This window comes from Triturus cristatus, chromosome 2_1, assembly GCF_964204655.1.
Source record: "Triturus cristatus chromosome 2_1, aTriCri1.1, whole genome shotgun sequence".
In the NCBI taxonomy this organism is placed as follows: domain Eukaryota; kingdom Metazoa; phylum Chordata; class Amphibia; order Caudata; family Salamandridae; genus Triturus; species Triturus cristatus.
The window spans coordinates 335,358,682-335,430,770 of record NC_140581.1 but is presented as its reverse complement, the minus strand read 5'-3'; positions in this window follow the sequence as shown (position 1 = coordinate 335,430,770).

Below are 72,089 nucleotides of genomic sequence, written 5' to 3'. Positions count from 1 at the left end.
GACCGAAGGTTCCATGTCATTCCATTATTGCAGGTCACTGTCTTGGTCACCTTGGTGAGGTGACATACACTACAGTTACCACACGGGAAATGGCCCTCAGGTAGGGGATGGAGCAGACGTTGGGGGCCTATAGTTTTCGTCGAGGTGGGACGGGTATGGACAAGAAAGTCCCTCAAATTTTTAGCTTTGCGATGGCTGAACATAGGTTTCTGTAGGTCCAAACCTCCACTATTCAGGATGCGCCAGTGTTTCTTGATTATTTTACTAACCAAGTTTGATGCAATATTATACGTGGTAATGCAAATTTGTTTTCGTGGCTCATTTTGTGTGGCCACAGGTTTATCTTCCAACAGCGCCTCCCTGTTGTTGTTTAAAGCTCTTTTTCTGGCTCTGGACACAAGATGCTGTGGGTATTGACGTCGTATCAGTTTTTCTGATAGTTCTTTGGCTTGGGTGTTATAATCTTGCCGTGTCGTACAATTCCGTCTGAGGCGCAGAAATTGGCCAAACGGAAGGTTGTCTTTTAGGCTGCGAGGATGGAACCTATCGTATACCAGTAGGCAATTCCTTGCTGTTGGCTTGAAATGTGTGGTACTGATGAGATGTCCGTCGTGTGCTGATATGTTAAGGTCTAAGAAGACCATACTGGATCTGCTCATCGTAAAAGTGAATTTCAGGAAGGGGTCTTGTTGGTTAAGCCAGATTAGGACATTTTCAGCCTCTTGTTCATTCCCTTCCCAGATCAACAACACATCGTCTATGTACCTTTTCCATAGTTTTATATGTTTGATGTGTGGGTTGTGTGGGTGGAGAATGTTCTGCTTCTCCAAATGGTGTGCATATAACCCTGCCACACTCGGCGCAAATGTGCTTCCCATACTGGTACCGTGGGTTTGTTTGTACAGGGAATCATTAAACTGGAAGAAATTCTCAGTCAATGCCAGGCGACGACACTCCAGGACCACATGTCTGGGTGTATGGTAACCCCAATTATTTAGATAGAGTACTTCCTCCAGGATGTCTAAAGTATCCTTGTGTGGGAGACTGGTGTAAAGGCTCTCTACATCCAAACTAATCAGTATGTTAGTTTTAGGGTTGAATTCAAGGTCCTGGATTAAACAAAGGACTGCCTTGGTGTCTTGTAGGTAGGTTTCGGTAGCCTGGACCAGGGGTCTCAGGAATGCGTCTGCGAACTTAGACAAGGGTTCTAAGATGGAACCGATTCCTGATACTATGGGTCTTCCTGGGGGTGCCTCCATGGATTTATGTATTTTAGGGATCGTGTAAAAATAGGGGATTACAGGTTTCTTGTTTTCTAAGAAATCTGCTTCTTTTTTACTGATCCAGTCATTGGTCAAGGATTCTTCCACTAGGCTCGCGATCTCTATCCGTAGGCGTTCAGTGGGGTCCCGTTGTATTGCCAGATAGTTCCGTTCATCACCCAACAGGCGTAGGCATTCTTGTTGGAAGTCAGTCGTATTTTGTAGGACGATAGCTCCGCCTTTGTCGGCTGGCTTTATAGTTAGGTCTTTGTTGTTTGATAGTTGGTGAATCGCCTCCAACTCGATTTTGCTCGTATTGTGGAAGACTTTTATAGTTTTGGGGTCTATCTCGGTCACCTCTTTCGTAACCGCTTTCTCAAAAGCTAATAGTTCAATTGGAAGGTTATGTGGTGGAGGGGTGAAATTAGATTTTTTGTGTAGTCCCGTATCGGTGGAGGTGTTACCGCTGGGCTCTTTGTCTTTGAAGAAGATTTCCAGTTTAATCTTGCGAATAAACTCTTTTAATTCGCACATCAGCTTGAATTTGTCCAATGATGCTGTGGGGACAAATCCTAATCCTTTTTCCAAAACAATTTTTTGTATGGGTGTGATGGTTGTACTGGACAAATTTACTGCTAGGCTTGGTTGTGACTCGTTGAGGGCATGTTCGGTGGTCCCATGCTCCGTGTATGGCTCCTCGTCATCTCTAGTGGCTGGGCCCACTGTACTTGTTGGCCTTGTCTGGTTTTTCCTCTTCTTGGAGTCTTTCCTCTCCCTAAAAAAGACTGATTTTGTTCCTGATTTTGTGGTCCATCCCAGTATGGGTATGGTTGGGGTGGGAAAGATTGATGGAAAGGAGGTGGTCCATAGAAAAACTGTGGAGGTGGGGCATATGGTGGCATATTTTGATAAAGAGGCCAGCCAAATCTTGGACCGCCTCTGCTTCTCTGACGTCCTCCTCTTGATCGTCTGTTTCGGTTGTTTGGGTTATAGTTCCTACCACCTCCACAGTTTTTCTATGGACCACCTCCTTTCCATCAATCTTTCCCACCCCAACCATACCCATACTGGGATGGACCACAAAATCAGGAACAAAATCAGTCTTTTTTAGGGAGAGGAAAGACTCCAAGAAGAGGAAAAACCAGACAAGGCCAACAAGTACAGTGGGCCCAGCCACTAGAGATGACGAGGAGCCATACACGGAGCATGGGACCACCGAACATGCCCTCAACGAGTCACAACCAAGCCTAGCAGTAAATTTGTCCAGTATAACCATCACACCCATACAAAAAATTATTTTGGAAAAAGGATTAGGATTTGTCCCCACAGCATCATTGGACAAATTCAAGCTGATGTGCGAATTAAAAGAGTTTATTCGCAAGATTAAACTGGAAATCTTCTTCAAAGACAAAGAGCCCAGCGGTAACACCTCCACCGATACGGGACTACACAAAAAATCTAATTTCACCCCTCCACCACATAACCTTCCAATTGAACTATTAGCTTTTGAGAAAGCGGTTATGAAAGAGGTGACCGAGATAGACCCCAAAACTATAAAAGTCTTCCACAATACGAGTAAAATCGAGTTGGAGGCGATTCACCAACTATCAAACAACAAAGACCTAACTATAAAGCCAGCCGACAAAGGCGGAGCTATCGTCCTACAAAATACGACTGACTACCAACAAGAATGCCTACGCCTGTTGGGTGACGAACGGAACTATCTGGCAATACAACGGGATCCCACTGAACGCCTGCGGATAGAGATCGCGAGCCTAGTGGAAGAATCCTTGACCAATGACTGGATCAGTAAAAAAGAAGCAGATTTCTTAGAAAACAAGAAACCTGTAATCCCCTATTTTTACACGATCCCTAAAATACATAAATCCATGGAGGCACCCCCAGGAAGACCCATAGTATCAGGAATCGGTTCCATCTTAGAACCCTTGTCTAAGTTCGCAGACGCATTCCTGAGACCCCTGGTCCAGGCTACCGAAACCTACCTACAAGACACCAAGGCAGTCCTTTGTTTAATCCAGGACCTTGAATTCAACCCTAAAACTAACATACTGATTAGTTTGGATGTAGAGAGCCTTTACACCAGTCTCCCACACAAGGATACTTTAGACATCCTGGAGGAAGTACTCTATCTAAATAATTGGGGTTACCATACAGCCAGACATGTGGTCCTGGAGTGTTGTCGCCTGGCATTGACTGAGAATTTCTTCCAGTTTAATGATTCCCTGTACAAACAAACCCACGGTACCAGTATGGGAAGCACATTTGCGCCAAGTGTGGCAGGGTTATATGTACACCATTTGGAGAAGCAGAACATTCTCCACCCACACAACCCACACATCAAACATATACAACTATGGAAAAGGTACATAGACGATGTGTTGTTGATCTGGGAAGGGAATGAACAAGAGGCTGAAAATTTCCTAATCTGGCTTAACCAACAAGACCCCTTCCTGAAATTCACTTTTACGATGAGCAGATCCAGTATGGTCTTCTTAGACCTTAACATATCAGCACACGACGGACATCTCATCAGTACCACACATTTCAAGCCAACTGCAAGGAATTGCCTACTGGTATACGATAGTTTCCATCCTCGCAGCCTAAAAGACAACCTTCCGTTTGGCCAATTTCTGCGCCTCAGACGGAATTGTACGACACGGCAAGATTATAACACCCAAGCCAAAGAACTATCAGAAAAACTGATACGACGTCAATACCCACAGCATCTTGTGTCCAGAGCCAGAAAAAGAGCTTTAAACAACAACAGGGAGGCGCTGTTGGAAGATAAACCTGTGGCCACACAAAATGAGCCACGAAAACAAATTTGCATTACCACGTATAATATTGCATCAAACTTGGTTAGTAAAATAATCAAGAAACACTGGCGCATCCTGAATAGTGGAGGTTTGGACCTACAGAAACCTATGTTCAGCCATCGCAAAGCTAAAAATTTGAGGGACTTTCTTGTCCATACCCGTCCCACCTCGACGAAAACTATAGGCCCCCAACGTCTGCTCCATCCCCTACCTGAGGGCCATTTCCCGTGTGGTAACTGTAGTGTATGTCACCTCACCAAGGTGACCAAGACAGTGACCTGCAATAATGGAATGACATGGAACCTTCGGTCTTTCACTAACTGCAATACAACAGGGGTGGTTTACCTGATCACCTGCGTTTGCAATTTCCATTACGTAGGGATGACCACAAGGAAGGTAAACACCCGAATGATTGAACACCGGAGTAATTTCAGGTGCAAACGCGACAACACCAAGATGACAACCCATTTTCTGGAAAAACGACACACACCAAACGACTTCAATTGGGTCATTTTGGAGCATGTCAACAATCACCCTAATATGGAAAAACAACTACATGAAAAAGAACAACGCTGGGTCTTTAAGCTACGTTCAGACAACAAGGGTCTGAATGATGATATACCCTGGAGCCAGTTCTCTTGAATATCCTTCTTCTCTGGTGAATTTGGTTAATAAGCCGTGTTCATCTACCCTTTTGTGCCCTGTGAAATTATGTCAATTAACTTTCTTTTATCAGCTAAGGATTCGCCTAGTTATTAGAAAACATCACTACCATTGATTACCTGTTTGACTGGTCACCGATGTTTAACTGTCAGTACTTTGAATAAAGTTTTGTGAAAATTCCCTTATATACAAAACATTGTAAGGAAAACGCCCTGGTAACGAATATCTCGCCCTCATCACCACCTTCCTTTTTTTTGGGCCAATTGAGACTACAGAGACTATCCACTTAGGGCTATTGCGCATTACCAACATTAGTCTCTACCTATTTATCGTTATTCGATTCCAATATATTTATTATTTTTTTACTTTATTTACTTCGTTCCCCATCCCTATCCAAGATGGCGGCTCCACTCGCGTACCGGCACAGGAGCCCTTCTCGCTTTCTTTTGCAGGCTCACTCGTTGATAAAACAGCTCGGCTGCGAGGACACGCCAGAATGCGGTCCGTGAGGTTTAGCTCCAATTAGGTATTAATGAATGTGGTGTTCGACGTACAAGTAAGTGTTTCCTGAGGGGTTAGATCTCCATACCCGTACGCTACGAGGTGATCATTTCTTCCATCTTTTTTCCCCCCGTAGGGCGAACCTTCACTACGGAGCACGCCATTACCCTAACGATCTCAATTACTATCCTCGCCTAGATGTACGAGATCGCCGCACCCCCTCCGTTGACCATGAAGCACATTGTTGCTTCTTACTAAGTATGTTATGTCTTTTTCTATGTTTATTGTATGTTTGTGTGTATGTTATGTCAGACATGTCAGTATTACGAATTTCGATTCACTATTTTTAGCACAACGCCGGCATGGAGTGAATAACTATATTTCTCTTCATTTTTAATCACAAAGTGGCACATCAGAAAGAAAAATGTGCGAACACTTGGGTGTAGTGTGCTCACAATTAACATTGACTACAGTACTTGTTATCAGATATTTTTCCTGATTAACTTTTGTTTTATATCCTACAGACTATTTGCTGACGTACATTACGTATGTATTTTAAAACGCATGCCTTATAGTTACGGCATCACACTTATTGCACCTTATTCAGGTTAACTAGGAGTGGCAAGTTTCTCGACACTGGGCTGGTCCCAGTGTAGTCCTGAAGAAGAGCTGGGGAAGCTCGAAACTAGTTGACCAGATCATATGCTAGTCACACCTTTCCATTATAGTTAGGTTTCCCTGGCATATTACCCCGTTTTTAATCTTTTCAGCTTAGAGCACTAATAAAGTTTATTCTTGGCCCACTAGCTGATTATTTTAATTATCCCACTCCACCACATTTTCACTTACACTACACATAGTCCAAAATTATTTTAGTGCTCCTACGTAACCTCGCAAGTTGTAGCACGCCTCAGTTCGTAGAAGACTGGGAGGACCCCTATGATGAAGCATGTCACCGTGGGGAAACCCTGGTGAGTGAGGGGACTCAAGAAAGAGATAATCCTTCCCTTTGTTTCCAATCGGTGTTCTTCAGGATCAAATTGACTTCTGACACCACCTGTTTTTCCTGGTTAGGTTCTTGTTTACTTGACTTGCTCAGGTAGTTGTTTTTTGATATATGTATTAGTGGAGGGTGAACCTAACCTATAACCTCTACTTCCCCCCCGTTTTTTGGTAATTAAGGAAGGTATTATAGCAACAGTGAAAGGTAATTTTGTTATCTTATCTATGTGTAACATGGTGTATGACAAATCTTTGCGTGCCATGAGTATTTGCTGTTTTGTATAGTTGGATGATGAAAACAGGCTTGTGGCATTAATATGTCGCCATGGTATGCAACCAGAACGAAGTGTCTGGAGTGCCCAACTCAATTCAATGTAAGTTGTGACTGCCCATGTTGTAGTACAGACATATGTTATGTTATGTCTATTGCAGATGACACTATGTTTTTCCAGAGAGTATATCCTGGAGGGTTAGGTTTTCATACCGTTATCAACCACTGCTAGACCTTTATCAACCACTGCTAGAGCCTTTTCTATATTAACCCTGTCAATCTCGTGCAGTCTTTCAGCAGCTTGCTGCTGAGAAACTTTCTGCACTTCATTGTATATTACATACAGGAAGCATCTCTGATGTGGTTTTTGAGGACCTAACAAGAAGTCCCGTAGTTACATGCCATCAGAAAGAAGGGACAATAGTTGTTTCACCAGGGACAATGTTGAGGTTATTAGCCAATCAAGGCACAACTTCCCAACACAGTAAGTTGTTTCTACTCAAAGTGTTCTGTCTGCACATAAGGCAGGTTGTGCCTGCTAATCTTGAAACCGTTGTTGTTACCCAGAAAGTGTGCCTGACATTCATAAGTATCTAACGGCCACACTTACCATCCCTTTCAATTGGTATCTGATGAACTGTACGTGCCATTGTGTAGCATGGTGTCCATTGTTTCCTCCAAATATTTTGTAAACTGCTGCCAGTTTGCAATCCTGAAAATGTGTTAATATTTGGTGTATTCAAATCCTTGATTTTAGCCAACCCAAGGCACAGTTTTGTTCAGAAAAATCATTTGTTGTGGTATAAGGCGTGCTCTGAACAAAACCTAGTTCCACTGACCCTGCCAATCCCTTGTTCCCTAAATTGATTTTACATAAACAGAGTCCCTCCAAAAGTCAAACTCTTGTGTGGACAGCTGGGAAAGGAAAGATGCAGAGTAAATCAGCCAGGTGTTTGTCAGCATAATCTTCTTTGCAGGTGATGGTGCAAGTCTATAATAATAAGACATGGGGTATAATGAATCAAAACCAGAAAAATAAGCAAACCTCTGTGCAAATGTGTTTGAACTAGTGTGTGGTGGTGTAGGGCAATGTTCCAGTTTGATATATTTTTGGCAGTTCTGCAGGTTGAGTAGAACTGGGAGATGACTCAATCTGTGTTACATTGATGTAAACAGCATTTTTGTCAGGATTCCAAATTGCATTCTGTTTTTCAGTACAAGTCAATTGTCTAGTAGTTGCCAATTTAGCAGGTAGAAGTGATTCTTTATTGTTGGTTACTGCTATCCCTACTGTAGAGAGTAGACTTCATCAGTGATTAAGTCTTCCATTGGAACTTCCTGTATGGTAGTGAGATGTGGCAGGTAACTATCCAGGAGCCCGCTTGGCCTGTTATTGAGAATTGACCGCATAGTGTTGTTCATCGATGGAGACAACTCTCTTGTTTCTGTAGCCGGCAAGAGATGGAAACATGTACAGTTCTGGTACCTTCAATGGCCAGAACAGGTTCAGGCACTGAATAGGATCGACCAAATTATTTTTGTCCACTATTTTCTCCCTGATGAGATCCCCAATCTTTGAAATCCAACCAGGAACTGATGGCGCTTCCTTCACTTCACCAGTGGTGGTGCGTTTTACTTGGACGTTGCTTTTTTTATCCCTGAAGCCATTCAGTTTCTCTAAAACAGCCAAACATTTGTTTGTATCAAATGGTATTTCAGCCACCACTGTGCTGGGACTATTGAGGTCTGGGACCCACATTTTAGCCCCAAACAGGAACTATTGAAAGTCTGATCACCCAGGGATTTTCTAGGCAGATTGTTCAATGCCTTCAGGACCCCATATAGGCGATAGACCCAACTGCGACCTGAGCCTAATACCCTTGCTTTTAAAGACCGCTTTAGGTCCTGTTTTTTTCTCCTCATAATCGAATTGAATTTGGGATGGCACAGGAAGGACTGCCGCAGGGTAACACCCAAGCTTCCTATTGCATTTTTGTAAGCCCTGGAGGCAAACGCAAGACTGTTGGCAGAATGGAATGTGCCAACTTCAAATGTCCCGATAAAGACTTGCATATCTTTTATAACAGTTTGGGCGTCAGCAGACTGCTGTGACCAGACCCACGGGAACCGAGAGCAGGAATCCACTGCTACCAAAATGTACTTATAAGCCCCATCTGATGACAAGGAGCCGCAAAGGTCCAGAGAAACACAAGTGAGCGGCATGTTAGAATTTACTAAAGGCATCTGTGGTGGACGTGACATGGTGGAGCCCTTCAATTGCTGGCAGATGTTGCATTTAAGGACAAAGTCCTTGGTCTGTTTATAGAGACCTGGCCACCAGTAGTGTTACTGCAAATATAAAATCGTAGCAGCTACCAGTGGCAGCTGAAGCGTCCGCTGATTAGAGGGGTGGGAAAAAGGTTTAATACATTTTTTTAAAGTACCTAAATACACAAAAGAAATTAAAAGGTACATACCATGTTTTTTGGAGACACGTCCTCCTCGTTCCGGTCATCTTCTTCTCCTGACGTCATATCATGTCCAGCTGGGCTTAACCAATCCTGGCCATGTATGAGAGCAGTGCTAGGATTGGGGGGGAGCATCCTCTCTCACTGCTCCGGATGACACTGTAGGCTTGTAAAGGCTCTCAACCCAGCTGTCTAAGAAAGCCGGGTTGAGAGGTTTATAGCGCATATGTCAGGCTTTCCATCGCAAGACGGCCGGCCAAAGGGACATGCGCACTATAAACTAGTGAACACTCATGCAGACCACCACTGCTGCCACTAAACAGGCCCTGCCCGACCGAAAATAAATTGGTAATGAATTAACTTCATTACCATTTTATTTTTTATCTTTGGGGTAATTAAGTGGAGTGATGTTCCTCTGCTCAAACGGAGGAGCCTCCCCTGGCGGCCACCCCTGCATGTGCAGATATTAGTGTATAGAGTGTAGCTAGAATTAAACCTAACTTGCGGTCTGAATCTGGTATTACCCTATCCCCCACTCCAGGAATGCAAACAAACATTACATTTTGCACATCTGATTTGTAGGAGTACTTGAGTGGAAAGTCTTTCGGCACATGGGTCATTTCATGCAGTGTTGACAGCCATCATTATGTGTCTGTCTTTTCTCATACTTGAATGAGTATTTGCAGCAACTGCAGCAGTTTTCACTGTTGCTTTTGTGGCTTCATCAGCCATAGAATTGCCTGAAATGTGTATGCCAACACATTGGTGACTTAAGGTATGTATTACATGAGTCCATGGCAAGCTCTGTTTCACCTTAGCCACATGTTCCCAAAACATCTTATGCTTTATTTTGCATCCTTTTGAATCTCGGGATTCAATCTGACTCCAGTAGTGCAAGTATTCATTATAAGACTGGACATAATAACACTAATTGCACACTATCAGTGTGGGGAATCCAGTATTAATATTCTCTAGTGCCAGAATTGGAGCACCAAGTTCAGCAAGCTGTGCAGTGCAGTCACCAAGTGACTGCTTGTAGGTCTTCACAGCAAGGAATTTTCCATCCTGCATGTGCCCCTTTACGGCAGTGCATGCTGCTGAATATTGGTGCTTTGTCCTTACGGCAGGTTGGGCAGAACCATCAGTATATATGATGTAACCATACTGATCTAGAGACATGACTTTATTATGCAGAGGATATTCATATTCATATTGCAGAAAGGCTTGTGTTTGTAGTGTAGAGTCAAATCTGTAATCTACATCTGTTGCTGTGAGTGAGTAGAGCCCATTGTATCCATCATGGTGTAATGCTTTTAAGTTCGGAAAACCTGCCGTTGTGAGGGCCTCTAAGTTCGGTACTGGGGTCACAACAATTATTTGTTTTCCCTGAGCCAGTGCTCTCTCCAGCACCACAGCAGTCTGTACCGCAGTTAGTATTTTTTCTGTTGGAGCAAAAAGCATTTGGCATTGGTGTATAAATGCGATTTATATGCAAAAGATACAGTGTCACATTCATTGAATGTAACACAGGTATATCCTGATGCCCCCACACTTACTCAGATCACCAGGTCAGCTGTGTTTGCAAGTGTGTGTATTTTGTAGCTAGCATGTCAGCTTGTACTGAACGTAATCTTTTTTGTGTGTTCTGATGTTCAGTGTGTGCTTACAAAATTTGGACATATGAGGTTGTAGAGTGGTTTAACCCAATTTGCGTAATCTGGAATGTAAGTTCTGACAAAATTTAGGAATCCCAATATGGATTGTAACCTCTTCAACGTATTTGGAGACTGTAGAAATGTGCACTTCTCTAAGAAATATGTCACACGGCATTTGCCTTCACTTGACAACTTGTATCCCAGATACAGGTCATTGAGGTGGGCAATCTTTGATTTTTAAAATTAAATTTGCAGGCCAATTGAGCAAGTCCCAGAACTATGCAATCTCCTTTTTGTCAAGTGTACTGAAAGGTCATCATCCGCTAAATATATGTCTTTGACATAGGACAATGCCTGGTCATCAAAATGTTGTAAAAGTTCTGTTACTCTAGGTGAAAACCGCCCAGGGCTATTCTTATACCCTTGAGGTAATCGACAAGGTTGCCTCTGAGAATCCAGCGTGGAAAATGCAGCCAAATACCTGCTTTCATGCGCTATAGTTTGGTTGAAAAATCCATTCAAGGTATGTATTGTGGTTTGTATTTTTCCCCACTATGTTGTTGCATTAGTGCAATGCTGTGCACGTTTTGTACTGCAGATGTGCGAGTAGCTGTGTTCAAGTGTCTGTACTCTAATACTAGAAGATATGAATGATCGGGTTTCATCAGGGAAACAAGGGATTATTCATTGAAGAGGATCAACTTTCTATTACACCCTGGTATTCAAGTTGTTGGAGTATTTCCCTAACTTGCTTTTAGCCTAATTTTTAATGGGGTATAGTCTTTGAGGTTGCGGTGTTGAACTCAATGGTTTTTCATGATGAGGGGAACTGTCATCCCACCCCATATTGCTATGGTTGCCGTATAATGCTGGGGTTTGCTCTAACAACCACTCCTCCACATATGAGTTTTTTATGTGTTCTGGAATGAGGTCGGAGAAGGCAGGATATATTACTGTTTCTCCATTTCAGCAGTCCATGGCAAATTCAGGTGGCCAGTATTTTTCGCCCAGAAGAATATCATAGCTGAATGACAAGTTCTCCCAAAAGAGAACTTTAATGAATCTTTGTATGTCCCACTACAACTGGAGTTTCCTCTCCCATAGACATTGCACTTACCCGTGTATCCAGTGTTTTCACTTGAATGTAGTAACTCAGCGCTACTGCCGCCAGACAATCCATCAGGTTCTGGCAAACTATTGTTACCCCTGCCATGCTGTCCAGCATAGTCAGAGCGCACTCGCCGTTCAGAAGCAGAGTCCTCAATATCCACAGGATGCTTGACCTTAAGTCAAGCTACTGTCTTCTTTAGGTATTTCTTCCTGTTTAATCACATAGTCAGATGAGCATTGTGAGTCCTTCTTCAGTTTTACTCTATTCCTCCAATCTACGATCTGAGCGTCCATTCTTTCTGAACATTTTCCGGACGACTCCTGAAAGGAAGGAGACAAATGTGTATCAGTATCCTGATACCTGTCAAGCTGTTTAATATTATGACGGCTGCGCAGATTGTAGCGCTTCTCAGTGGCTCCCTATTGAGGAGACCCACCGTATCATAATTGGCCCCTTAGTGTTTGTGGGCTGATACCGGTGTAGCCAATTGTGGTTGTTCAGCTTGAGCAGTCCTCGCAGAGTTTATTATTAATGTTCACATAAAAAACAGTGTCAGGCATCTATATATTGCTCCAATTTTTTTTATACAATCGACACAATTGTACTGTTGTCAAATTATCGACATCAGGATGTGGTGTGCAACCGTCTAAGTCTGGCCATGTTACTCCCTCATTACTAAGGGGACCTAGTCTAATGTCCTCTATGTGTGTGGTAGGATGCCTTCAAACAAATCCCTGTGTGCAAAGTATGTTAATGGTATTTCTATTTCTTCATATAGTGTGTAGTTATTTGGAACTTCAGCTTGTGTGTAGTTGCGAAACAGCCTTGTTGCGTCATCTGCTGCTGGGAATGTAACCCTTGAATAGAATACCTGTGTCCTACATGCTTCATGGGCCTCAACACAAAGACCATATCTCCACCTGTAAATGTGAGACCATGTTGTTGCAATTTCTGAGTAATCACATGTCTGCAGTTCTCTGCAATGTTAAGTTTGCCTGTTTCTGTCATAGTAGATAATGTAATTCAGTGATGTTAAGATAATGGGAAAATCCTTTGAAAGGTTCAAGCTTGAACAACCTACAGCCAATACATATGGGTTACTTACTCCACTGAGAAGGATAGCCTCTACCACCACGGGCGTCTCCGGTTAGGAGGTGAGTAGGGGTCTTTTGGTATACACAAGACAACTACTCAGGCGATCGATTTAATAAGAACCATGTCGTACAGCTTCTACTTTCTCAGTAGAAACTGTGCATTCATTAGGATGGTGCCAGACTGATTCTATGCACCCCCTCACGATATGTTGTTCTCTGTTCCTGCTAGCTCACAGTGCCACCATAACTACCCCTATATCTGGGGGATGTGACTTGGCTGGCCATGATGGCGGACGCAAGTCGCTAGAGCTCCATGCCGGGTGCCCGACAAGAGGCATCCATCGACCGCAGTGAGGGCCCCAAACTGAACTGGAGGGCTTGCGCTGCACTCCTGAACGAAGGTGGTGTCAGCAGAAGTGAAGGTGGCAAAAAGAAAAAGGAGAGGACGGAAGATCTTGGATGGTCCAAGCGGCAGGGGTTGTCTGACTTCAAAATGGCGGCCACACGCAGACTCCCAAGTTAGACAAGCAGACCCTGAAGGGCTGGGACTTCATCAATTGTAAGGGGTGGGATCGGCCCCGGAGGTGAGCGAGGTGCACTGGAGCACTTTCAGCAGATTTGGAAGGAGGGGTCACAATGGGGGAATGAGCAATGCTGCTGGGAGGTGCCACTGGGCCATGCACCAGGAGAGACCCTGTGGCAGGCACCATTAATACCGGTGACCAACACGCACTCTCAGTGGCCCCTGGACACTGCCCAGTGGTCTCCTGGGCCCCGGTACAAGGACCTTGGGGGCAGCCAGAGAAGGGGCTGTGGCCCATCAGGAGATAAAGAGGAACCTGCGCAGATTACATGGGTGAGGATGAGGGAAGGCCCAAAACTGAAACAGACTGAGCCCCCCTGCCACTATTGCCTGATGAAGTCTGCCAAATGGAGGGGCCCCCCTCGGCTTCCCCTGAAAACTCTTAAGACCTGAAGGAAGCCCCTGGACCTTGGCTGCAATAGACTGAGAGGAGAGCTCCCCCCAAGCGGGGCGCCATTAAGTGAACGCGCGGGCCGGGGAGAAGAGGAATGAGCACGAGGGGATCCAAGTCACTTTGCGCCCGAGACCGGCGGGTGGACTGAAGAGATAAGGCTGCAGACATTTGGCAGCATAAGGCACACCTCCCTGGTTGGGGTTCGCTGACAAGGCCAAGAGGCACAATTCCATACTGGCGGTCAGAGAGAAAGATCAGTGGCGAGAAGTGCTCCCAATGGGGCGAAGGGCCCAGACAGTAAGGTCAAGGGACATTTCTGAAAGAGGCGGGGATTCCCTCCCCCACTTCTTCCCATAAAAAGTGGATGCACTGCAATGTGCCTACGGATAGCCTGTCAAGCGACCCAGCAGCAACAGACGCACCTGCACCTCCCAACGGAGTTGGTCACAAGCAGGGCCATAAACCCAACAGGAGAATCGAAGAAGGGATCTTAACAAACAAGGCCCGAATCTACCCGGAATCAATTGACAAGAGACGGGAGGAACAAGAGAAGACCCGGTTGAGGCACCCACGGAAACACTGAGGGGAGAGGGGGCCTGTCCTACCAGGGACCACCACAGCGATCTCCCCAAAGACCCACCACCTGTCCGGGAGAGGGTTGTGAAAATGACAGGGCTTGGCTGGGGGTCTGGACCAGCCAGAGTGCCGCGGGCACCCCCCTGGTTTGCAAAACAAACACAGTGACCAGGTGCCCACATCGTTAGCCACAGCTCCAGGCCCCTGGCCAGACAAGATTGGGATCCCCAGTGCCATCAGGTCAAAAGACAGGCTCAGACTCTAACGCAATCATGTCAGAAAAACTTGACAAGGTCCTAGCAGCCATGGAGCACTCATGCATCACCATGGAAGAGCGCTTCGGCACCTTGGCCACGGACCTCAACCTGTTGTGCAACGATCATAGGAAGTTGGCGGATAAGGTGGCAGATGGAGAAAAACACTCTCTGCGATGCAGCCTAAAACCAAGGTACAGCAGGACTTTATAAAAGACTTACAGGCCTGCATTGCAATTCCGGAGGACAGAGCGGATGATCTGGAAGTGTGCTCCTGAAGAAGCAATTTGCATATCGTGAACCTGCCGGAGGGAGTGGAGGGAAGGGACCCTGTCGGGTATGTGGAGACCTGACTCCGGTCCTTTACACCGCAAGAAGAACTCACCCCTTATTTCTCAATAGAGAGGGTGCACAGAGTGCCGGTGCGACGACCACCCCTGGGCTCGCATTCTTGTCCCATGCTAGTAAAGCTGCTTCACTTTTGGGACAGAGACGCCATATTACGAGCGGCCAGACAGAACAATCCCATCATGGTGGAGGATAAACACGTCATGCTCTTTCCAGATTACTCTAGAGCTGTACAGCAGAAGGGAGTATCATTTCCTGAGATAAAATGACTACTACAGAGTCAACACATCCAGTACTCTCTGTTGTTTCCGGCACGGCCTAAAATAATACATAACGCTACTACAATCTTCTTCACAGATCCGCAGGAAACAACGGACTGGATGGACCTGAATTTGCAGTTTGGTCCAGATCAGAGGAGTGCCAAAGCATTGAAACCCAAGACATCTAGGCCTCCAAAGCGCAAAGTACGGAGTACCTAGAGCCGATCAGAAAAGCAACCCCTTTATAACACACTGGCACTACCGGATCTGTAACAGATTATAGCGGAGCACCAAAAGGTTATACAAGCAGAGGCGGAGGTGGGAGGGAACCTCTCATCCTCGGATCATAAAGACACTCTGCACATTTTTACACCCGGAGAAGACCTCAATGACTCTAGTGACTCTAATGAAAACTCTGGTATCCTGCTAACTGTCAAGCCACAGACAGCTGATACACTCATATAAAGCCCTCTCGCAGCGGTAAATACATTGCCCCTGAGCGCCAGAGAAGCCCTGCTCCTTAACCTTACATAGTATCGCAATCACCATGATAGCGCATGCCCCCCAGCCCCACAATTGCAAGTAGAGCCCACTAGATAGTCACAGAACTATATGGGACCCACCTGGTGCATTAGTCTCAGTGGTTCGCGCGAGTCAGATAAACCCCCCACAGATCTTTAGTGGGTACACGGTTGTACCGGTTTGGATGCGCTGTCCGTTGCAGCAGATCCCCTGTATTGGGTCTTCAACCCCAAAGAGTTCTAGTTCAACCCCTTGCCACACCCTGACCTCACTCCTACCCCCTTCACAAAGGGCTAAAGCACTCGCTGGCACACTCACACCTCACGCCAGGCACCATCATCCTCTCCATTGGGCATTTAGTGAGACTCCTGGGATCTCCATCCCTCATCACGCAACCTATCAGCCACCATGAGCCCGTCGGCAGACATTACATTTCTCACTCTAAACGCATGGGGCATACACACAGCTCAGAAGTGCTACACCATTTATGCTTATATTAAATGCCAGCAAGCGCAGGTTATATTGTTACAGGAAACTAACCTAACAAAGGGGGAACTGGACAAGCTTCAAAAGCGATGGTGTGGAACCTTCTGTGCCATGATGTATTCAGCACATGCGCAGGGAGCCCTCATCTGGCTCAGACCGAAGGGTCCCCTTCTTAGAGACCAGTAGAAAGATCCCGTAGGGAGATACGCCCTGCTAAGGGGGTTATTGGATAGACAGCCAATACTAATAGGTAGCATTTATGCCCCCAACACAGAACAAACAATATTCTGGGAGACCCTGTTGCAAGGCTTGGCTCAATTCACATCTTTACCATGGGTTTTGGGAGGGGATTACAATTGCACACTGGACCTCAACATAGATAGATCTTACCCACCTGCCTCAAAGTCACAAGCCCACATGCAAACAACCCAGTTCCGGGCCTAGTCAAGCCACTGGTCATTGACAACTAAACTCTATTCTTTTCATTCTATCCCCCACGACTTGCAAGTACGGCTGGACTAGTTCATGTGCACGCGCACGATCCTCCCCCTAGCTCAACACTCGGACTATCTGGGTAGGGTGATATCAGATCAGGGTGCACATGTTATGACTCTGAGATGTCGTCCACCCTCACCGCCGTTCCCCAACTGGTGTCTCCCACAAGACTGCTTAGAGGATCCAGTCTTCCAACATGAACAAAGGAAGAATATACAGAACTATTTTTCCGAAAACACACACTCCACAGGTTCTAGAACACTTGAATAGGACGCCTTCAAGGTGGTCATGAGGGGAGCATGCATCAGACAATTTGTGGGGGCACGGAAAACATTAGAGCAGGCAGTACAAGCAGCGGAGCAACAAGTAGCGCAGATAAGCAGGTGATTCTCTATATACAAATAGCAGAAGCTAAGACCAAATACGCAGATCCTGCGCAGATACAATATCCGTGCATACACCGCCAGATTGCACAGAGAGGGGAACCAAGCCGGAACCCTGCTTGCATGGTTCGTCCGGCAGGACCTTGGTACACAGCCCAGTACCAGCATCAGAAACGCGGCAGGTGAGATCGCAAACACACTCGGACATCCTGCTGGCTTTCCATGAGTACTATATAGACCCGTACAGAGAACTGATCCCTGACAGAGAAGAGCACATTAACTTTTTTTCACAGCCCCTTACTATAACACAGATGACGGAAGAGGACCAGACCTCCCTAGAAGAAAAGATCCCAATAGCAGAGATTAAACACACAATCCATCATCTAGCCAAAAACAAAGCCCCAGGCCATGACGACTTCGCTGTAGAATATTACCACCCATTCTCCCAGCAATTAGTTCCACAGTTGGACATAGTCTATAAGGCAGCGCAAGAGGCAAAAGCACTCCATAAGTCCATGCGGGACTCTATACTAGTGACTTTCTCAAAACCAGATCAGAATCCCTTGCTTAGGTCGTCGTATCGGCCTACTACCCTATCAACTACAGACTGCAAAATATTAGGGAAGATCCTAGCAGATCAAGTTACAGGGTTGCTCCCACGCCCGGTAAATCCTGACCAGTGTGGGGTTGTGCCTGGGAGGAACACCTCCCAGAATATGCGTCGGTTATTCCATATCCAAGATGGTGTGCGGGGCCGGTTCCCACACGCCGCTTGCCTTCTACTAGACCTAGAAAAGGCCTTTGACACCTTAGCATGGCATTATTATTTTTTTGAGGTTCTGCAACGGGTGGGGATGGGGCCTAAACTCCTGGCATACAATTAAATTGTTATACACCGGCCTCACCACAAGCGTCAGGGGTGTCCTCTTTCCCTGTTGCTGTTCGCCCTTGCAATGAAACTGTTAACAATAAGACTTAGGGAAGGGGGGCAAACTCAGGGGTAAACCACTTGAGGAACAAACTCATAGTGTGTCTCTATATGCAGATGATCTCTTATTATACATCAGAGACATCACTGCAGCCTTCACACCTCTCTGGGCCACACTTGGCGATTTCAGGAGGGCATTAGGTTTGAAAGTGTTTTGGGCCGAGTCCACTGTCTATCCCCCTCACCCAGACGCTCCCCATTGAGAGATAGGCATGGGGGAGGTCAGGGTGGCATGGAACGGGAATGCCCCTGGGTATCTGGGAATCAGGCTATACCACACTCCGAGAGATCTCCTCGAGGGCAACCACTCTAGGGCCCTGCGAGGGATTAAAGTCCAGGTCAACTTCTGGTGAACGCTTCCCTTAGCCCCCATAGGGATGATGACTTTATCAAAGATGATAATGGTACCCTGTCTCCTTTACTAATTTGTAAACGTCCCAGTGATCTCCCCGCGGGCCTTTTTTTGAGAACTAAACTTATTACTACTATCGCTAATTTGGGATGGAGGCCGCCGCAGAGTAGCTGTGATGACGCTGCAGCTATCGCGAGACTGTGGCAGGTTGGCGCCCCTTCCTTTGAGGACTACTTCATTGCAGCACAACTACAGTGGCTTTCGAACTTGACTGCTGGGCGTCACCTAGTGGAAACGGAAACACAAGTGGGGATATTGTCAACTCCAAAGATCACTCGAATGCTCCTCCCGGGGACCAAACCTAATTCCTCCCACTTCAGTTTAGTGAAGGTAGCCAGATCCTGTATGTTAAGGATCCACCGTCTTTCTCAAGCAACACCAATATACTCCCCACTATTACCACTGGCGGATCTCCCTAGGGGACATGGTCACTACACATCTAGAGAGTTACAAACCTGGACAGAACATGCACTCCCCGAGGTGGAGACCTGTTCACAGAGGGCCAGTTGTCCTCTTTTGAGGGCCTGCCAGAAGAGAGTGGGCTCCCCACAGGACAGTTTATTTTACACAGACTGCTCATAGCGGACTGTAGGAGGACATGGGACTTGACAGAGGGAGAACCCAAAACACACCCCACATGGCACGCGATATTAAATATGGGAGCAGGGAGACACCTTATCACTTGGATATATAAATCAATTATAGACCTCACTTGTGTGCCGCTAATGCAACTCCGTATAAAGTGGGAGGAGGAATTTGACGGGCGCTGCAAATGGCTTGCCCTATTGGAGCACCACAAAAAGTGTTGTGTAACCAACACTTCGAAAATATTCAGTTCAACATACTACATCATGCATACCTCACGCACTTTTAATGCCCATGCTGCTACATACCCAACGCCACATTTGTCCATATTTTATGGTCATGCCCCACACTGCAGCCCTACTGGGCAGGAGTGCATGCCACGATTTTGATGGTCACAGGTGTGGCGGGCCTCGCCACCTGGGAGGCCAGCACCCTGGGGATCTTTAAACGGAAAAAGCAGAAAAAGGTGGAGACTCGCTTTTCGATACTGGCCCTACTCCTCACTAAACGAAGCATCACACTACATTGGCACTCTTCGGGCAGTCCCCCGATAGCAGCATGGAGGGGGGCGGTCAGGAAATGGGGAGCCACCAGAGAAGAAGCAATTAAGCGAGAGGAGGCGTTGGGAACGTGACGACACCCCATATCCATGCAGTGGTCAATGCTCCTACACGGCTTCAAACAGGTACATGACACCCCTGCGAACAACCCAACTGCCACTCAGATGGAGCCTAGTCCCGTAGCATCCCATGCCGCGCAAGAACCTCCCGAGCAGGTCTCCCCCCCCCCCTATTTCCAGAACAACACCTAGTGCCATTAGACCAGCAAAGGCCAATGGCCATATCCCCAGCCCCTTTTCTTTCTTTTCCCGAGTTATTCACCCCAGTTGGTTCAAATAGAAGATATCTTTCAGCTAAGCATAAGTACAGTAGAGTGCACCATCCAGGCCCAGGAATCAAATAAACCAGAATGAGACCCATTCTCACTAAACATACACACATGTTTGGGAACACTATGCACACCTGGACAAATAATCGTCTTGATGTTTATATTTTATAATGGCAATATAATGCACCGAATATTAAACAACTGTTTCTGAAGCAATAAGATGTACACCTAATACGTATATGGAAAATCTACTAAAAAGGTTAAAAAAATAAATAACTACCCCTATATCTGAGAAGGCAACAAATCGATTGGGCAACCTCAGAACATGACAACCCTGACTCCGCAAGGAATCATGGGAACAGATTCACAACCTTTTTGTAAAGTCACTCATACATACCCAGAGAGTTACACAAGAAATACACAAAGAGGTGTTTCAATATGTATTGAACCATTGTGATTCTTGTGTTAAATATATGCGCAGTAATGATTAATAGACAGAAGCATATGAAAGTGATTATTAATATGAGTACAGTGAAAAGTTTAAACAATTCCACCATTGGGCTAAAGCAGTATGTGTGTATATATATATATATATATATATATAGAGAGAGAGATAACTCAGCAACAGGAATGTCCACCAACGCCCTGCAAGAGAGAGAGGCAGCTGCCGATGCACTATTTGAAAATTTACCGAGTATAGACAACTCTAGCCAACTGTCTTCAGCCATCAATGCCACAGGAAAAGGAGATGTGAGAATCAAATTATGAGCATATGAGAAGAATATGAAAAGTTAGTAGGCAAAGTGGTGGGAAAGAAAGTCCCTCCAAAAGTATTTAGAGGCAGACGAATCAGTGACAAAAAATCGACTACAGATATATCGATCATAAAAATATCGAAGCCGAAATATCGATGTCCACAATTTCGAAGTCCTATCTACATTATGGTAAGTACAAAAATATCGAGAAAAAAAATATGGTTGTCAAAAATATTGTTAAAAATATATATTTTTTTATGTTTGATAGATAATGTAAAATAAAGTAAATAATACATATAATTAAAAGAAACAGTTAAAATTGTTTTAAAATGTTTAAAATTATAACTAATACATATTATATAAAAATAAATTAAACATATATACATATAAAATATAATATATATACTTAATAATATTTATACGTAATTATTTTAATTACTTATAAAGTGTTAAAAATCATTTTAAAAATTCTAAATACATATATACAAAAAAATAACATACATAAAAATATATATAAAAATTAAAAAATTACAATATTTTTAAACTTTAAAAAATAAATTATACAGTACATTACCAAAAACAGTAGAGAAAATATTGGCAAGTGGAGAGGAAAAAATTACTATTCCCACTCCAGAGAGTGCAAAAGTAGGGAAAGTGTTGGATAGCTTAGGGGTAAAAATTACTATTCCCACTCCAGAGATTGCAACAGTAGGAATAGTTTTGGTTAGCGTAGAGGTAAAAATTACTATTCCCACTCCAGTGAGTGCAACAGTAGGAAAAGTGCTGGATAGCGTAGGGGTTAAAATTACCATTCCCACTCCATAGAGTGCAACAGTAGGGAAAGTGTTGGATAGCATAGGGGTAAAAATAACTATCCCCACTCCAATAAGTGCATCAGTAGGGAAAGTGTTGGATAGCGTCGGGGTAAAAATTACTATTCTCACTCCAGAGAGTGCAACAGTAGGGAAAGTGTTTTGTCTAGCGTAGGGGGGTTAAAATTACAATTCCCACTCCAGATATTGCAACAGAAGGGAAAGTGTTGGTTAGCGTAGGTGTAAAAATTAGGGAAAGTGTTGAATAGCGTAGGGGTTAAAATTACTATTCCCACTACAGAGAGTGTAACTGTAGGGAAAGTGTTGGATAGCAGAGGGTTAAAATTAGCATGCTTATCAATTAAATAATTTGTTTAAAAATAACCAATTAACAATTTATTAATAATAAATTAATTATGAATACCAATAAATTAAAATGAATAAGTACTTTAATAAAATCAAATTATTTCCCACCCTATTTCCCTTTAAACCCACAACCAGCTTTTAAAATAAATTAACACAATTAATAAAATTATCACTTAATCAATTCATAAACATTAATTACCAATTAATATTTAATAACAATAAATTAATTATCAATACCAATAAATACAATTAATAATTACTTTATTATAATTAAATTACATCCCCCTATTAACCTATTAACCCACAACCCCCTCCTAAAATAAATTAACAGAATTAATATAATAAGCAATTAATACAAATTAATTACCAATGAATAATTAATTAACAATAAATTATCAATACCAATACATAAAAATGATTAATTACTTTATTATAAGTAATTTACTTCCCACCCTATTCCCCTATAAACCCACAAGCTGCTCCTAAAAAAATTAGCCCAATTAATATGATCAATTAATAAACTAATAAAAATTAATTACCATTTAATAATTAATTAACAATAAATTAATTATTAATACCAATAAATAAAAATTACTAATTACTTTATCATAAAAAATTACTTCCCACCCTATTCCCCTATAAACCCACAACCCACTCCTAAAATACATTAACACAATTAATATAATTATAAATTAATCAATTAATAAAATTAATTACCAATGAATAATTAATTAACAATAAATTAATTATCAATACCAAAAAATCAAAATGAATAATTACTTTATTATAATTAAATTACTTCCCACCTATTCCCCTATAAACCCACAACTCGCTACAGTGCTAAAATGCAAAATGTACATTAAAAAAAATTAATAACTTCTAAAAATGTAATACATTTAAAAATAATGCAATACCTAATAAAAAATATAGAACACATACATTTAAAGTACATACTAAAATACCTAACACTAATATAAACATCGATATTATTAACAACGATATTTTTACAAATGATATTACTGACTTCGATATTAACAAACACAATATTTCTTACTTTCAATATTTCCAACTCGATTTTTCTGTAGTTCAAAATAAAAAACTCAATATTATGTCTGTGAACCAGGCAGAACGCATACCAAAAGGTTTATGGATCATTTTGGCCTCAAGCTTTGAAAACTCCAACCTTTCCCTTTACAAAGAATGGGCAGAGAGTAATCTGGAAGCATCTACGTGACTGGTTCAAATCTTAGTCAAGTATGTCGAAATTTACTTCATGATACTACAAAAAGAAATTGAACAAATCAACATTGAATTGGAAAGTTCAGACCAAAAAGAAATGTTAGCTATTTATCAGGAGGAAATAAATGAAAGACTAAAGAAACAGGAAGACATCATTAAATTAAGGCAAGCACACAAGTTCCAAAGAGATAATATTGACTATAAAACAGGCCAAGTATTTCCGTTTGCCCCAAAAATGTATTCTTTAAAGAGACAGCGACAAATGGATCGCAATATAGCGAAACAAGATGACAAAATTTGTGCACAAATATAAAACACAGCCACTACCTCTGATCTAAGTTCGGCTGTTGAAAGTGAAAATGATTACGAAGACAGTAGGGCATTAAGAAGTCATACTGGATGCTTGATCAAATTAAGTTTTGCTGAAGAATTGGATTTTTTACTTCGTGATCGACCCCACACACTGCGGATAGGAGGTCCGAACCTACAAACAAACAGAGACTAAACCAGAGACAGCGAGAGAGGAGAAACATCCATAGAAAATAAAAAAAGCAACAAGGACCTAGATGAAAACTCAAATAGAAGAAAATAAGAAAGCTGTGGTCAATATATCGGATGTGGAGTTGAGTGAAGCTGAAATCCAACTTCTAGCATTAGGACTATCATAGTCTGGAAAGTGCTATTAATTATAGTCAGAGTCGAATTGATGTGTATAAATATATATAGAAATTAGAATTAATGAAATATCATTTGCAAAATCCTAAAACAACATTAACAGCAACATCAAGGACAACTATGGCGTACAATGATGATAAAAACAGTTTACAGATGACAGATATCCAACAGGAATTGACCACATAGGGAGAATGTCTAACGCTGTTGTATGACTGCATTGTATTCGAATTGTGGCATCTGTAAACTTGATAACATATGCTGCAAAGCAGTTAAAGAATCACAAAAACAAACAAGGGGAAATCTTTTTATAATAATGATGCAAAGAATATAAAAAAATTAATGGCTTGGAATGAGTCAAGAATGAAGATTACATATTTGGAAAGTGGTGCAAGATGGACTTAAAACAGTATAGAAACCACTGAACTCAGGCCTCATGATGATACATGAAATGGAGTCTAACCTGCAGAGTAACTAATACCAGGGGAGAACCCCTTTTCGCGAAAGTGAATGGGGTACACAAAATGAATAAAAATAAAAATAAATAAATCTATGAGAAAGAAGTGACTGTCAGAGCTAGGTATTGTATCTGATAGCGTTCTCCCAAGGGATATCATTGTTAAGTCTTCTTTTACATGCATCAAGTACAAAAATCCAGAAGACCTCTCGTCTTGAACATATTTCATTACTCTTATTTTGCGTATATTTTTTCCAAAATGTACCATCTGATATAATTGACAGTATGCGCATTATCAAGGTAATTGAGATTTGTGGTTGCACAGTTGGTAAATTTATTAGCGTGTACTGTATATCCATGATGTGTAAGAATCGCGCCTTCAATGGCAGTCACGCATGCTTTAAATTGTGTACATTTTAAAGTCCCCTTGACTGGCATAGTGCCGTCAATGGTTTTTTGGACAAAAGAAGGACCTTTAGAGAAACGTGAATGTACAATCATGTCCTTAATATTCTTATTACAGCGATGAGCAAATAGTGACTTTGGCCGTTTGAGTCCTTGTGACATTGAGGTGTTAAGAATGTGCCAATTGGAGTTGACTATTTGTCTAACTGTTTCATTCATCATCTAATATTTGGTGACACACACCAATTGGGTAGCTGGCGAGCGAGTGTGTGATCTTAGCAGGGCATCTCTAGCATAAAATCTGGCTCATTTAAAGGATTCTTGTATGAGATGTTTAGGGTACCCTCTCACTAGAAACGTTTCTTTCATGGCAATGGCTTGGAGAGGAAAATCCTGTAGATTAGAGCGATTCCGGCAGAGTCTTACAATCTTCCCAAAAGGGATCCTCTGTTTTTGCGTCCTTGGGTGGTAGCTTTCATAATGCAGCAAAGTGTTTCTTGCTGTGGGTTTCACAAAAAGATCTACTTCGAGATTGCCCTGATTGTGGTGAATCAGAATGTCAAGAAACTCTATTTGGGAGTGATTGGTATGTGCAGTAATTTTTAGATTGGTGTCACATAAATTGAGCCACTCTAGAAACTCTGGCAGTAGCTCAGTAGAATCCGTCCAGATGAAGAATATATAATCGATATAATGGGACCAGTGTGACACGGATTCGTAAAATGGTGCAATTTCATTATGGATAAATTTCTTTTCAAAGGATGCCATGTAGATGTTTGCTACTGAGGGTGCTATAGCTGCCCCCATACTGACTCCTTTGACTTGCTAATATAGAGTATTGCCAAATTCAAAGGTGTTTTCAGATAGCACAGTCTTGAGGCATTCCAATAGAACATTTCTGGGGCAGTTGATGTTGTAAATGTCTATAAACCAGGCGATCGCATCGATTGCCTTTGACTATACAAAGACTCGATATCAAGAGTTACCATAATCTGACTTTGTGGATGAAATGGTAAATTTACTACCTTGTTAATGATGTCCCTAGTGTCTTTAATATGAGATGGTATGAGGGGTATACTAGGTTGCAGGAGACTAGCTACATATTTCAAAATGGTTCAGTGACTGCTCCAATGGTCGTCACAATGGGACGATTTGGAGGGTCTGTCAAATTTTTGTGGATTTTCGGGACTTCATAAATGCTATGCATTTTGGGGTCTTTGATGTTATGAAAATCAACCTCTTTCTCACATTTGTCATCTTCTTGTAGGGCCTCCATGGTAAGATGCTGAATTTTGGATGTGATTTTCATGGTTGCATAGATTGTGTTTTTTTTGTAAAAACGAACGTCACTCAAAACAGTGATCATTTTTTGTTCATACAGTGTAGTATCTAATTCAACAATCCCACCTCCTTTGTCAGAATTTTTGACAATGAGGGATTTGTCTTGTGATAATTGTTGTGAAGATAACATTTCATCCTTATTAAGGTTGACACATGGTATAGGAAAATACTTGGTAGCTTTGTCAAGTCGATGAAGTACCGCATGTTCAAACACAGCCCCCTCCGGACCAACTCGGTCTAGGGTGAGAGTAAAGGTGGAAGGTAAGGAATGTCCTGATGAGTTAGTAGAAGAGGAAATAATTGTCTCTTTATTAGCAAAAAACCTTTTTATGGGTATTTTGCGGAAAAATGTAAGGATGTCTTGATAGAGCTAAAAAACATTTGCTGTGACATGGGGCACAAACGAAAGTCCTTTCGACAATAAGGTCATGCATGAGGTATCAAGTGACACCGAAGGTAAATTGAAAATAGGTATTAGGTTCCCTGTCTCCAGTACTGACCATTTCGCATTTGTAATATTTGTTGATTGTTGGGGGAGTAGTATTGATTCTGAAAATTGCCTCTTAATTTAGACCGAAAGCAAACTTTCTGTCTGCCTCTGCGTGTTCCTCGCTGGGCTAAAAAAGGTTGCATCCTGCTAGGATTGGATTCAAAGGGAGTACGTCGCCCTGGCTGGCCAAACTGATGAGTGTGCCCTTCTGCCTCTGAGTCTGATGTATTGGAAAATGTTAACACTTTCTGATTTCTGGCGTTGTGTTCACTTTGGTAATGCCCTTGATTATAGTAATTTTCAGACAGAGAAGGATATGTTTTTTACAGAGATTTGTAGAGAATATCTTTATTAGGTTTGTCAGTTTTACATTTGACTAAATAGTCTGCAAAGGATGCTAGCTCTCTATCTGCTTCTTCAAGTTTTTTCTTCCCCATCAGAGTTCAGTTTTCAATGTAGAAACCAATTCCTTAGCTGTTTCAGTTTTCAGGATAATTAAATCTCTGGAGCAATGACTTGCTATCATGGTTCATTTTTCAAAAAAATGGTCTAATCAGGACAACAAGACTGGGTATGTTACGTACTCTCAGTCCCTGTCGAATAAATCCAGCTTGGAGATATTCTAGTATAAATTTGCCATGTGCTTCAATACATTTGATTTTCTTTTTTAACGCTACAAGTTTAATCATATCATCGTTATTGTTGAGCCGTAAATTAGTGGTGGGTACCAAAATGGATTTTGGAACCTACCAAAGTAGCGAATTCTTCATCTGCGAATCCAAAGGTTTTGAGTTGGTCTCAAATTCAAATTTATTTATTTGGTTTAGTTCTCTACTGAGAATAACAAATACGATCATTAAAAACGATAAGATTACATTTATAATTTGAAGAATTGTGAACGTTCATCCTAATACAAGTTTATACATTAAAAAAAAATGTAAACAGATTAAAACATACAAGTTCATTGGGAGGTGATTTAAGAAGAGAAATTAAACTCTGTACACTTGTAGAATTACACTTTGTTTGAATTGGTTTTAAAAACCGCTTTATAGCAACAACTACTGTGGAGTTAGGACGGACAAACAAAATGTGCATCAGGTCTTGAACTCCTCCTTTACAAAGGTCACATAAGCTACTGGCATTATTGTTAATCTGTGAATCCAAAGGTTTTGAGTTGGTCCATTGGAGTGTGAAAAAGTGAAAAGGGACTCAAGAAAAGAGAAAATGCACAAATCAATGGCAAACAGATAAATAAATACCACCAGAATAAAAGATAAATAAGTGAAGGGAGAGATTAATGAGCTGTGGGGTAGCATAGTGTAGATATAAGGACCCCCTGTTACTAATAGACATGCGTAAGACAGGGAAAATACAATTTTTCATTAAGAGTTTCTAGCCAACTACTTAGTCAAGGATATGGTAGACCATCAACTCACGATGATAGCATTAAACTCAATGTACCATTAAGAAATTATGAAAAGTCAATTTTATTTAATACAAAACTCAGGTTAAAAATAGCTACAAAAATATATGAATTCATGGGGTTCAATTTCAATCAACATTGAACATAGATAAAGAAACAGTACAATAAAACATGTGTGACAAAAAAATATCATAAAACTATATCACAATAAGCTAATCAAGCGATGGATATCTTTATAGGAAAGAAATGCACCATCACAATATGTAAAAACATATCACAAAAGTCATGAAGATCATACAATTAATGAAATACTAAAACAGAATGTTGGTCAATAAAAACGATGCAATGTTTGTTCTTCAATGTATTGTTGCGTGTTTCAGTGAACTTTTTGCCTTCAACAGGAAAATCACACTGAAATTTAAATGCCTAAAAGGTAATGGGTACATTGCGTCACAGTTTGACCCAATCACTGAAACTTACCTAACGTGCCTCTAACACCACCAGTGAAGCTGAATCCTACATGCTGCCACAGTAAAGAAGGGTAAAAAACTACACGAGATAAAGCAAGAAAAAATTAGGCAAGGGCTCGAGGGCTTCTTTGGGATTATTCCATATCACCAGTCCTGGGAGGAGATGGAGCAGCAATTGGCAGCGCTCCACTGGGAGGGGCAGAGGCCATTTCACTGGAGTCTAGTTAACCAAGTACAGGGAAGAGACACACTTAGAGAGTCTAAGAGTCCAGACAGCCTGCTGGCAGATGTAGGAGGCTTTTCACAAGGTCTTTAAAGCTTGCTCTGAGTTCACGGAAAGAATGACCGAGGTGGAGAACAGGGTGGTAATGCTTGAAAATGAGGCTTCATCACACAGAGAGATGACAGTAACTTTGTAGAATCAAATGTCAGATATCTAATGAAAGTTGGAAGACCTTGAGAATAGACTGAGACAAAACAATCTGAGGGTCTTAGGCATCTCAGAGGGGCCACTTTACGGCCCACATTATAAAGGTGGTGACTGTTAAACGAAAATAATGTCCTAATTTCGGCTGGATTTGTACCGTGATTATGTGTTTCTCTTTCCTAGGATGGACTAGGGCAGGGGTCTTCAAACTGGGGGGCGGGCCCCCCTTGGGGTGCTTCAAGTGATAGCAGCGGGAGCTCCAGGCTCTGGCCAAAAGAAGCATTATGCTTATAACACTTTTCCCCTACAGCCCTCGCATATTTGGGGGTGATCTGTCCCTCTGACCGCCGTGGCAGAGGTGTTACTCCAGCCCTGTGCTGGAGTAAATCTCCAACCAGTCCCAAAGTGAGAAAGGGTTAGATCCGAGTTTAGAATGGCCACCAATGTATATGCCTGGCAATGCACGCTTTTAAACCCATAAGTAGGATTTACGACTGTAGAGCTATCAACATTTGTGGCAGAGATCTCTGCCAAAGTGAATGGGTTTATGCATGCTAGGAATCTCTTCATCAGTTCCTGGCAGGTTTGAAAAAAGGTACATTCAGTCATCAATGTGCGTTCACAATGGAATTTGTGTTTGTGAATAAGAACTTAAGAATCCAACAAAAAGATAACAAGCATTGGCATAGCCAATAGGTCTCGCCTTTGGGACCTTATAAGTATTTAGTTATGCAGCACAATATCATTGGTACAACAGCATCAACTGTTGCATGGCTAAACACTTATTAGGTCTCAAAGGTGAGACCTATTGGCTATGCCAATGCTTGTTTCTAATGAATCCAGCCAAGCTAAAAGTAATCAGGAGGGGGATTCCTCATTTTTGTACATCAGAGGTTAAAGCTAAAGATTTATTACTTTTTACAAACCCTTGAATAATCTTGTTTATGAGAGGGCTTTTGTTTCTTCTCTGTTTTAGAGGGTAGCAAAGGAAGCTACCTGCAGGTTTGATGTTGGGGTGGACATGCAGGAGGGGTAGCACTTCATCACAGGACCTAATAGGTTCAATTACCTGTGAGGGTTGGTGGGGGCAAGGTTGGTGGTGGTTGAGTGAATGGGGGAGGAAGGGTCTGGGGGCGGAAGGGTAGGGGGAAGTAATTGATGATATTTTTTGTTTTTGTCATGGCATTCTTAACTCTGTAAGGAGCAACAACATGATTACTGTAGAGAGTAGCAATTTGACCCACAGCTTTGAAAGATTCAGGCTATATTCAGGCTAGAGGACTCTGAATTGAAGGATGGGAGGGAAAATGTGGATCTGCTCAGTGAATGTTTGTGGCCTTAATGATAGAAAAAAAGGGGACACGATGGCCATGAGCCTTCGATTTCTGCAGGCAGATTTGGTGTGCCTCCAAGAAGCCCATATATCATGGAATAAACAATGGTGTCTGAGGGAATTGGGATATAACATTTAAGCCTGTACCCACCAAGGGACAAAAACAAGAGGGGTGGCAATTCTAGCAAAAAGTGGTATGGGCACTTGCAAGTGAGTCAAAGAAGATAAGTTTGGGTCGTAGGACATTATGGAATTTGAGTCAGTCACTGACAACATATCTTTTATGATGTGTTCCATTTATGGGCCTAACGTAGATGATCCTGAGGTATTAGATCATTTAAACATAGAGCTTGCATTATGGCCACATCCCCTAATCTTTTGTGGTGATTTTAATATTCATCTAGATAGTCAATTTAATCTAAATGGGGTCCAACTATATCAGGAGAGGAAAGTGAAATTCTGTAAGGCCCTGCAAGGTCTGGTGAGAGAATACGGCCTGGTAGATATTTGGTATAAACATAGGGTATCCGACCCAGGCTTTACTTTTTATTCAGCCCCCCAATAATGAACTAGTCAGGCTAGATTTTATTTGTTTCAAATGCTTTAGCTGAACAAGTCAAGATTGAGAGTTTCCAGAGGGATGTTTCAGACCATAGCTCCTTGGTAATAGAATTTCCGATGGTGGGTGCTATCAGAGCTCGAAGGCCTAGGACCTTCGAAAGAAAGCTTCTGCTTAATCAAGCATATCACGACCAAATGGCTAAGTGGAGGACAGAGCCAGGTACCATAATTTGGGATACCTTTAAAGTGAGTGTTCGAGGGAAAACCTCGAGTTTCTCTCTCCATTATCAAAAGGTACTGCAGGCTGAAATCCGGGAGTGGTATGAGCAGTTAAGAGTGACTGAATTTGAACTCATGGACAAAGTGATATCCAGGGATGTCAGCAGATAATAAAAATTGTTAAGTCTAAAATCCATCAACACTTCGGGACTGAGGTGGCCATCAAATTTATGCATTATAGGGCTGAAACATATGAGCTAGGGGAAAGCACCGGGCGATTACAATCAAAACGCCTGCATCAGTGAAAAGTAACCAACAGAATCTCTAAGATTAGAGACCATTCAGGCCTAATATATGAATCATCGTCAGGAGTGCTGAATGTTTTAAGAATTATTATAAACTGCTGTACACTGAGGAAGCAGCCCTCTTGGAGGCCGATGCTTTGGGTCACTTCTTTAAAGATCTGGAGACGATAAAGCCCACACATGAACAAAATGCTAGTTTAGCTGTCGCAATAATCAGCGAAGAGATGGAGGAGACTCTAATTTCCTTGGCACTGGGCAAGGCCACCAGCCCCAATGGCATCCCATTGGAATTTTATAGAACATTTTCTCAGTCTTTACAAAAAGACATGCAGCAATCTTGACTGAGGGCCCAAAGGGGGTATATCCCTTCCTCGTGGCATAGGACTACCATAGTTATGCTTAAAAAAAAGGGGCAACCAGAACTGAGTACAGACTCATTATTAGGCCTGGGCTAAAATTGGGTGGAAATTGCGATAATTTGACATTTTCGCGTTCCGCGGAAAGCGCGAAAATGTCAAAATTTCCGCATTCCGCAGCTTTTCGATAATTTGGTTCTTGCTCGCGCTGTAAAATAATACATCTCACGCGTGCACGATCGCCTTACCTGAATCCCTGCGTTCGCCGACAAGTTTTCTTGATCCCGTCGCGTTCTCCATGAGATGTTGGATTGTTTTTATCCATTTGCGCTGTCTCGCGACAGTTCGCGCCCACAGTGACGTCATGCGTCGCGCGATCAAGTCTTTCTTCTCGCGATCATGCACCGCGAGACAACTGAAAACAAGATGGCCGCGCCTGCGAGCAACCGCATGGGTAAGTTGGCGAGCCGCAACCATGCAGAAAATCTCGCGAACATGCAGGAAAAAAACTTCCGCATCTTCGCGATATTTCCGCATGTTTGCGATAATTTTTAAAATTTTTGTGATAATTTGCGAAAGTGGATTTCGCAAATTCCGCCCACTCCTACAAATTATGACCTATATCCCTTATCATTTAAAATCTACTCTAATATACTTGCAAATCGCTTGGGTAAGATTATCACTCATTTGGTCTCAATGCGGCAGCATGGGTATATCCCTGGTCGAGACACGGCAGACCACGTCTGCAGAGTTATAGCCCCTTTTGACTGGGCACAGGCCACAAAATCACCGCTGGGAGTAATCCTGCTAGACACTGAGAAAGCGTTCGATTGGGTTTCTTGGTGATTTCTGTGGGCTATCCTTCAGTGGAAAGGGATCTGCGAGGAGTTTGTCAAGGCAATTAGGGCATTACACCTTCTACCGATGGCCGCCATCCACATTACTGGGCAGGATTCAGCTGTATTTGACATTAGGAGGGGCACTAGGCAAGGATGCCTGTGCTCTCTTCTACTATTTGCTCTATACATCAACTCCTTTTCTAAAGAAATTAGAGCTAAATACTAATATTAAATCAGTGAAAGTAAATGGCGCCGAGTATAGAGCACTGGCATATGCAGATGACATAGTGGTGCTCACTATGGATGTAGCTAATGCACTCCCAGGAATAAAGTCTCTAGCCAAGCAGTTCAGAGCCTTGTCAGGCTACAAACTAAATGTAGATAAAACACAGATTCTATGCTCAGAAAATATGCAGAGTACAGATCCATTAGTAGTCTCTGAGGCAATCTATTTAGCGGTCAAAATTACAGATATTATAGGTAAAATTGTTGAATTGAATATAGCCCTGGTTCCAGACAATATCAGCAGAAAACTGGAAAGACTGGATCATCTGCATCTTTCTCTGTTCGGCAGAATTAATGTGCTCAAGATGATGATGAGCTTTTAGGGCTATCCCTCTAGATTTCAACTCATCGTGGCTGGTGAGTCTGGAAAGGGTATGCTATAGGTTTCTATGGGGGTATCGCAAACCGAGGAGGACATCTAAATGGATGATTCTCCCAAGGCTGCGGGGGGGGGGGCAGGGCAATCCCCAGCTTCCATCTCTATCACTGGGCCTGCATACTGCAACATCTGGGTGTTTTAATAATGGGGGATTAAGTAGAGGTCCCTGTGGCAGAGAGGCCAATTATCTATGAATTAGCCTTGGGGAATGATATTGCAGGTTGTCTGGTTAAGGTACAAGAAGCCAGCTCTTACAAAAAGACTAAATTCAAAATGTTATAAGCTGCGTATAAAGAATGGAGGCAGGTAAGGGAAAAATTAAATATCCCAAAATTAAATTGTTATACACCATTTTCGGCTGTAGGTATCCTTCCGTCTATCTTCCAGGATCATGTAATATTCTGATGTGGGAGGAGAGGGATTACATTCCTGGGTGAACTGTATAGGTAGGGACAGTTACTATCTTTCCTGAATCTGCAAGAGTTGTACAGGCTATATAAACAAGACTTTTTAAGATATTTGCAATTACGCTGCTTTCTTGGGGGAAACATGAATAGGGCTGTTTCGACATCAAAAACATCAGTGGTGGAGGCAGTGAAGACCAAGGCCTGGATTGGAAAAATCTATTAGATATTGATCCAAGCAGAATGCAAATTGGGAAACTAAGGGGCCCATTAGGATGACGGGTGGATCGCCACCTGCTGTATGGCGGTGGCGAGCCTCCCGCCATTCTCCACCGCCCACCTAACATTCCCCCCCACCGTTTTTCTGCCAGTACCGGGCAGAGAAGGGCAGCAATATGGTGGCAGTGCCTTGCAGGCACCGCCATCCATATTAGGATGATGGTGGTGAATTGCCTTTCCCAGGCGGAGACTCTGCCATGGAATGGCATGCAGCCTTTTCTTTGGGGGCCCATTGCGGTCCCACCGGGTGTTTGGGGGGTGCGTGGCTGCACTTGGCGGGTACCCATGGTACCCCTGACATTTGCATGCACAAGGTGTCAGGCACCCCGCGGTACCTGCCACATTGTGCATGCAAATGCACCACATGCAGTTTTTATATTACGGCGGGTGCTGCTTGAAGCACCGCCGGTTGCAATGTAAAATATGCGTGATGCGCCCGCCAGTGTGGCGGGAGCATTGTAATCGGCACAGCGGGACCGCCTCACCCCAGGCGGGTGGTCCCGCATCCCGTTACGGTGGCGGGCAATCGTAATGGTGCCCTAAGCTGGGAATGAAAGAAACATATATTGAAGATTTGCTGGAATAGGCACAGCAGGTGTTGAAAACAGGGAACCTCAGGAGTCAACATTTTATGTCTATTTTTGATCTTTATTATACACCAGCAAAGGTAGCTAAATGGAGTGGTGGGGGGAAATGTAACACATGTGGACTGCAGTCAGCCGATACTCTCCATATGTTTAACTTCTGCACTAAGCTGAGTACTTTCTTGCAGGATCTTGAGGCGTTTCTAGGTAGGGTTTTAGGCATATCGGTGTCCATCACACCCGCTTTAATGATTTTGGGGATATTAGACAGTACGGAGATAAATGAGATGGTAAGGGCAGAGACTTGCTTTCTGTTTTTAGCAATGGCTATTGCTCGTTTGTGTGTTACCTCACAGTGGTTAAGAGTGGATCCTCTCCTTTTTAGCAACTGACGGGCTAAGATATTAGCCATATATAATGTAGAAACTTCAATATACAAATGAAGGACAACAGAAAAAGGAGGTAGGCTCAAGAATCTGTGCCCCAGTTGCTAAGTGGGTGAATGAGGCAAGTGGTAGTGATGGAAAAAACTGAGAATTTATCATCTGCTTTTTGGCTTTGCCCTCCTTAGGGTGATAGGGTATGGGGGAGAGGTATGCCCACACTTTGGGGCAGATTTACAGGAAAGTGGCAAAGTGTGTCATTAAGCCAAGAAGGCTTAAGACATGCTCCATCACTTTAGAAACAAAGGGCTGCATCGTATTTACAAGAATAAGGTGCAGCGCTGTGTTTCTCCCTGCGCTGGCGCTAAATTTAGCTGCCTAGTGCCAACGCAGGCGCCCGTGTCTGCGTTGTAGGGGGAGAATTGTTTACATGCAGGAAGGAGTCTCTTCTTGCACATAAACATTCTTTATATTGCGTTTTGTAACTTCTATGTGTGCTGCCTTTTTATGATTGTTTATCTGCAGGAAGGGACACCTTCCTACACATAAACAATGAATGGCCTCTTGCTATTTCTATATGTGCTGCACAATGAAGCACATATGGAAACAGCAAAAACAAGGAGAAATTAAATATTTCTCCTTGTTAAGCCAGGGTAAGACTAGTTTTTTTTGGTGTTAATGTTGACGGTGCCCTTATATTTATACCGCCTTTGTAAATATGGGGCAGTGTCAAAATCAATGGGTGTTAAATGCCCACAGCAACCCTCATTGCCCTCCCCTCTAACGTTAAGTACAGTGTGAAAGGGTGCCTTATTTACAAGGCAGCGTTAAGCCACGTTAAGTGGCTTAATGCTACCTTGTGAATAAGGCGAAGGCTCTATCGCACCACAACATTATGGAAAGTGACTTGTGGTGGCAATAGGCGCTTGTAAATATGCCCCAATATATTTTATTCTATATTACCCAATCTGTCTCCCTGTGATGGCCTGACTTCGGTGGATACGGATATCTGTGAATCACTTATTTGATCATTTATTGCACCTGCCCTTAACTCAGAGGTCGATATTCGGATGTGATAAGATCTTCAGCATTTATTTCTCTACAGTTATCGGGGGTCTAAGCCTTTTAATAATATGTATGTGCCTATTCATTACTTGTATAATGGAATATGCTCTTAAAAGAATAATGTTGTTGTACATATTTTGTAAGAATTGCCATGACATGTATTAATTGTTTGTCTGCAAAATAAAAAAATATAACAAAAAAAAGGAAATAGAAACTCAATAACTTTTTTTACTTGCAACAAAGAAATGTCAAACATACAGCTAGGACTGTCAATCATAGCAATCTCGCTGTCTCTGATTTGAAATTGATGAGGGACCTTAGAGTACTTGAACTGGAACAACTGGATCAATCAAGGACTTCACTGGTAGTGAATTACTATTGGAGCCAACACTCCCTTCAGACCCAAGTCCACATTTAATGCTATTATGCCGCACAATGGCTTTGATTCATTCAATGACAGTATGACATATGAACTTAAGAAATTAAGAAAACAATTGTTTAAGAAGAACAAACCAAATATGCAATGGAATCTGAAGTTTCATAAAGTGATGCAAAAATGGTCATGCTCTCATCAATATCACATCCATGGGTCAGATAAAGGGGATAACTAGCTAAAGGATATGTGTCTAGCTGAAGCATGTAAGCAGTAAAATGATGAGGCATGCTATCGTAAAATAACCAGAAAGGATTACGAGGAGCTCAAAAGAGTTTTCCATACAGCCTTGAAAGAGTGGAGAGACAAAAAGGTGTTGCGTACAGAAGAGTCCAATTTTTTGAGAATTACATACCCAAAATGAACAGTTCTGTATTTACTGCCCAAGGTGCATAAGAACAAAAACTCTCCTTCGGGCAGACCAATAATTTGTGCAATAGGGAGCATATTCGGGAAGTTATCAAAATTTGTAGACTTTTTTTCTGCAGCCACTGGTTTTGGAATTACCATCATACATCCGGGACATCACTGATTTTCTGAAGAGAATATTTGACAATCACTTGGAAGAAGACTTTTTGATAGGCTGTCTGTATGTTAATTCACTATATACCAGTATTAGACATGAAGATGGATTGAAAGCTGTGAGGCATTTTTTTAAAGTCAAGAACAATTGGTTACCTCAGACATAATGATATGTTACCCAGATATGATTTGATGGTGCCTCACAAGCAATATCTTTGTATTTAACAATGTGATTTACCAGCAATTGCAGGGGTCTGCGATGGGCACCTGCTTCGTCCCCAGTTATGCTAATTTGCAGATGGGCTGGTGGGAGGAGCAGATGCTGCAGGGCATAGAATTGCAGGAATGGTCTCCATGCGTTATAATGTGGACTAGATACATCGATGACCTTTTCTTATTATGGAAGGGTAGTCAGACATTTGGGGAACACTTTGTAGAGAGAATAAATATAAATGACCTTAATCTCTCATTCACTAGTCTCATCAGTAACAGCTGCATTGAATTCCTTGATGTAAAGCTGAAAGAATTAGGCTCCAGCCTGACATTAACAGGATTTAGAAAAGAGATATCAGGAAATACTACACTCCATGCCATGAGTTGTTACCCTGTGGCACTGAAAAACATCTTACCATATGGGGAATTTCTAAGAGCGAAGAGAATATGTGGTACACACGCACACTTTGATCAAGTAGAAGGTGACATGTGAGGAAGATTGAGGGAGAGGGGGTATAGCAATGACATTATAACTGAAACAAGGTGTAGAGCTAATAATCATTCAAGAGCTAAACTACTGTTCAAGAAACCAGATGATTTGTTGGCAGCAGAGACACAATGCAGGTTTGTGACCACTTATAATGAGCACCATCATCTTGTCAGAAAGGCTTTATTAAGGCACTGGCATATCCTGCGACAAGACCCTACAGTTGAACGCTGCAGTTCATTAACCATTTGTTTGATTACAATTTGTACTTTTGCATGGATCCTTGGTGTCCTGCGTTTTTTATTCTTGGTTCTCTGCTTGTGAGTTCCTCACTTTGTTAGGACTGGGATAAGGAGGACCCATGAGGGGGTAGTGTCTTGCTACTTACCAGTAATCTTCATTACCCCGATTAGGGTTCTCCTCATCCCAGTCCTCTTCGCTTCCTCCCTCCCGCTGTGTTTGTGTCTTGGACTTGTTGATAACACGCATGGCGGTAGGTGGGAGGGGCTTATGTGACCTTTGCCTTAAAGTGTAAAGGCGTATTGATTGGCTGGTTGGAGGCAGGCCAGCACTTATCGTAAGCCTCAATCCATCAGGGACACTTTAGCGAAAAATCCGATTGGCATGGAAGGATGTTGGCTGATCCAAAGAGAGGCTTTCACAAATGCAGTAAATGCAAAGCCTGTTCACATGGTATAGACATCAGTATAATTGAAACTGAGATTGGAAAAAAAAGTACAAATTCTGAAATCACTAGATTGCAAATCGGATTATGCATTCTATGTGCTTAGATATCCCTGCCCTAAGATTTATATAGCAAAACACACACAATTGATGGATGGAATGCAGAACAAATCAAAACATTCAACCCTAGTCAACAGATCTGGGTTAAATCCATTGTTATTTTGCCCAGCATGCAACCCCAGTTTAGAACCAGCCATATTCATATCAGTCTTGACCCTGTGCCTCATGGGAACAGTCCAGACCTAACTGCCAAGCCAGGTCCTCCCTGGACCAGAAACAAGCATTGAAGGACCTGTTTTGGGGTTTCAGACCTCACCAGCCAGGCTAGCTTGAATGCAGTTGCACAGTGAGCCCTGGACCCACGTCTGGGGATACCCGGTACACTTAGGGCAAGAAAGCAAAAGACACACAAATGATGGACGGAATGGAGAACAAATCAAAACATTCAACCTCAGTCAACAGATCTGGGTTACATCCATTGTTCTTTTGCTCACCATGCCACCCCAGTTTAGAACCAGCCATATGCATATCAGTCTTGACCCTGTGCCTCATGGGAACAGTCCAGACCGTGCTGCCAAGCGAGGTCTACCCTGGGACGGAAACAAGCATCCTAACACCGGTTTCGGGGTTTCACCCCTCATCAGCCAGGCTAGCTTGAAATCAGTGGCACAGTGAGCCCGAGACCCACGTCTGGGCATACCTGGTGCACTTAGGGCAAGAAAGCAAAAGACACACAAATGAAGGACGGAATGCAGAACAAATCAAAACATCTAAACTCAGTCAACAGATCTGGGTTAAATCCATTGTTCTTTTGCTCACCATGCCACCCCAGTTTAGAACCAGCCATATGCATATCAGTCTTGACCCTGTGCCTCGTGGGAACAATCCAGACTAAACTGCCAAGCCAGGTCCTCCTGGGACGGAAACAAGTATCCTAAGACCGGATTCAGGGTTTCACCCCTCATCAGCCAGGCTAGCTTGAATTCAGTGGCACAGTGAACCCGGACCATCATCTGGGCATAGCCGGTGCACTTAGGACGAGAAAGCAAAAGACACACAAATGATGGATGGAATGCGGAACAAATCAAAACATTCACCCCCAGGGCAACAGATCTGGGTTAAATCCATTGTTCTTTTTCTCATCATGCCACCCCAGTTTAGAACCAACCATATGCACATCACTCTTGACCCTGTGCCTCATTGGAACAGTCCAAACCAAACTGCCAAGCCAGGGCCTCCCTGGACTGGAAATAAGCATTCTAGGACCAGTTTCGGGGTTTCACCCCTCATCAGCCATGCTAGCTTGAATCCAGTGGCACAGTGAGCCTGGGACCCACATCTGGGCATACCCGGCACACTTAGTGAGAGAAAGGAAAAGACACACAAATGATGGGTGGAATGCAGAACAAAACAAAACATTCACCCTCAGTCATCATCGTTCTTTTGATCACCATGCCACCCCAGGTGCAGGGTCAAGACTGATTTGCATCTGGCTGGGTCCAAACTGGAATGGCATGGTGAGCAAAAAACGATGGATTTAAACCCAGATCCCTGTACTGGGGTGAATATATGACATTCTTCTGCATTCTATCCATCGATTGTTCTTTTTACATTTGTCACTCTAAGTGGGACGGGTATGCCCAGATGTGGGTCCCGTGCTCTCCATGCCACTGGAGTCAAGCTATCCTGGCTGGCAAGGGGTGAAATCATAAAACCGGTCCTAGGATGCATGTTTGCAGTCCAGGGAGGACCTGGCCTAGCAGTTTGGGTTGGACCTTTCCCATTGGACGCAGGTCAAGACTGATTTGCATATGGCTAGGTCCAAACTGGAATGGCATGGTGAGCAAAAAAACAATGGATTTAGGCCCAGATCTCTATACTTGGGTGTATGTGTGACATTGTTCTGCATTCTTTCCATCAATTGTTGTTTGTGCTATGGTCTATATAGGCAGTACCAAACACCAAGTCTATAAACGTATCTTGTAGCACTTAAGGACAGTGTAAAATATAGATGACAGCTACTCAGTAGCGAGTCATTTTAGGGACTTTCATGAAAGTAATCCCAACCAATTGACGTATAGTGTACTTGACCAAATAAAAAAATCGCCTTGAGGACGGGACAGGGAAAGACAAGTTAGGCAATTGGAATGTGGATATATACTGAGAATAGGGAGAAAAGAACCAATTGATTTGAATTCTGAGGAAGAAATGTATACATATCTACAAATGTGTCTGTACAATCTCATCCCTGAAGATATAATGCATATTTTAACTATGCATGCTCAGAGCAGTTAATTGTTGAATTTTGTTAGATTTATCATTATTTTTCTGTTAAGTATATTTATAGTGTTTTCTTTTAAATTTTACAGGCACTCACAACACTGCAATTTGCTGTGATGGAGTAATACGACAAACACAGGAGAGCTAAGATCTCTTTTTAGTTTCATAGTTGATCTTGTGAATTATTCTGTATGCCCAATGGGGCATAATGTTGTCTCCGATTTCTCCTCTTTCCTAATTTTTATTTTATTTTTTCACTGTTTACGCTATGAAAGCAAATCGGTTTCACTAAGCTGGTATTTATGTTCACTGTGGCATGTTTTAGGGGCTTACTGCACCCAGAAATATTTGGTGTACTTATAGCAGCTAAGCCCACTTGGGCACAAGCTACCTTGACACATTCAATTTAATTAAAATCTAAAATGTAATTGTGTAAAACAATCATAAAAACAGTGATAATGACATCTTACATTTCTATGTAAAGCATATCGAATGTGAAGTTTCATCCTCCAACATGGCTGCTGACATTGTAGACATGTATATATGTATATATATTGTGGATTTGCCAATATCTTTGGTGACACTTGACGAATCTTCGCAAAAGATTCAAAACTAATAGCTCGCCCACTTCAGCTGCTGTGTTGAAAGTTTCGGGGTGATTCGTAAAGCAGGGTGCGAGAAAAAAGGGAGGTCCCAAAATTCATTTTCTCCATGTTAATTTCCATTGGAATCTTTCGTCAAGGCTACTGCCCGAACTTCTGAACGAAATTACTTCAAATTTGGCAAAAGGTAGCTCTTGGTTCAGAAAGCGTTCTTTTTGATGAATGGTGTAGATCCGGTCAGTAGTTCCTAAGAAATGTATTATATTTATATATACAACTGGGGACACAGAGGATCCGCAAACCCTCCTGTTCTTGAGCCAGAGATCTGATTGTCTGCAACATTTCAACATTTCAAACCAGGAAGTGTTGGCAGCCATCGTGTGACTCGGATGAACTGTGTCACAAGAAAAGCGATAAAAAAACAAGAAATGGGGCAGGATAGAAAAACCCTGGCCCACTAGACCTACTCAGTGGGTCTCACAGGAATCCTGAAGGCCCCAAAAAGCATTTTTTTTAAAAAAAATGGGCGGGTATCCCACTGAAAATATTTTAAAAAGTGAAGCGTGGTCTCCTGAGTTTCATTTTCTTTAAGCCCCCGGGTGGGCCAGGTCCCCAGGGCAATGCTGCATTGTGAGGAGGGGGCACGGGCGGGCCCCTGCTGCCCTGGGGACTGCCACCTCACTGGGGCAATAATTATTAAATGCAGGAGTGCACACAGCCTCCTACAGCCCCGGGGACCGCCACCTCCATGGGGCTATATTTAAAAATGAAGTGTGGGGGGCTCAAGCCCACATACACAGCCCAGGGGACCACCACCTCCCCTGGGCAAAAATTATCCAAACGTGGGTGTCTGTTGTGGAACCCAGGCCCTGGGGACCACCACCTCCATGGGGCTGCATACAAGTTGGGAGGGGGGCCACGTGGCACCCTCCACAAGCCCACCAAGGCCATGGGGACTGCACTTTGCTATGACATGGCAGAAGCACTGCTCTCACCATGCCATAGCAAACTTATGCATCGCTTCATGGAAGCAAGAGCAGGAAAACTGCTCTCGATTCCATGAAGCAAAGCAGAATTGCTTTTGAGCAAAGGAAGCTGCTTGTTTGCATCTCCCTTTGCTCAAAAAGCAGTGCCGGCTCCTGCAAGAGGCAGGGAGCAGGCAGGGACCGCATGGGTCTTGGGTCTCCCCCACGGTCCCCAACAAGCAGCCAAGCCCCGGGAACTTGGGTCCGCGGGCCAAAAATGGCCCGGGAGGGGGGCACTCAGCCCCTCTCCTTTTTTTTATTTTTTATTTTTAAAAATGGCTATGCCATGGGGGATGGGGTCTCAGGGGCCAAAATCGGCCTGGGGAGGGGGGCATGCAGAACCCCTCTTTAAGAAAATATAAATAAGAAAAAAGATGCCAAAAATTGTCCTCAGGAGAGGGGCCACGCGGCCCCCTCCTTTAAATATATTTAAAAAAAGAAAATGGCCATGCTCCAGGGAATGGGGTTCCCAGGGCTGAAATCGATCTAGGGAAGTGGGCCACATGTCCCCTCCCCTTTAAAAAAAAGGCCTCGCCTGGAAGATTGTGTCCCCGAGGCTGAAATCAGCCTCAGGACGGGGGCCACGCACCTCTCTCCATTTTTATTTTTAGAAATTGGGTCAGGCCCTGGGGGATGTGGTCCCCAGTGCCCAAAAAAGATCAAGGGAAGGGGAGCAACACAGCCCCACTTCCTAACATAGAAAAAAACGAAGTCGGAAACTCGCCGAATACTCTGCCTCCTCACTGCACTACTCTGCAAACGCACCTCCTGGCGTGCTCTGAGTTGGGGGATGAAGTCCCTGTCACTACTAAGGGTCCCTGGGGACCAACTAGTCCACCAGATACCGCCAGTAAGCCCCACACAGTGGGATTGCTGCGAGGTGGTCGGAGGTCAAGCCCCTTTTTACACCACTCTGCAAACGCGCCTCTTGGCGCACTGGTGGTGGGGCAATGAGGTCCCCTTGTGTCCTGAGGACCTCAAGACTAAAGTGGACTTCATCGCCCAACCACCATTGCACCAAGAGGCACATTAGCAGAGTGGTGTTAAAAAGGGCATAGCCTCTGACTACCTCTCAGCAATACAGCTGTGTGAGGTTTACTGGAGGTAACAGGAGGGCTATTTGACCCCCAGGGACCCTAAAGAGGCAAGGGGATTTCATTCCCCAACCCAGAGCACACCAGGAGGAGTGTTTGCAGAGTGGTGGAGAAAGGGGGCGTGGCCTGAGACCACCTCCCAGAAGTCCCACTGTGTGGGGCTTACTGGAGGTAACAGGTAGGCTAGTTGGCCCCTATGGAGCCCCAGTAGCAAAGGGGACTTCATTCCCCTACCAAGAGTATGCCAGGAAGAATGTTTGCAGAGTGGTGGGCAAAGGGGGCATGGCCTGCTAGAATTTAGCAATCCTTCTGTGTGAGATTTACTGGAGGTAATATGATGGGTAGTTGACTCCCAAGGATTTCCTTGGGGGCCAACTACCCCATCTGTTACTTACAGTAAGTCCTACACAGTGGGATTGCTAAGAGGTCAAAAGGGGTCCCCCCTTTGTCCACCACTCTGCAAACATGCTTCCTGGCACACTACTGGTTGGGGGATGAAGTCCACTTTACTCCTGAGGGACTTTGGGGGCCAAGAAGCCCTCATGGCTTTGTAAATGTGAAGATTTTTCACTAAAGTTTTTTGGAGTGGATGTGTGTTGTGTGTAGTGGAATTATGTGGTATGCTGTGCAATGAAATTATGCAGACAGAAAGTATGTGCTATTTAGTGTATAGGAATTATGTAGAGTGGAGTTATGTGTTATGGAGAGTTATGTGTTATGGTAGTCTGTGTTGCGGAGTGGTAACCTCAGGTTTAGTCTTCCTTGTTTCCATAGAACCTCATAAACTCAATGAGACACAGAAAAAAGAAACCACTGAGGAGAACTTCTGGACCTAGTCAGAGGTATGAGCAAGGTTACTGGAATTATGTAACTGTTCGGCCTCACCAATTTTTGCATAATTATGCATTTTCCGCATTTGCCACATATTCCATCATCTGCCACATAATCTGCAGATTTGAACAAAAAAAACCCTTGTTTCTAGCTCAAGCGGCTTAAATATTACCAAAAATGCAGTGATACATGTTAATGCATGGTGGAAGGCCCATTGCAAAGTTGGAATGGTCACCTGTTACTTATTGCTAAATGTGGGTGTTAATGTGGTACTAATGGTTTGCAAACTACTCTTGCTTCTTTCTGCGCCTCTCTTGCCTCTTTCTGCATTTCTGTTGCTTCCTATGGCACCTTTCATTTTTCTGCACTTCTTTTGCCTCTTTCTGCTCATCTCTTCCACTTTCTGTACCTCTCTTGCTTCGTTCTGTACCTCTGCTGCCTCTTTATGCACCTCCCTTGCTTCTTCCTGTACCTCTCTTGCCTCTTTCTGCACCCTTCCTCCCTCTTTCTACATTTCTCTTCCTTCTTTCTGCACCATTCTTCCTCTGTCTGCACTTCTCTTCCCTCTTTTTGCAATTCGCTTGCTTATTCTGCATCTTTCTTTCACTTTCTGCACTTCTCATGCCTCTTTCTGCACATATCTTCCTCTTTCTGCACCACCCTTCTTTATGCACCTCTCTTGCCTCTTTCTGTACTTTTCTTGCCTCTTTCTGCAACTTTCTTCCTCTTTCTGCATCTCTGTTTCTTCTTTCTACACCTCTCTTGCCTCTTTCTGTACCTCATTCTCTTGTTTCTGCACCTTACTTGCTTCTTTCTGCACTTCTTGCCTCTTTCTGCTTTCTGTTTGCACCTCTCTTGCTTCTTTCTGTACCTCTCTTGTGTCTTTCTGCACCTCTCTTACCTCCTTCTGCACCTCTCTTGCCTCTTTCTGCACTGCTCATGCCTCTTTCTGTACCTCACTTTGCTCTTTCTGTACCTCTCTTGCTTCATTCTGAGCCTCTCTTGTTTCTTTTTATACTTCCCTTGCTTCTTTCTGAATTTCTCTTGTTTCTTTCTGTGCCTTTCTTCCTCTTTCTGCAGTTCCCTTGCTTCTTTCTGCACTTCTCTTGCACCTCTTTGCACCGCTCTTGCTTGTTTCTGCACTTCTCTTGCCTTTCTCTCTACCTTTCTTGCCTCTTTCTGCACATTTCTTGCTTCTTTCTGTACCTCTCTTGCCTCTTTTGGCACCTTTCTTCTATTTTCTGCACCCCTCTTGCCTCTTTCTGCACATCAGTTGCTTCTTTCTGTACCTCTCTTGCTTCTTTCTGCACCTCTCTTGCTTCTTTCTGTACCTCTCTTGCCTCCTTCTGCATGTCTCTTGCTTTTTGCTGCACTTCTCTGGCCTATTTCTGGACCTATCTTGCCTTTTCCCGCACCTATCTTGCCTCTTTCTACACATTTCGTCCTCTTTCTGCACTTCTCTTGCCACTTTCTGCACATCTCTTCCTCTTTCTGCAGCTCTCTTGCTTGTTTTTGCACCCCTCTTTCTGTACCTCTCTTGCTTCTTTCTACACTTCTCTATCTTCTTTCTGCACTTCTCTTGCTTCTTTCTGCACCTTTCTTACTCTTTCTGCACCTTTCTTCCTCTTTCTGCACCTGTCCTCCTCTTTCTGTACCTCTCTTGCTTTTTCCTGTACTTCTCTTACCTCTTTTTGCACCTCTCTTGCCTCTTTCTGCACTTCTCTTTCCTCTTTTGCTCCCTTTGTGTCTCTTTCTAAACATGTGTTACCTATGTATGTGTAGGGCTCCACCCGCGGTCCCCAACAAGAGGCCCAGGCTGAAAATGGCCTGGGAGGGGGGCCACTCAACCCCTCTCCCTTTTTATAATAAAAAAATAGCTGGTCCCCGGGGGATGGGGTCTCATGGGCCAAAATCGGCCTGGGGAGGGGGGCCATGTGGAACCCTTCTTTTAGAAAAATATTAAAAAAGATTCTGAGCCCCTGGGGATGGGGTGCCTTGGGCAAAATATTGACCTCAGGAGGGGGCCACGCGGCCCACCTCCTTTAAATATATTTAAAAAAAAGAAATGTTCATGCCTTAGGGGATGGGGTCCCCGGGGCTGAAATCAGTCTGGGGAGGTGGGCCACATCCCCCCTCCCTTATAAAAAAAGGTCTAGCCCGGGGTATTGTGTCCCCAGGGCTGAAAGCAGCCTTAGGACAGGGTCCACGAGACCCTCACCTTTTTTATTTAAAAGAAAATTGAGTCAGGCCCTGGGGGATGTGTTCCCCAGTGCCCAAAAAGATCAAAGGAAGGGAGGCAACACAGCCCCACTTCCTAACATAGAAAAAAAGTGAAGCTGGAAACTCGCCGGATACCCTGTCCCCTCTCTGCACTACTCTGCAAACGCACCTCCTGGCATGCTCTGAGTTGGGGGATGAAGTCCCTGTCACTACTAAGGGTCCCTGGGGACCAACTAGTCCACCAGATACCTCCAGTAAGCCCCACACAGTGGGATTGCTGCGAGGTGGCCCGAGGCCAAGCCCCTTTTTACACCACTCTGCAAATGCGCCTCTTGGTGCACTGATGATGGGGCAATGAGATTCCCTTGTGTCCTGAGGACCTCAGGACTAAAGTGGATTTCATTGTCCCACCACCATTGCACCAAGAGGCACATTGGCAGAGTGGTGTAAAAAAGGGCATGGCCTCTGACTACCTCACAGCAATCCAGCTGTGTGGGGTTTACTGGAGGTAAAAGAAGGGCTATTTGACCACAAGGGACCCTCAAGAGGCAAGGAGACTTCATTCCCTAACCCAGAGCATGCCAGGAGGCGTGTTTGCAGAGTGGTGGAGAAAGGGGTCGTGGCCTGAGACCTCCACTTAGAAGTCCAACTGTGTGGGGCTTACTGGAGATAACAAGTAGGCTAGTTGGCGCCTAAGGAGCCGCAGTAGCAAAGGGGACTTCATTCTTCAACCAAGAGTGCACCAGGAAGCATGTTTGCAGAGTGGTGGGCAAAGGGGGCATGGCCTGCTAGAATTTAGCAATCGTTCTGTGTGCGATTTACTGGAGGTAATATGATGGGTAGTTGGCCCCCAATGGTTTCCTTGGGGGCCAACTACCCCTTCTGTTACCTACAGTAAGTCCCACACAGTGGGATTGCTAAGAGGTCTTAGGGGGTCACCCCCCCCTTTGTCTGCCACTCTGCAAACGTGCTTCCTGGCACACTAAAGGTTGGGGGATGAAGTTCACTTTACTCCTGAGGGACTTTGGGGGCGAAAAAGCCCTCATGGTTCTTTCTGTAAGTCCTATGCAGCAGAATTTCTGAGCACTGGTCGGAGGCCCAGCCCCCTTTCTCCACCACTCTCCAAATGTGACTACTAATTAAAGAAGCATTTGCCAGAGTTAGAGCTATTGGCTTTGTAAATGTAAAAGTTTTTACTAAAGTTTTTTGGAGTGGATGTACGTTGTGAATTATGTGGTATGTTGTGCAATGCAATTATGTGGTTAGAATTTATATGCTATTTAGTGTATAGGAATTATGTAGAGTGGGATTGTGTGTTATGGAGAGTTAATATGTGGTATGATAGTCTGTGTTGTGGAGTGGTAACCTCAGGTTTAGTCTTAATTGTTTCCATAGAATCTCATACACTCAATGAGACAAAAATAAAGAAGCAACCACTGAGGAGAACTTCTGGACCTAGTCAGAGGTATGAGCAATGTCACTGGAATTATGTGACTGTTCGGCTGCACCAATTTTTGCATAATTATACATTTTCCGCATCTGCCACATAATCTGCAGATTTGAACAAAAAAAAACCTTGTTTCTTGCTCAAGCGGCTTAAATATTACCAAAAATGCAGTGATACACGTTAATGCATGGTGGAAGGCCCATTGCAAAGTTGGAATGGTCACCTGTTACTTATTGCTAAATGTGGGTGTTAACTTGGTACTAATGGTTCGCAAACCACTCTTACTTCTTTCTGCACCTCTTTTGCCTCTTTCTGCATTTCTGTTGCTTTTTTCTACACCTTTCTTTTCTGTACTTTTTTCTGCACCTCTCTTGCTTCTTTCTGTACCTATCTTGCCTCCTTCTGCACCTCTCTTGCTTCTTCCTGAACTTCTCTAGCTTCTTTCTGTACTTCTTTTGCTTCTTTCTGTACCTTTCTTCCTCTTTCTGTGCCTTTCTTCCTCTTTAAGCACCTGTCCTCCTCTTTCTGCACCTCTCTTGCTTCTTTCTGCACTTCTCTTACCTCTTTCTGCACCTCTCTTGCCTCTTTCTGCTCTTCTCTTGCCTCTTTTGGTACCCTTGTGTCTCTTTCTAAACATGTCTGTAGGTGTAGTTAGAAATCAGCATTTAAAAAACCCTAGAAATTCACAGAAAAAAACACAGGTTTCAAGGAAGTTATAGTTAGAAATTACCATTTGAAAAACCTTAGCAATTCACTGAAAAAAACACAGGTTTCAGGGATATTATAGTCAGGAATTTGCATTTCAAAAAACCTTCCTCTTTCTGCAACTCTCTTGCTTCTTTCTGCTCCTCTGTTGCCTCTTTCTGTACCTCTCTTGCTTCTTCCTGAACTTCTCTAGCTTCTTTCTGTACTTCTTTTGCTTCTTTCTGTACCTTTCTTCCCCTTTCTCTCTTTCTGTGCCTTTCTTCCTCTTTAAGCACCTGTCCTCCTCTTTCTGCACCTCTCTTGCTTCTTTCTGCACTTCTCTTACCTCTTTCTGCACCTCTCTTGCCTCTTTCTGCTCTTCTCTTGCCTCTTTTGGTACCCTTGTGTCTCTTTCTAAACATGTCTGTAGGTGTAGTTAGAAATCAGCATTTAAAAAACCCTAGAAATTCACAGAAAAAAACAGAGGTTTCAAGGAAGTTATAGTTAGAAATTACCATTTGAAAAAGCTTAGCAATTCACTGAAAAAAACAGTTTTCAGGGATATTGTAGTCAGGAATTTGCATTTCAAAAAACCTTAGAAATTCATTAAAAAAACAAAGGTTACAGGGAAATTATAGTTAGGCTAACAGTTCACTCACACAAAACCGGAGACGTTCAGCTGTTATAGTAAGCTGAGCCAACTATAACTCGTGCCCCAGCAGTGCACTGCTAATGATTTCACATATTACATCACTCATGACATGATCAGTAACATCACTGATGACATCTGAAATGACATCACTGATGACATCATCAACTTGATCTCTGATGCAACTACTCATACCCTAATATAATCTTTCACACACCCACTCTAAAATAGACTACCACTCTTGAAACCATAGACACACCAATACCAGTTAGTACATACCCACTCGCTGATTCATAGGTCTATACACACATCTACTCACTCATCCATACAGTCACTCATACACACAGTCACTCATAAATACAGCCACTGATATATGCACTCATACACCCATGCAATCACTCACACACCACCACTCACCCATAGAGTTACTCACACAGCTAGTCAGTAACCCAAAGTGTCAATCATACTGCCATTTACTCACCTATACAGTTATGCACACATACCTCATTTATTTGTAAAGTTATTAACACATACTTGCTCTCTTATACAATCACTGACACAAGCACACACTCATCCATACAGCCACTCTCACAATCAATCACTCTCATATAGTCACTTATATACTCCAACACTCACATATACTTCCTTTCACATATGTAGTTACACACACATTCACCACTGAGCCATCCGTTCACTCTCCAACACAGCCATATGCACATCCTCTTACCCATACAACCCCTCACAGATGCACTCATGAACCCACACACCCAGTGAGTCACTCACATATCCATTCAGGGAGTCGCACACCCCCACACCCACCCACACAGACACTCAGGCACCCATACAGGTACTTTTTAGAAACACTCAGTCACTGGATGATGTCATCAGTGATGTCATTTGAGATGTCGTCAGTGATGTCGCTGACCATGTCATGAGTAATGTAACATGTAATGTCATCAGCAGAGCATTGTGAGGGAATGAGTTATAGTAAGCTCAGCTAACTATAACAGCTGAATTTCTCTGGTGCAAGTGAAATGTCAGCCTAACTATAACGTCCCTGTAACCTTTGTTTTTTCAGTGAATTATATATGCACACATGCTGGTATATAAGTACAGTTTATATTGTAGTCTTACTATGTGCTCACTAACCTAGATACCCAGGGTGACTGATCTGCCAAAATCACCTAGTAGATGATCTACCTCCCCTTTAACTGTGTGTGAATCAGTTCAGGTCCCCATATTGGTCACAAGTTGGATATCCCTCCTAACAGAAATAAAACAGAAATCAGCTAGGCTGAGACTTCGACAAACAGCGACCTCGCTGTGACAGCAGAAAACTACTCTGATTTGAACACAGAAATGCATGTGTGTATATAATAATAGAATCCATGTTTTCATGTAAAATGGCAGTATTTTTTCTTGGGCCTAACACAGCCACGTGACAAAAACACATAATATTGACTACAATAATATTGTTAAAGAAAACAAAACAATATATTCAATCATAACAACATCAATAAATAAACTACACAAAAAAATAATAATACATTAAAACAAGAAATACAGCATTATTCTCATATAAAATTAAATCTATTCATCATACATTTATAATTAAAAACTAAACACATTTAAAAAGCAAGCATTGCTACAAAAAAATTCATATTACACTGCACATACAGAAAAATACAGTACATCAAATATTAAAAATATATTAATAATACAACACAACAAATACATACACTCAAAAGAAATACATAAACACTATGTAGCGTCCAACAAAAAGGTAATAACTGGAAAAACAAATCAAAGTAGGCACAAAGTAGCCAAAATCATTTACCATAAAACAAGTTTAGGAAAACAAATATAAGCATGATTAACAGAACAATATAAAAACAGCACAAAACCTCACTATTTTTCACTGAACAAATTTAGGACCTTATCATGAGTTTGGAAGTGCCAGACCGGGACTGCCCCACTCCAGGCACCATCAAACCTGTGGCAACATCACCAGCCAGATCACAACTTTTGTTTAATCACTAGCGGGTGGTTCTTTGGTGGTCCCATAGCGCTGCCAACAAAAATGGCACAGCAATGGGACCGGCAAAGCAAGTTCCTGCAGGGCATGGACTGTTAACTGCATGCCCTGCAGGAACTGGAGTGCATGCAGACTGAGGGGCACAAAATGTGCCCCTTAGCATGCATCCCCTGGTGAAGAAGGTGCCCCCTTTGTTTCCTCTCTGCCACAGGTTTCATGGCAGTTTCACAGCCATGAAAACAGTGGCAGAGAGGAAACTCATATTATGCTTGGCAGGGTTGGAGTGGCCTGCTAAGCATATTGCGGCCCCAAGACGGCCGCAACTCCAGCAGCGATCGCAGATCCCTGGTGGCAGCAGCAATCGCAGATCCCTGGTGGCAGCAGCGGTCCCATGGTGGTCTGACTGCCCTTCTTGTTATAAGGTGGTTGGACCACCGAAGTAGCAGTAGCCACACCGCCACCGTGAGATTGACAGTCTATCAGATCGCCAAACTCATAATAAGGCCCTTAGCAACTGCAAGGATATGACACTTTAAAAAAATAACAAGACACCTTCACAAGTAAGTTTTAAAATGAAAACCAAAGCAATTTAACCTGATAAAATTCAAAATGCAAATCTATATATAAATTACTAAATTCTCTCTTTTATTTTGTATATTATTTCTTAGGCAGTAAAGAACCATTTAATACAAAACAAAGCACTGCACTGAAAAATCCAACCCCACACTCATACTTCTGGACAAAGGCAATTTCAAATTAAGAAAAGCAAACACACTTCTAAAAAGAAAACAAAACCAACATGGTAAACTGAAAACTAAAACCCACCACCCCAAAACCGAATCAAACCTTTATGTATTTTAAACAAGTAGCTAAAACAAACATATTATCAGCAAAAAAATGCAGTCTCAACGACATAAAATACTAACAGAAGAAAACCAGGTGTAACTTAAAGGAACAACACATGTATACATATAAAATGTAAAATGTTTTAAATCATATTTAAAGCATATTAGCATACAAGATAAACATTTTTTACATAACCATTTTGAAACTACTACTTTCAGACAGAATGGCAGAAAGTGCCACATATACTACATATAGGCAAACAAGTGCTTTCGCAAATGGACTACACATGCACCCAGGAAAGCACATGCACCCAGAATGTGAATAATAATTGTGCAAAATATTATTCAAATGTGTTTTTATGGGAGGGCTACAATAAAAAAAACAATATTGTAATTAATGTGAGAGAACACAACCACCCCAAACATAAAAGAGACAGAAGTAAGGCAAGATTTAAAAGAGGCAAGCACCAGTTCCCAAGAGACCACTATTGCAATTTTAATAGACATACTTCCTAATGTACCTGAGCAAATTACAGGTAATCTTCCAGGGATTCCTACTTTAAATCACCTCATATCACATATTAAAAGCAAAGTGTAGTAAAAGATATATGCTCATATAAGTGTATAAAGCGCCTCTATTCACAACTCTGCGACTGCTGGACAAAGAATGGGCCGACCTCTTCTATTTCCAAGTACCAAGTCCATCATCCGCCCTCCATAGAATATTGACATATACCACACTCTACATTACCTCACAGTCATCAGCCTTGCTGCCCCTACAAGATACCGAGAGATACAGATTCTAGAACACCTAATCAATAAACATAACAATGAACCTCTTCCTGCACAGCAACCACAATACCAATAGAAAAATAATCATGTTTACTGCTAAAAATAGCATCCTAAGTGTAAGCCAATGTGGCATGTGGATGATTGGCAAAACTTAAAAAATGAGCTGTCTACCATTCACACATATATACATGATACATGGTGAATATCATAACACTAACATATCCATAATGTATGCACTGCTGGATTTAAAAAAAAAAATGTTGTTTCTTTTGGAGCGCATAACAGTAGGAGGCGACTTGGGATGTAAATAACAAAGGAGTACACTAGCTAGAAATGATAGTTAAATCACTATTATAAACTTCATGCCGACCTACAAATCTACTCACAAGTAAATTTATCAAAGTCTAGAACTAATATAACATAAACATTTTAAAATAATTATTAACTTGGTTATTTTTATAAATCAGTCATAATATTAATAAACTACATATTAAGACTGATAAGCAAACATTTTTTTTTAAAACTTAATTAAAAGCATTCATACGGAAACAAATAAGATATAATATTAAGAATAAACAAAGCAGCTCCCAAATTAAAACACTCACATAAAAAATACATATTTTCAATTGCAGTTACAGTAAAATACAAATAGACCTTAAAATATAACATTTCCCAACCACAAATAAATAGAAATATTGTACTTACAGTCTGAAGTTGTAGTTCTTGATCCACATCCATCTCCCAAAATTCTAATCCACAAAAAAGTCATAAATGCTAAATGACTCAAACAAAAAGATACAAATTAAATGTTCAAACTAAATGCACTGAAGCAATCCACAGTCATTTGAAATTTAATAAAAATATATAAATATATAAAAGTAAAAAACTGATCCAGGAAATCTGAAAAATCAAAGAAAATTAAAAAACAAAGTTGTTTATACTTAAATCTAAATAAAAACACAATGAAAATAGCTCCTAACATTGCACGACGATCTCCAAAACAGTTAGAAATATAAACTATCCACCCTCACCATATATGCATCACAAAAGAAAATCGAAACATAACATTACAACTCTAATAACATATTAAAATATATCACTATAAATACACCAACATAATACTACAAAATTATAGGGAGGCCGCTGCATTACTCTATATAACAAAACAATAAAACTACTACTAAACACCTTTAACAAACATAACTAACACCATAACCCACACTAACTACACCTATCCACATTCCCCTATGCCTATAACCCTAAAGAAAAAAAACATTAACCTGTCTGGCGAACAGCAGCAGGCAACCACAACTGACACAAATTAAGTCCACCTCAAAAGTTAACTAATAAAAAAATACAGATAGTGGTAACTTACATGGGCACTAAATGAAAATGAAAAAAGGGAAATCTTTTGTATATAAATCAATTGCAATGTTACAAAAGTTATTAAAAAGCATATAAACTAAATATAAAAAATGCAGTAAAATGTTTAAAAAATGTTAAACAATGTATTAAACTAAAAAATATTATATAGGTAAACTATAAATTAAATAGTAGTAGAAAAATATTAATATATTAAATATTAGTAGTTAATATGCTAAAAGATATGTTATAAAATACAAAGTACTATGTTTAAAAATATATGTATACAAAAAATTATATACCATTTTTGTATAAATGTTAAAAAATAAATATTTTCAAAAAGTGTAAAAAACTACAGTATATGTGATACTGTATCAAAAAAGGGCAACAAAGGTTTCACCCCAGTAACATGTAAAATAATGTATTTTGTTCTTTGTAGAAAAAGTATGCATGAAAGCTAAAAACAAAAAATGTACATTATATAAAATATAAACATAAAAAATATGTAAACAGTTTGACATATGCTATACTAAAATACAAAGTGTAAACCATGTTTGGGAATGTGTTTCACAGAGAAAATGTTATTTTTTATTATTCCCACTCCACCTAAAACCCTTTTGGGGAAGGTGTTGGGCACTAAAAGGGTTATATTTACCATTCTCTCAAAAATATGAACCATTTTTGGGAAAGTGTTTGGCACTGAAGTATTTGGATTTACTAGTCCAATTCCAGTGTAAAACATTTTGGGGAAAATGTTGGACACCAATGAGTTTAAATTTCCTCTGCCCACTGCAATCTAAATCATTTTGGGGTAAGTGTTAGACACTACAGAGGTAACATATCCTATTTTCACTCCAATCTAAACCATTTTGGAGAAGGTATTGGATACTAAATGGGTTAGATGTGCTATTCCTACTCCTCTGTAAACCAATTTGGGGGAAGGTGTTGGGCTCTAAAGGGGTTAGATTTATTACTCCCACTACAATATAAACAGTTTTGGGAAAGGTTTTGGAGATGAAAGTATTTAGATTTACTATTCTCATCCCAATGGATACCAGTTTTGGGAAGATGTTGGACACCAAAGGGGTTACATTTACTCTGTCCTTTTCAATCTAAGCCTTTTTGGGGAAGGTGTTCAGCACAAGAGGGGTTACATTTACTATTCCCACTCCATTCTAAACCATTTTGAGGAAGGTGTTTAACCCTAAAATATTTAGATTTACTATTTCCACCATAAAGTAAACCATGTTGGGAAAGACGTTGGACACCAAAGGGGTTACCATACCTATTCCAATCTAAACTATTTTGAGGAAGTTGTTTGACACTAAAGAGGTTAAATTTACTATTCCAAATTCAATGTAAAACATTTTGAAGAAGGTATTGGAAAATAAAGGGGTTTTTCTTACTATTCCCACTCCAATTGAAACCATTTTGGGGAAGATATTGAACACTAAGGGCCTGATTATGAATCAGACTGGCGATCCACCCGCCATATTATGAATATGTGGTGGCACAGCAGTAAGAGTCTCAAATATGCTGGTGGTGCCACAGTTTTTATAACAGTGAGGCCACCATGAAAACTGTGGTGGTGGGGAAACAAAGGGGGCCCTACAGGGCTCCCAGTTGCCTCAGGGTCATGGTGTGCCTGCAGGGGTGCCCCATGAGTGCAGTCACTGCCTTTCCTGCACGGCATGGGTTTAGCAGTCCATGCCATGCAGGGACGGTCTTTGGTGTTCCCATTGGGGTACCTTTTCTATAGGCACCACCGTGGGAACGCCAAAGGATTGCCAGCTAGACCACAAGATTACTCGTAATCTGGCAGGCAGGTGACGGTCGAGTCTGGCGGTCATGGAGTGGGTTGCTGTTGTGACAGTGCACTCCAGGACTGCCAAACTCCTAATCAGGCCTTTAAGAATTAACATTTACTATTCATACAAGACAATACATTATTTTGAAAATCAATCAATACCAACAAAAACAAATAAATATTATTTACAATACATATTTATAATTTACATAAATATTAAAAAATATAAATCAATATAACATTTTGTTTTCAAATGTGAACAATTCAAAATAAATAAAAACCCACAAAATTAAAAATTATATTTATATACAAATAAAAATAAAAATACATAATGAAATACAGGAAATGTATATGAACTGTAACATTGTAAATTTCTACAACTTTATGAATAATATAAATATTACAAAACTTGAAAAACAATAGCTTATTAATTACGTTTTTTCATTTTGAAATAAAACATATCAATTGAAAATGAAAATTTTTAAATTTCAAACATAAAAATTTACGAACAATACACATAAACACAAAATTAAAATATATTTTAAATTCCCATTTAAAATGCTTTCAATGGTTACAATATTTAGTTATTTATATTTGTGTTTTAAAACCATGAACAATAATTCATCAAAAGTATATATAAATTAAAAATATTAAATGTTACTTCTCAAAATAAAATGTTCGTAAATTTAGCATTGCAAATACAATACTTATAATAAACACCATTAACTTAAATATAATTCTAATAGATATGGCAAAGTAAATCCCCACCTATTACCATATAAACCCAAACACAAATATAAAAATAATATCAATCATTTTATTTAAAATGTAAAAAACAAAAAACATTATTATAAAATAAATATAAATGCATTTATTTTATGTGTAAGAAAAAAGAAAGTGAAAATTAAAAAATAACTTAGGGGTGATTATGATAGCAGTAGGTTGGACCGTTGACCGCTATTGCAGTGGTCAGGAGACCGCCAGACAAGCAGACGGCGGTCCGGCCACTGCATTAGAATGCTACCACTGGGCTGGGAGTTGCAAAGTGCTCCTTTTCACTGCAGCTTGTGCTGTGGTCCAGGAAAAGGGCAACAGCACAAGCTGTTATGAAAGGAATGCTTCTTGTATTTCCATGGACCATGTGCCATGCACCATGTGGTGCATGAAACACGGTGCATGAAGGTGTGCCACAAGGCTACTTTTCAGTGACCCACGAGGAATGGGGGACCTCTTTGTGTCCCCAATATCCCTTACTGACAGCCTGTACATGATGGTGTTCCCTCCATGAACAGGCTGTCGGAAAGGGATATCCAAATCCTGACGACGGTGCCTGGCTTAGCAGAGCCGCCTTTCTGAGCCATGACTCTGACCTGAGATACTATCGGATGTGGCGGTCTGGACTCCGCCTTCTGTGGGTTTGACTGCTAGCATTAAAATGCGGCAGTATGAATGGAGGGCTGTCAGCCAACAGACCGCCATTGACAGCCTTTTCGTGTGTGGTCTGACCACCATCATAATCAGCCCCTAAATGTTAAAGTAAAACGTTGTTATTTAATGTAGCCATTTACTCTTCATAAACACAAAATACATCATATAACATTTCCGAAACATCAAATTAAATAAGTAATAATTGAACGTAAAAAGAAAATATTGAATGAAAAAAATTTCAACAAATATTTACAACTTCAAATCAAAAATAATAAAAAAAAAATTGAAAAATACAAAACACATTTTTCCTCTACGTCTACGTACAGACATGTATAATTTGCATTTCAAAATTATATAAAAAGTAAAATAAAAGTTTTAAGAAAATTATTTACTCAACATACTTTGAACATCTCCCCACGCTTTCCCCCTTAACATGTTAATATGTGTGTGAGTGTATAGCTTTTCTTAAACTTTTGCGTGGAGAAAAAGGTTGACTTTATTACTTGTGGAGGACTAACATCTACCCCAAGTAATAATTCACATTCTTACAATATATACGTATCTATATATATATTCCAGACGAACTCCTGACGTGATATATATATATATATATATATATATAGATATCTATATATATATATATATAGATATCTATATATATATTACCTACTGGCGGTCGCCAGTAGGTAGTGATAGTTAGGACCTATTATCCATAGGAAAATCGTAACATTCTATTCCCAATAACTTTGGCGTCGGTTGACGAATCTTCGCAAAATTTTCAAAACTAATGGCCCGTTCGGGTCAGCTCCTCTCCTGAAAGTTTGGGAGTGATTCGTCATGCGGGGGCTGAGAAAAAGGGGGGTCCCAAAACGCATTTTCCCCATGTTATTTCCCATAGGAAATTTTAGACATGGCTACAGCCTGAACTGCTGAACGGAATTACACCTAATTTTGCAAAAAGGTAGCCCTTGGTTCAGAAGGCACCCTTTTTTAAAAAAAAAATTGTGTAAATCCATTCAGTAGTTTCAGAGAAATTAAAAAATTAGAGGTCAAAAAATCAATTTCCCATTGGAAACTTTAGACACAGTTATAGCAAAAACGGCTGAACGAAATTACATCAAATTTGGCAAAACGGTACTGGTTGGCTCAGAAAGCGACCTTTTTAAAAATGGTGTAAATCAATTCAGTAGTTTTTGAGAAATTAAGAAATAAAATTAGTGATATCTAGAGGCACAGAGGATCCGCGCACCCTCCCGATCACAAGATTCATGCTAATTGGCTATCAACACTTCGAAACCAGGAAGTGTTGGCAGCCATCTTGTGCCTCGGTAGAACCGAGGCACAAGAAAAGCGAAAAACACAAAAAGGGAGCAAGGTAGAAACACCCTGACCCCCTAAGCCTGCTCAGGGGGTTCCCACACAGACCCGCAGTGCCCAAAAATTGTTTTTTTTAAAAACCCGCGGGATGCGCGAAGGATCCGTGTATCCGGTCGTGAAAATGAAAAAAAAACGAAGCACGGGTCCCCGCGCTTCGATTTTAAGTAGCCTCTGGGTGGGCCAAGTCCCGGGGGCAATGTTTAGATTATAATGGTGAGCCCCCCAGCCCTGGGGACTGCCACCCCCTGGGGCTTTTCAAAAGTATTTGTGGGGGGGCTCACGGCCCCCGGCCGCAGCCCAGGGGACCGCCACCCCCCGGGGCTTCAATGGTAAATGGGTTGGGGGGCTCAAAGGCCCCCCCAAGCCCTGGGGACTGCCACCCCTGGGGCATTTATAAAATATTGGTGGGGGACATGGCCCCCCCACAGCCCCGGAAACCGACACCCGAGGCTTGTTTTTAAAAACAATTAACTACCTGTGTTTGGGGGCTCGAACCCCCTCACACACCCCGGGGACCGCCTCCTCCCCAGGGCTCTAGTTATTAAAATTTGGGGGTCCGTTACGGACGCCCGAGCTCCAGGGACCACCACCTCCCCGGGGCTTTGCACATGTTGGGAGGGGGGCAGCACGGCCCCCCTCCTGGAGCCCTGTGATGGCCCTGGGGACTGCCACTCCCCAGGGCCGGCTCCTGCAGTGTGCCGGGGTGCCTACCCCCGGGACACTGCTGTTTGCTCTCGCATAGCAAACTTCTTTGGTTTTTGGAAGAGGGAGCAGCAGGAAACCTGCTCTCTCTTCCAAGAACCAAAGCCGATTGCTTTTCCACACAGGGAGCTGCATCTTAACAGCTCCCCGTGTGGAAAAGCAATGCCGGCTCCCGCAGGACGAAGGGAGCTGGCATGACCGTGGGGGAATTGGGGACCTCCCATGGTCCCCACCGGATAGGGCCAGCCCCGGGGGATGGGGTCCCTGGGGCCATAAGTAGGCCTGGGCTAAATTTCCGTTCCGCTCGCGGAAATTGCGATAATTTGAAATTTTCGCGTTCCACGGAGAGCGCGAAAATGTCAAAATTTCCGCATTCCGCAGCTTAGCGATAATTTGTTTCTTGATTGCGCTGTAAAACAATATATTCTCGCGCGCGCGCGATCGCCTTACCTGAATCCCAGCATTTGCGGACAAGTTTTCCCGATCCGGTCGCGTTCTCCACGAGATGTTGGATTGTTGGTAGCCATTTGCGCTGTCTCGCGACAGTTCGCGCCCGCAGTAATGTCATTGGTCGCGCGATCACGCCTTTCTTCTCGCGATCAGGCACCATGAGAAGAGTGAAAACAAGATGGCCGCGCCCGCGAGCAACCGCATGGGTAAGATGGCGAGCCGCGGCCACGCAGAAAATACCGCGAACGGGCGGGAAAAAAACTTCCGCATCTTCGCGATATTTCCGCGTGTTTGCGGAGATTTTTAACATTTTCGCAATAATTTGCGAAAGTCACTTTCGGAAATTCCACCCACCCCTAGCCATAAGTGGCCCAGAGGGGGGCCACACGGCCCCCCTCCTCAATAAGTAAAAATAAATAAAAAACTAAAAAAATAAAGGCAGGCCCCTGGGATAGGGTCCCCGGGGCCATAAATGGCCTGAGGAGGGGGGCAACGCAGCCCCCCTCAAAATAAATTGAAAAATAAAAACTGGCCATGCCCCGGGTGATGGGGTCCCCGGGGCGATTATGGCTTCAGGAGGCGGGGTTGTGCCACGCAGCCCCCTTCCAATTTAGAAAGAAAACAAAAAAAAATAGGGGTCAGGCCCTGGGGGATGAGGTCCCAGAGCCAATAAAATAGGAAAACAAGGGGGGCCACACATCCTCCCTTCTTAAAAAAAAAAGAAAGACCGGCATCGCGCCGGAGGCCCCGCCCACTCCCTGCAGCATTCTGCAAACGCGCCCCCTGGCGCGTTTGCAGATGGGGAACTAATTCCCCTTGAATACTGGGGGTCCCTGGGGGCTAACTAGCCCACCAGGAACCTCCAGTATGCACCAGGGAGCTGCATTGCAGAGAGGTGTTCAGAGGCCACGCCACTTTTTACACCTCTCTGAAATGCAGCTCTGTGGCGCCTAATGGAGGTACCTGGTGGGCTAGTTGCACCCCAGGGGCCCTCAGGATTCAAGGGGACTTAATCCCCCAACTTAAAATGCGCCACGGGGTGCGTTTGCACAGTGGTGAAGGGAGGGGGCAGGGCCTGAGGTGACATGTGTGCAAACATGCCCTGTGGCAAGTTTTAAGTTGGGGAATTAATTCCTCTTCAATCCTGAGGTCCCCTGGGGGCCAAATAGCCCACCAGGTACCTCCAATAAGTGCCACAGAGCTGTGTTGCAGAGTGTTGTAAAAAGGGGCGTGGCCTATGAACACCTCTCTGCAACGCAGCTCCCTGGCGCATACTGGAGGTACCTGTTGGGCTATTTGGCCCCCAGGGACCCTCAGGATTGAAGAGGAATTAATTCCCCAACTTAAAACGCCCACAGGGCTTGTTTGCACACGTCACCTCAGGCTCGCCCCTCTCTTCACCAGTGTGCAAACGCACCCCGTGGCGCGTTTTAAGAGGTAGTTTTAATCCCCTGCCCTATTATGTACTAGTGGCTTACAGAGGAGGTCATGCTAATCACAGGGGTACCCAAACGCATAGTGTTCCCTAGTGTATGTAGGTGTTTTCACTGTATTCTAAGTGTCTATTAGCATACTACTGGCTCTAGGCCTGGTTAGTCAGAGTCAGTTAACACCAGTACCCGTCTGAAAAAGTTGTGGGAACAGGATGATTTTATAACAAGGCCTCTTTCTGCTCCGCTGTTGGTTCTTTCTGCACGTCTTGCTTCTTCCTGCACTTTTCTTCGTCTTTGAGGACTTCTGTTGCTTCTTTCTATATTTCTTTTGCTTCTTTCTGTTCGTTTTTTCTTCTTTCTTCACATGTCCTACCTCTGTAGGCATAGTTAGAAACTAGCATTTAAAAAACCTTAGAAGTTCACTTAAAAACCATAGGTTTCAGCCACGTTATAGTTAGCAATTAGCATTTAAAAAACCTTAGAAATTCACAGAAAAAAAAATATGTTTCAGGGGCGTTATAGTTAGTTGGACATTTCACTCATACAAAACCATAGAAATTCCCTTGTTATAGTTAGTTCAGCTAACCATAACGTGCGCGCCCGCAATGCACTGCTGATGACGTCAGATATTACATCACTCATGACATGGTCAGTGACATCACTCATGACATCACTGATGACATCTCAAATGACATCACTGATGACATCACTGATGACATCATCCTTGTGATAGAGTGCCAGACCTCCTCTCACCCTAATATAACCTTTGATACACACACTCAAAAATAGAAACTAACATTTTCAAAACAATGGACACACCAATACCAGTTATAACACACCTATTCAGTAATTCCAAGATCTACACACACACATCCACTCATTCAGCAATAGTCCTATACAGTCACTCATACATGTAGTCACTCATCATATGTACTCATACACCTATATATCCTGTTATACACCGACACTCATCCATAGAGTTACTCACACACATAAACACACATGCAAACAAAGTATCAAACATCCATTTACTTGCATATACAGTTTTACACACACCACCACACTTACTTCAACAGAAACTTACACATACTTACTCTCTTAAGCAATCACTTATAGAAACACATACTAATTTATACAGGAACTCTTCCAATCTCTCACTCTCACATATACTCACTTATATACAACAATACTCACATATGCTAGTTTAAAACATATGTAGTTACTCATAAAGACACTATTGAGACAGTCATTCACTCACTAACACACCCATACACACACTCATCCACCCATACAGTCCTGAACACATGCTGTCTTCAACACAAACAGTGAGTCACTCATTCATGCATCTATGCGCTACATAATACCCCCACCAAGCCATACAGACAAGCAGACACTCAAACTGATACTGAAAAAACCAACTAATAACCTATATAGACACTCATGTAGCTACTCACCAAGCCATGCAGCCACTTATACACAAAACATTTAAACATTACTCACTAACCCATGTATTCACTAAGATACACTTAATCAGTCAGTTATACAATCAATTTTACAAAAAAATCATCGATTTAGACACTTATATACCCATTTATTCTTCCATCGACCTTGTGATATACATATATAAAACATATTTAATTTTCAGAAAAACACATTCACAGGATGATGTTATCAGTGATGTCATTTGAGATGTCATCATTGATGTCATGAGTGATGTCAGTGACCATGTCATGAGTGATGTAATATGTGACGTCATCAGCAGTGCATTGCGGGCGCGCGAGTTATAGTTAGCTGAACTAACTATAACGAGGGAATTTCTATGGTTTTGTAGGAGTGAAATGTCCAACTAACTATAACACCCCTGAAACCTATGGTTTTTTCATTGAATTTCCAAGGTTTTTTTAAATGCTAATTTCTAACTATAACGTGCCTGAAACCTATGGTTTTTTCAGTGATGATAGATAGATAGATAGATAGATAGATAGATAGATAGATAGATAGATAGATAGATAGATAGATAGATAGATAGATAGATAGATAGATAGATAGATAGATAGATAGATAGATAGATAGATAGATAGATAGATAGATAGATAGATAGATAGATAGATAGATAGATAGATAGATAGATACTGGTTATAGTCAGGGACACTAAAATCATATTGCAATGGAAGCCCTAATTATGTGGTAGGGTTGGGTAGATTATGTAGAAAAGAAAGGTGAATTGTGCAGCATATGCAGGACATTTAGTGGCATAAGTTCTTAACATTTTTAGACACCTTAATATAGAAAAGTTTAAATCGCCTCAAAAAATACAAATGTTTCTTATTAAAGAAAATTATACACATTTAGAGTATCTCATTCAAATTGCTACTTAACAACAAATATATTTTTTCTGTTCCACTAATGCACAAACGCAGCCTATTATTCATAGTGCCCACTCCCAGAGTAAAATCATATGTATAGAACACATATCTTTTTCTCAGTAGAAAAGAAGTATTTTTCATCATGAAAGGCGGACTCTTTGTTAAGCATGCAAAATAAGTTTTAAACCTAGCATTCAAATAAATTCTATAGCAGTGTCCACACTAGTGGACTCTGGAAACCATTTCTTCATTAAGAAAAACCCTGCAGTACATTATTCTCCAAAACACATGTATAATGTAAACATCTCACTAAACGACGATGTACGATTCAATATATCTGACCATTAAAAGACATGCATTTCTGTGGAATTTTTCTACAGGCAGACAGACCTATTGAAATAACTCAGGCTTTTGGGACCAGTGGTTATGATGTACCATGAATTTGCTTATATAAGGAAGCAAAGGTTTTCCTTACACAGTAGAAATCATTATTTTCACCCTCTATATATTACATTTAAATGTGATTTTTTTTCAGGGTGAAGTCTAGAATTGTTGTCCAGTACTTTATCTGAGGGCATTGATACTAACTGGACAACCTTTTCACCGCTTTTGGCCTCGCCAAGGGGCATATTAACAAGCCAGGCGAAAAAATTATCGCCGCTTTAGCGGCAGAAACCTGCAGCTAAAACGGCGATAATGGGCTTGATAATATGCTCAATGGAATTCCAATTGAAGCCCATGTTAGATGTCCTTCACATCTAACAAGGGCTTCAATTGGAATTCCATAGAGCATATTATCAAGCCCATTATCGCCGTTTTAGCGGCGATAATTTTATCGCCTGGCTTGTTAATATGCCCCTAAGAGTTGCCTGCCTTAACCCCATTAGTTTCACCCCCTGGAATTAACATTCCTGTGATTCCCAGTAATTCTCTGGAGGGCGAGGGAGTTTAAATAACTAGGATTACAAGATTTTGGTGAATGAAACTGGGAACTGGATTTCTGTGTCATGTGCCATATGTGGTCCCCCATTGTTTCAGATTGTGATCTCCATGTGAATAAAAACTACTCCTTTTGCTCCCAAGGGGGTGACTAATTCCTGTTTCCTGCCTCATCGGCATTAGCAGCAGCAGATGTAGTAAGACCATGAGTACCTGTTTAGTACCAGAATACAACAATCAAGTTTCCTACACTGTATGTGTGCTGTTCATTTGGAAACCTTTAATTCATTTGAGTTAGAAATATATCTTGTTTTTTCTGTTGAAATCTTGAATTATGCTGCAGGAGTTGAATTACCTAGTAAGTGGGGCAAACCATATTTATGTGGAAAAGTCAGCTGCTGCATAGTTGTATAATTACAATGACGCTGTCTATAGTTAAAAGCCCGCGGTTGGCACATGTGATTCTGAAATGTATCCAATGTTAACATATGGACTACCTGTTTGCTTTCCGTTTATGAATCAACTAATTGACATACTAGTAAGACCTAATTGGGAGAAATTCTTATGTCTACAAAACGTATACTATTGTAGTTGATAAGTCTGGAGGTAAGTTTATAATCTAGTTGGACAGTTGCTTTATTATTGACACTTATTTGCTTATTTAGGTTGATCAGAGCCTTGCCTAATTATTTGGACCAATATTTATGGCAGGGTTATTGATTTGGCTGCTGGCCAAATAGTACCAGAGGTGGGCTACATATCTGAAACTTCAATATTTGTCTGCCTTCAGGGTAAATAGTGGGCCTGGGAGAAATGTACATTACATTGGGATAATATTTAGGAATTATTTATTTCGTTTGTTACGAGAAAGTCCCAAACATACGCCACTTCATATAGTTACGCAACCTTCGTAAAAGATTCACCACAAATAAGCAATTCAATATACACATTTACTACACATGCATGAAAACAACAGAACACAAGAGGCTTGAGTTTGCAGTGCTTTTGATAAATGTGTCCTTGTGCCAAAAATGTACCTAAGGACGCATTTTTTACTAAAATTTTGCGCAAAATGATAGATTTGCCTTTTGCATAATTACACTTAAAATTGCGCTAATTTCTTATATTTATGCAAAAGCAAATTACGTGATATCCCTCACATTGTGACCGATGTGCACCCCTTCCCTGAGTGCCCAGCTGCACGATGTCTGGATCTCTGGTGCTCATTTCTGTTGTCATTGTCGAACACAGATCTTGTATGAGCGCCATGACATAGCCCTATCTTATGGACTGTGGTCTAGTTGGACCAATAGGGGATTCCAAAGTGCTCCCCTCATAGTGGTGAAAGACTACTGCCTTTGCCAGGAGTTAAATAGCATGAGTGGGTGGCAGCAGAATACTGTGTAGTGACCAGTAGAAGTAAACAGGCCTTTTTATCTGTGTGCACAGTGAAATCACTCTCCGCATGCCAGAGGAGACTACCTTGAACTCTGCCAGACTGCTGTCCCCATGGCCATCGCCTATGTATGGAGTGAAATTGGCAATCCTGCATGCCAGATGGGGCAGCTGTGAATATTACAAGAATGCTGAGTCAATCGGGGTGTTGCCCATGTGGGGTGGGAAGCCAGAGACCCCTCTGCAAGAGAGCACTGACTTGAAGAAGAACTTACTGCCATGCCGATCGGGCCGTCGCCTGAGTTTGGAGTGAGGTTGGTGACCCCATTTGCCAGAGTGGACCACCAGAAAGGACAATGGTAATTGCCTGGTTCAACCTGTTCTTGAGAGGAGAGGTCACCATGCTGACCTGTGTGGGCATGAGCTTCCTTCCCAGAGGAAGAGCCATGGATGTCCAGCCCCTGCTTCTGCAGAGCCACGAGTGCCACTCATCAACAGCAACCACTGCAATGAAATGCTCCCAAAGACTCTGGTCATTGAACCCCTGCAGGAGTCGGTAAAATATGATCACAGGGCCAGGAGGTCAGAAGGCCCCTGGGGGAACTTGTTCTACCACAAAGCAGTGTAGGTGTAAGAGTCAAAGTGGGATTCCTGCGACTCGGACTACTAGTGCTGCCTAACCTGAATTATTGAATGGGGAATGCCATGCAACTAGTGAGAGGGAAGTAGGACACAACAAAAAACACTAGATCCCTGACCTCAGGGGACTCTGTGTACTGCTTGTATATGGCGTAATTTACTTTGTTCTTGTATATTAATATTCCTATTTTTAGCATGTATGAGCAGCCCAATTCAATGGTGTTTAAAAAATATTTAGCAAAAATAACTGTTGGACCTGTGAGCTTTAGAGTGGTCAACCCCCAAACATTTTGCAATTTGCTGTACTTATTTCTGTTGGCCTTAGGACTCTGTGCACTTTATCACTGCTAACAGGACTTAAGTGCTTGTACTCCCACCCCTAAAACATAGTTAAATTGGCTTAAACCCAATTGCCGTGTTTGATTTACTTGTAAGTCCCTTGAAGAGTCATTACCATATACCCAGGGCATGTAAATTAAATTCTATCAGTGGACCGGCAGCACTTATTGTCTTGCCGGAGAGCGCTGCTTCTTTCTACCGCTCGAGTAGTTTTCGTACTCCAGTGGCAACTTTCACAACACAAGTGGCAACTTTCTCAGCGCAAGTGGTAGCGACCTGCAATGACCGCCCACATTGAGAAATCTCGCCGGGAGGCAATCTTGTTCTCACTTTTTCTCACTTGCACTCGCCAACTTAATGTTGATGAGCAACTCAGGAAAGAAAAACCTGCCACATGGTGGCTGGCTGAGTTTTGGCCGAACCCTGTGCTCCAAGCAGAGCACAGAGTGGGCAAAACTGTAAACTCTGCTGATGGAGTGGAGTTTACCGCCCACCCCTAGATTAAGCAAGCTTGGCTGCTAGGGTGCTAAATTCAGGTCTTACTTGGCACAATAATCTGAATGGAGTTCAGAGAGCATTAAATAACTTACCTAGACGAGTACTGAGAGGTCTCCAAACAAGGTACTCTTCGGAGTTCCTATGTATGTGCTTGTCTTAGATAATTCTGGGAAGGTAACAGATGAAGATATATTTGATTGGGAGTATCCAAGAAGTTATAGACAAGTTTTCTAAAACAAATCACTTTGAACGAACCACCTGTTAAGAAAAATTTGTCACTGCTGCTGATGGGTGAGTTTCCAAAGGTGGCGACCTAGTTTGGGAGAAAATCCAAAACAAGCAAGCTTTTGAACAATCCTACAGACCACCCGTCACTGTTCTTGGCATAAAAGTCAACAGAACAGTTATCTTGCCTCCTCCACCTGGATCAAGATAAAAAAGACAGGCGTCTATTGACGAAGTCGAAAAAGCAATAGGAGGCAAGTCCTTTACAGACAGCTGTTGCAGACATCAAGAAGGTTTCATAGTAGTACCTCTCCCCTACTCTGAATTCTCTGCCCTCTGCACAAAGCTGTAACATTCCTAGCTCGAGTTCCCAGCTGACGAGGCGATACTTGAACTTAACACTCCACGCAGAGCATTGAGTGCAACAAACATAGCTGATGGTGATAATATGACAGTGACTGCTGTCCAACATAATTCTATGGTTTACCAACAAAGTCCACCTGATGCTAAGTCATTTGAAGTGGTACCCTTTTGAGAGCCTCGAGAGATCAACAACGTTGAAAATATCTCTGGATATTTACAGGAGTTTTTCCAACCCATTTCACGGTCAATCACCCCCAAGACTGTTGCATGCTTGTCAACTGTTTTGTGACAAATATTTAATTCCACCATGCTTGGATTTCTTTGGAAACTTTTCTTTAAATCATGTGGCTGTCAATGATATTCTGCATGGTACTGATACTGAATGGACACATCGTCCCTGTCAGGACAATTATATCACCTGTAGTTTATGAACTACAGCCTCATTTTTCATCTCACAGAACCCAAAGAGTTCTCTACACTGCAAAAATTACAACTTATCCTGTGCTCAAGTGCACAGCCTGGGAAAAGGTTCCTTATCAGGTTATGGGGCCAACTAAGACATTGCAATTGTGAAAAAAGTTTTAATGAGTGATGTTATAATACCCGGTTCTATTTCAGATGATTGGGATATTGAGACTGTCAAAAGAATGATGTTTGATTTACAGCCATATGCTACTTTGAATAATGAAGATCATTACTTGAATTCAGCAAATTATAAAGAAATATTTTTCTGTCACTACTATTCATAATATTCCATACATTGCCCTAGCTATCCCAGAGAATTTTACAATTATACACAATGTGAACATTGTGAGGCCCTGGCCCTCAATAAATATTCTAATTTCTTGAAGAAATTCCCTAACTTCCAGAGTGCTGATAGGTTACATCCTTCAGCCTTCTATTTTACACAGAGGCCCCAGCACCGCCCAATGAATAAAAGCACTTTCAACAAGCTGATTTACTTTACTGAGTTTGGTCAAAACCTGGCTATTCAAGGATCGTCAAGAAAAGTATTTGGGAATCTTTCTAAACAAAACTATCCAGCAGACTACTTGTCTGGGATTTGGAACAATGAAGGACCTAAAGAACCTTTGATTCTAAAAGTAATTCTTTGTTCAATAATTGGCAATTGCAAATGAACATGTTTGAATCAGACATAAATGATATGATACAAAATAGACCTATAATTCAACACAGTTCTCTGTTGAAAGTTTAGCCTTATGGCCTTACAGTTCTAAAACATGCATGCAGCATTTCCATTCCAACACTCCTGGATCTAAACTCAAATGTCCTGATCCACGTTACAATACACATACACCTGTAGTACTCACTGCATAACGTGCAGGTACACTATGTTAATGATGGTTGGAACACTCCAGTCTTTCAGCTGTGGAAGAACACTTTTCCTCAAGTAATGAAAGCATGGATTTCTCTGACTTTCTTCTGGGCCCACATCCTAAAAGAATAAAAGATTCCTTACCACACAAACTTATACCTTTTATAATGAATTAACCCCTTCAGTGCCCGCCCCTTTCCCCGCCCAGTGCCGGCCGTTGCATTAGCGGGCGGGGTCTATGACGAGCTGGACTCGTCATGGGCACAGCGCCACCGCGGCCCATGACGAGTCCAGCTCGTCATGGGCACTGAAGGGGTTAAACAAGTATTCTGAGAAAGAAGCTGCAAAAATAATTTGACAAATAGATCAAGAAAACATGCAGATGGTTTTTAAAGTTAATTGACATTCAAATGCACATGCTTTCTAAAAGACTATACTCATTAAATCACATTTTGTCCTCAGCCTTAGACCTCATGAAAGGAGATCAGGATTTATTACAAAATGGGCAGGCTTAATTAAGAGCAATCATACATTTAAACTAGCCACTACACACAGGTCAGGTTTTGTGACTTGCCAACTTCTTTATGAAACAGCCCGGTTTGAAACCTACAAATTGACACTTACTTAAAAAAAAAAGGCCAAGAAAGCATCTACGTACACTCTTTTATAGAACAAGTTGAAGATACATCGTAATCATTTACAGTCAGTGACACACCACCTATTACCTGGTTACTACAAGGTATTAGTTCCTTACCCATAACAACCTTTCACTTTTATGCTTATCAACAGTATAACTCTATTGGTTAGTATGAAACTAGGAATAAATTCACAAAGTTCCATTCATGGAAACTTCATTTTCCACACATCTGTTTAAATGAAAATGATGATGGACCTCTATGTATCTGTACAGAAAATTGCAGAAATCCTCTTGGACACTCTTCTGTGTGACACTATATCGTTGCACTTTGATGCCAGGGTTAAGTTGTATCTTATTTGCCCCCTCGCATTTATAGTATTTTATACATCATGAACATTTTGAACAATGGCTCTTATTTGTTTTCAACATAGTTACTTGCTGTGGATTGGAACCTGGCCAGCCATACCTGATAGCGGTTTCTGAAACAATACAGTGTTGTAAAAGGATTTTGCATCCTTTACTTTGAAATCAATCAATCAATCAGGGAATTGTGAAGCGCACTACTCACCAGTGAGCATCTCAAGGCTCTGGAGGGAGGGGAGTGTAGCTCCGGGTCAGTCGAAGAGCCTGGTCTTAAGGCTCTTCCTAAAAGTGTGCTGAGTGGGGCCGCGTCAGATGTTGATAGGAGCTCATTCCAGGTCTATGCCGTGATGTGGGAGAAGGCTCTTCCACTTGTTCCGGCTCTGATGATGCATGGGGTTTTAGCGAGGGTGAGGTTGGCAGATCAGAGGTTTCTCTTGGGTACGTAGAAGGAGATTCTTTCGTTGAGATATTGGGTCCGGTGTTGTGGAGGCATTTGTAGGCGTGGGTGAGTATCTTGAAGGTTACTCTCTTCTGAATGGGGAGCCAGTGGAGGTCTTGCATGTGTTGGGTGATGTGTTCATGTCGAGGAATGCCAAGGAAAAGTCTGGTCGAGGTGTTCTGTATGGTCTGGAGCTTGCAGAGCAGGGGTTTGTTGATTCCGGCGTAGAGGGCGTTTCCATAGTCCAGTCTGCTGGATATGAGTGCATGGGTTTCTGGATTTGGGGGGATCCATTTGAAGGCCTTGCGAAGGATGCGCAGGGTGTTGATATGTCGGGTCATGGTGAGGGAGGAGTCGAGTAGTCTGCCGAGGTTATGGGCATGGTCTGTGGGGGTGGGTGGGATGCCAAGGGCAGTGGGCCACCAGGTGTTGTCCAATGCATAGGGGAAGGGTCCAAGGCTGAGGACTTCTGTCTTCTCCGAGTTGAGCCTCACGCAGCTGCTACTCATCCAGGATGTGACATCCTTCATGCCCTTAGGATCTTCCCTTGACCTAGTATGAGCATGAAATCAATGCATTTTGGTGCTTTGGGGAACTATTGTCTGTTCTGCTACAAAAAGAAGTCCCTTTCACCTCAGCGGTTGAGGTTTATCATCTGCACATAGCCAGAACTGCTTCAGAAATTCAGAGACTGCTACACACACATTACCTGACGCATTTTTCAAATGTCGTGCAAACAATATTTAATTCATATGTAACAGCTAGTGCTGTGCTTCTTTTTAACAATAAAAAACAAAATGCCAATGCTGATCTCTCTTTTATACCTTATTTTGAAAAAATCACCAAGAGACAAAACAAAGTGACCAATAAAGTTTTTTCTTTTCAATTAATGAATATATCAAAATTTATTTGAATAACAAAAACAATTCATAACCTAATCACAAGTCTTTACACTTATTTTACATCTCACATTGCTGCCATATTTCATTGATACACAAAACTTGCATACTCACAATCGTACATTGGAACACATTCCCCAATTGAATTCGCAAATTGTTTTTGTTATTCAAATACATTTTTATATATTCATTAATTGAAGAGAAAAAACTTTATTGGCACTTTGTTTTGTCTCTTGGTGATTTCTTCAAAATAAGGTATAAAAGAGAGATCAACATTGGCATTTTGTTGTTTATTGTTCTAA